The sequence below is a fragment of the Oncorhynchus masou genome, chromosome 11 (genome assembly GCF_036934945.1).
Source record: "Oncorhynchus masou masou isolate Uvic2021 chromosome 11, UVic_Omas_1.1, whole genome shotgun sequence".
NCBI classification, from domain to species: domain Eukaryota; kingdom Metazoa; phylum Chordata; class Actinopteri; order Salmoniformes; family Salmonidae; genus Oncorhynchus; species Oncorhynchus masou.
In genome coordinates, this window is record NC_088222.1 from 16,965,095 (window position 1) to 17,037,183 (window position 72,089).

A 72,089-nucleotide genomic window follows, 5' to 3' on the forward strand; every position below is an offset into this window, starting at 1 on the left:
TAACTAGGCCACAACAAACAGATAACCAGGCTATAACTAGGCCACAACAAACAGATAACCAGGCTATAACTAGGCCACAACAAACAGATTAGGAGCTATAACAGGCCACAACAAACAGATAACCAGGCTATAACTAGGCCACAACAAACAGTACCAGGCTATAACTGGCCACAACAAACAGATACAGGCTATAACTGCCACAACAAACAGATAACCAGGCTATAACTAGGCCACAACAAACAGATTACCAGGCTATAACTAGGCCACAACAAACAGGTGAGGCTATAACTAGGCCACAACAAACAGATTACAGGCTATAACTAGGCCACAACAAACAGATAACCAGGCTATAACTAGGCCACAACAAACAGATTAGTAGGCTATAACTAGGCCACAACAAACAGATGCTATAACTAGGCCACAACGTCTGAGGCAATCTCTCAGGCCACAACAAACAGATAACCAGGCTATAACTAGGCCACAACAAAGGATTCAGGCTATAACTAGGCCACAACACAGATTCAGGATAACAGGCCACAACAAACAGATAATTCAGGATATAACTAGGCCACAACAAACAGATAACCAGCTATAACTAGGCCACAACAAACAGATTCAGGCTATAACTAGGCCACAACAAACAGGATTCAGGCTATAACTAGGCCACAACAAACAGATTCAGGCTATTAGGCCACAACAAACAGATAGCAGGCTATAACTAGCCACAACAAACAGATTAGTAGGCTATAACAGGCCACAACAAACAGATAACCAGGCTATAACAGGCCACAACAAACAGATTCAGGCTATAACTAGGCCACAACAAACAGATTCAGGATAACTAGGCCACAACAAACAGATTCAGGATAACTAGGCCACAACAAACAGATAACCAGGCTATAACAGGACAACAAACAGATTCAGGCTATAACTAGGCCACAACAAACAGATCAGGCTATAACTAGGCCACAACAAACAGATTCAGGCTATAACAGGCCACAACAAACAGATAACCAGGCTATAACTAGGCCACAACAAACAGATGCAGGCTATAACTAGGCCACAACAAACAGATAACCAGGCTATAACTAGGCCACAACAAACAGATAACCAGGCTATAACTAGGAACAAACAGATAACCAGGCTATAACTAGGCCACAACAAACAGATAACCAGGCTATAACTAGGCCACAACAAACAGATAACCAGGCTATAACTAGGCCACAACAAACAGATTTGCAGGCTATTAGGCCACAACAAACAGATAACCAGGCTATAACTAGGCCACAACAAACAGATTGCAGGCTATAACTAGGCCACAACAAACAGATAACCAGGCTATAACTAGGCCACAACAAACAGATAACCAGGCTATAACTAGGCCACAACAAACAGATAACCAGTCTATAACTAGGCCACAACAAACAGATAACCAGGCTATAACTAGGCCACAACAAACAGATCAGGCTATAACTAGGCCACAACAAACAGATAACCAGGCTATAACTAGGCCACAACAAACAGATAACCAGGCTATAACTAGGCCACAACAAACAGATAACCAGGCTATAACTAGGCCACAACAAACAGATTAGCAGGCTATAACTAGGCCACAACAAACAGATAACCAGGCTATAACTAGGCCACAACAAACAGATAACCAGGCTATAACTAGGCCACAACAAACAGATAACCAGGCTATAACTAGGCCACAACAAACAGATTAGCAGGCTATAACTGGCCACAACAAACAGATAACCAGGCTATAACTAGGCCACAACAAACAGATAACCAGGCTATAACTAGGCCACAACAAACAGATTACCAGGCTATAACTAGGCCACAACAAACAGATTAGGAGGCTATAACTAGGCCACAACAAACAGATTAACCAGGCTATAACTAGGCCACAACAAACAGATAACCAGGCTATAACAGGCCATAAACAAACAGATAACCAGGCTATAACTAGGCCACAACAAACAGATACCAGGCTATAACTAGGCCACAACAAAAGATTAACCAGGCTATAACTAGGCCACAACAAACAGCTATAATAGAACCAGGCTATAACTAGGCCACAACAAACAGATTTCAGGCTATAACTAGGCCACAACAAACAGATAACCAGGCTATAACTAGGCCACAACAAACAGATTAACAGGCTATAACTAGGCCACAACAAACAGATAACCAGGCTATAACTAGGCCACAACAAACAGATTAGCAGGCTATAACTAGGCCACAACAAACAGATTTAGGCTATAACTTAGATAACCAGGCTATAACTAGGCCACAACAAACAGATAACCAGGCTATAACTAGGCCACAACAAACAGATAACCAGGCTATAACTAGGCCACAACAAACAGATTACAGGCTATAACTAGGCCACAACAAACAGATAACAGTCTATAACTAGGCCACAACAAACAGATTACCAGGCTATAACTAGGCCACCAAACAGATTCCTGGCTATAACTGTGCCACAACAAACAGATAACCAGGCTATAACTAGGCCACAACAAAAGATTAGCAGGCTATAACTAGGCCACAACAAACAGATAACCAGGCTATAACTAGGCCACAACAAACAGATAACCAGGCTATAACTAGGCCACAACAAACAGATAACCAGGCTATAACTAGGCCACAACAAACAGATTAACCAGGCTATAACTAGGCCACAACAAACAGATAACCAGGCTATAACTAGGCCACAACAAACAGATTACCAGGCTATAACTAGGCCACAACAAACAGATAACCAGGCTATAACTAGGCCACAACAAACAGATAACCAGGCTATAACTAGGCCACAACAAACAGATAACCAGGCTATCTAGGCCACAACAAACAGATAACCAGGCTATAACTAGGCCACAACAAACAGATAACCAGGCTATAACTAGGCCACAACAAACAGATATTCTGATTAGGCTATAACTAGGCCACAACAAAAGATAACCAGGCTATAACTAGGCCACAACAAACAGATTAGTAGGCTATAACTAGGCCACAACAAACAGATAACCAGGCTATAACTAGGCCACAACAAACAGAAGTAGGCTATAACTAGGCCACAACAAACAGATAACCAGGCTATAACTAGGCCACAACAAACAGATTATAGGCTACAACTAGGCCACAACAAACAGATAACCAGCTATAACTAGGCCACAACAAACAGATTAGCAGGCTATAACTAGGCCACAACAAACAGATAACCAGGCTATATCTAGGCCACAACAAACAATTAGCAGGCTATAACTAGGCCACAACAAACAGATAACCAGGCTATAACTAGGCCACAACAAACAGATAACCAGGCTATAACTAGGCCACAACAAACAGATAACCAGGCTATAACTAGGCCACAACAAACAGATTAGCAGGCTATAACTATGCCACAACAAACAGATAACCAGGCTATAACTAGGCCACAACAAACAGATAACCAGGCTATAACTAGGCCACAACAAACAGATTATTCAGGCTATAACTAGGCCACAACAAACAGATTAGTAGGCTATAACTAGGCCACAACAAACAGATAACCAGGCTATAACTAGGCCATAAACAAACAGATACCAATAACAGCCTAACATACAGATAACCAGGCTATAACTAGGCCACAACAAAAAAAAGGCTATAACTAGGCCACAACAAACAGATAACCAGATAACCAGGCTATAACTAGGCCACAACAAACAGATAACCAGGCTATAACTAGCCACAATGACAGATAACCAGGCTATAACTAGGCCACAACAAACAGATAATTTCAGGCTTTAACTAGGCCACAACAAACAGATAAGCAGGCTATAACTAGGACACAACAGACAGATAACCAGGCTATAACTAGGCCACAACAAACAGAAACCAGGCTATAACTAGGCCACAACAAACAGATAACCAGGCTATAACTAGGCCACAACAAACAGATGCAGGCTATAAAACACAACAAACAGATAACCAGGCTATAACTAGGCCACAACAAACAGATTAGCAGGCTATTTAGGCCACAACAAACAGATAACCAGGCTATAACTAGGCCACAACAAACAGATAACCAGGCTATAACTAGGCCACAACAAACAGATTACTAGGCTATAATGTAACAAACAGATTAGGCTATAATAGGCCAAACAAACAGATATTCAGGCTATAACTAGGCCACAACAAACAGATAACCAGGCTATAACTAGGCCACAACAAACAGCAGGCTATAACTAGGCCACAACAAACAGATAACCAGTCTATAACTAGGCCACAACAAACAGATAACCAGGCTATAACTAGGCCACAACAAACAGATAACCAGGCTATAATTAGGCCACAACAAACAGATTATTCAGGCTATAACTAGGCCACAACAAACAGATTACCAGGCTATAACTAGGACACAACAAAAGATAACCAGGCTATAACTAGGCCACAACAAACAGATTAAGACCAAAAGATGAAGGCTATTGACCAAACAGATAACCTAAAAGGCTATTAGGCCACAACAAACAGATAACAGGCTATAACTAGGCCACAACAAACAGATAACCAGGCTATAACTAGGCCACAACAAACAGATTAACAGGCTATAACAGGCCACAACAAACAGATAACCAGGCTATAACTAGGCCACAACAAACAGATTAGCAGGCTATAACTAGGCCACAACAAACAGATAACCAGGCTATAACTAGGCACACAAACTGATTCAGGCTATAACTAGGCCACAACAAACAGATAACCAGATTCTATAACTAGGCCACAACAGTTGAATCAGGATAACCAGGCTATAACTAGGCCACAACAAACAGATAACCAGGCTATAACTAGGCCACAACAAACAGATAACCAGGCTATTGCCACAACAAACAGATTAGCAGGCTATAACTAGGCCACAACAAACAGATTAGTAGGCTAGGACACAACAAACAGATAACCAGGCTACACTGCCACAACAAACAGATTAGTAGGCTATAACTAGGCCACAACAAACAGATAACCAGGCTATAACTAGGCCACAACAAACATATTGTTTATAACAGCCACAACAAACAGATAACCAGTCTATAACTAGTCCACAACAAACAGATAACAAGCTATAACTAGGCCACAACAAACAGATTAGTAGGCAATAACTAGAAACAAACAGATAACCAGGCTATAACTAGGCCACAACAAACAGATAACCAGGCTATAACTAGGCCACAACAAACAGATAACCAGGCTATAACTAGGCCACAACAAACAGATAACCAGGCTATAACTAGGCCACAACAAACAGATTAGCAGGCTATAACTAGGCCACAACAAACAGATTAGCAGGCTATAACTAGGCCACAACAAACAGATTAGTAGGCTATAACTAGGACACAACAAACAGATAACCAGGCTATAACTAGGCCACAACAAACAGATTAGTAGGCTATAACTAGGCCACAACAAACAGATAACCAGGCTATAACTAGGCCACAACAAACAGATTAGCAGGCTATAACTAGGCCACAACAAACAGATAACCAGGCTATAACTAGGCCACAACAAACAAATTAGCAGGCTATAACTAGACCACAAACAAACAGATAACAAATTAGCAGGCTATAACTAGGCCACAACAAACAGATAACCAGTCTATAACTAGGCCACAACAAACAGATAACCAGGCTATAACTATTTCACAAACAAACAGAGGCCACAACAAACAGAACAGGTGGCCATAAATAACCAGCTATAACTAGCCACAACAAACAGATAACCAGGCTATAACTGCCACAACAAACAGATAACCAGGCTATAACTAGGCCACAACAAACAGATTACCAGGCTATAACTAGGCCACAACAAACAGCAGGCTATAACTAGGACACAACAAACAGATAACACAGGCTATAACTAGGCCATAAACAAACAGATAACCAGGCTATAACTAGGCCACAACAAACAGATAACCAGGCTATAACTAGGCCACAACAAACAGATGCAGGCTATAACTAGCCACAACAAACAGATAACCAGGCTATAACTAGGCCACAACAAACAGATAACCAGGCTATAACTAGGCCACAACAAACAGATTACCAGGCTATAACTAGGCCACAACAAACAGATAACCAGGCTATAACTAGGCCACAACAAACAGATAACCGAGCTATAACTAGGCCACAACAAACAGATAACCAGGCTATAACTAGGCCACAACAAACAGATAACCAGGCTATAACTAGGCCACAACAAACAGATAACCAGGCTCTAACTAGGCCACAACAAACAGATTAGCAGGCTATAACTAGGACACAACAAACAGATAACCAGGCTATAACTATAACTAGGCCACAACAAACAGATAACCAGGCTATAACTAGGCCACAACAAACAGATAACCAGGCTATAACTAGGCCACAACAAACAGATAACCAGGCTATAACTAGGCCACAACAAACAGATTAGCAGGCTATAACTAGGCCACAACAAACAGATTAGCAGGCTATAACTAGGCCACAACAAACAGATAACCAGGCTATAACTAGGCCACAACAAACAGATAACCAGGCTATAACTAGGCCACAACAAACAGATAACCAGGCTATAACTAGGCCACAACAAACAGATAACCAGGCTATAACTAGGCCACAACAAACAGATAACCAGGCTATAACTAGGCCACAACAAACAGATAACCAGGCTATAACTAGGCCACAACAAACAGATAACCAGGCTATAACTAGGCCACAACAAACAGATAACCAGGCTATAACTAGGCCACAACAAACAGATTAGTAGGCTATAACTAGGACACAACAAATAGATAACCAGGCTATAACTAGGCCACAACAAACAGATAACCAGGCTATAACTAGGCCACAACAAACAGATAACCAGGCTATAACTAGGCCACAACAAACAGATTAGTAGGCTATAACTAGGCCACAACAAACAGATAACCAGGCTATAACTAGGCCACAACAAACAGATTAGTAGGCTATAACTAGGCCACAACAAACAGATAACCAGGCTATAACTAGGCCACAACAAACAGATTACCAGGCTATAACTAGGCCACAACAAACAGATAACCAGGCTATAACTAGGCCACAACAAACAGATTAGCAGGCTATAACTAGGCCACAACAAACAGATAACCAGTCTATAACTAGGCCACAACAAACAGATAACCAGGCTATAACTAGGCCACAACAAACAGATAACCAGGCTATAACTAGGCCACAACAAACAGATTAGCAGGCTATAACTAGGCCACAACAAACAGATAACCAGGCTATAACTAGTCCACAACAAACAGATAACCAGGCTATAACTAGGCCACAACAAACAAACCAGGCTATTAGATAACCAGGCTATAACTAGGCCACAACAAACAGATAACCAGGCTATAACTAGGCCAAAACAAACAGATAACCAGGCTATAACTAGGCCACAACAAACAGATTACCAGGCTATAACTAGGCCACAACAAACAGATAACCAGGCTATAACTAGGCCACAACAAACAGATTACCAGGCTATAACTAGGCCACAACAAACAGATAACCAGGCTATAACTAGGCCACAACAAACAGATAACCAGGCTATAACTAGGCCACAACAAACAGATTACCAGGCTATAACTAGGCCACAAACAAACAGATAACCAGGCTATAACTAGGCCACAACAAACAGATAACCAGGCTATAACTAGGCCACAACAAACAGATTAGCAGGCTATAACTAGGCCACAACAAACAGATTAGTAGGCTATAACTAGGACACAACAAATAGATAACCAGGCTATAACTAGGCCAAAACAAACAGATAACCAGGCTATAACTAGGCCACAACAAACAGATAACCAGGCTATAACTAGGCCACAACAAACGGAATAGCAGGCTATAACTAGGCCACAACAAACAGATAACCAGGCTATAACTAGGCCACAACAAACAGATTAGCAGGCTATAACTAGGACACAACAGACAGATAACCAGGCTATAACTAGGCCACAACAAACAAATTAGCAGGCTATAACTAGGCCACAACAAACAGATAACAGTCTATAACTAGGCCACAACAAACAGATAACCAGGCTATAACTAGGCAACAACAAACAGATAACCAGGCTATAACTAGGCCACAACAAACAGATTAGCAGGCTATAACTAGGCCACAACAAACAGATAACCAGGCTATAACTAGGCCACAACAAACAGATAACCAGGCTATAACTAGGCCACAACAAACAGATTAGCAGGCTATAACTAGGCCACAACAAACATATTAGTAGGCTATAACTAGGCCACAACAAACAGATTAGCAGGCTATAACTAGGCCACAACAAACAGATAACCAGGCTATAACTAGGCCACAACAAACAGATAACCAGGCTATAACTAGGCCACAACAAACAGATTAGCAGGCTATAACTAGGCCACAACAAACAGATAACCAGGCTATAACTAGGCCACAACAAACAGATTAGTAGGCTATAACTAGGCCACAACAAACAGATAACCAGGCTATAACTAGGCCACAACAAACAGATTAGTAGGCTATAACTAGGACACAACAAACAGATTAGTAGGCTATAACTAGGCCACAACAAACAGATAACCAGGCTATAACTAGGCCACAACAAACAGATTAGTAGGCAATAACTAGGACACAACAAACAGATTAGTAGGCTATAACTAGGCCACAACAAACAGATTAGTAGGCTATAACTAGGCCACAACAAACAGATTAGCAGGCTATAACTAGGCCACAACAAACAGATAACCAGGCTATAACTAGGCCACAACAAACAGATTAGTAGGCTATAACTAGGACACAACAAACAGATTAGTAGGCTATAACTAGACCAGAACAATGTGAGACAGCTAACTATTAATGTGAGAGACAAAGATATGCTGTCACTCAATGTATGTAAAACAATTATTTATTTATTTATTTCACCTTCATTTAACCAGTTAGGCCAGTTGAGAACAAGTTCTCATTTACAACTGCGACCTGGCCATGATAAAGCAAAGCAGTGCAACAAAAAACAGCAACACAGAGTTACACATGGGATAAACAAAAGTACAGTCAATAACACAATAGAAAAGTCTATATACAGTGTGTGCAGATGGAGTAAGGAGGTCAGGCAATAAATAGGCCATAGTAGCGAAGTAATTACAATTTAGCAAATTAACACTGGAGTGATAGATGTGCAGATGATAATGTGCAAGTAGAAATACTGGTTCAACCAATATGGCAACTAAATGCTTTCGTAAGAAAGCGGTATGTAAATACAAAACCTGGTCTGGCTAAACATTTACAGTATGCAAATTATAGTTTTGTTCCTGTTTCGTTGTGCCAGTCTGATCTGTTAAAACCTGTTCTAGCAGAATGAAGCAGATGCTATCTGGCCAGGGTTCTTCCACATTCCGCACATTTATAAACGGGAATTGTACACACATTTGCTCTGTTGGTTTCAGTGTGGTTATCAGAAGTACACTCAGTTCCAAACTCATACATGTTTGGAATAATACGTGTGGTGAGCAGTTGTCTGGTGTAGGTGGACGCAGCGCTCCACTAATGTTCTGTCAAAAAATAATCAGAAATCACGAAGCAGATATAGTCTATGGTAGAAAGCAGAGGAGGATGGGCTCATTGTAATGGCTGGAATGGAATTAATGGAACGGCATCAAACACATGGAAACCACATGTTTGACTCTGTTACGTAAATACCATTCCAGCCATTACAATTAGCCTGTCCTCCTATAGCTCCTCCCACCAGCCTCCACTGGTAGAAAGAGTTTTCTGCAGCCTACAGGCTGGACATCAAGTGTATGAAAATGTAATGAGTTGTACACACATGCAGGTTTCTCCCATCAAAAAGCCTAACCTAAATGGCACCCAATCAAGTAAAAACTGCCCTGACAGGTTAACAAAGAACATACCAGAGCTGACAATGGAAAGATCTGTCGTTCTGCCTCTGAACAAGGCGGTTAACACACTGTCCCCCGGGCGCCGTTGACGTGGATGTCGATTAAGGCAGAGCCACTCGCACCTCTCTGATTCAGACACATTTCAGTCGAAAACATTCAGTTGTTCAACTGACTAGGTATCCCTAGTAAAATGACTAGGTATCCCTAGTAAAATGACTAGGTATCCCTAGTAAAATGGACAATGTGGAATGGGCAATCAGGCTCCTCACAACTGCTTTCCAGGAATTTCACCCCATGGGCTAAATTGTCATTATCAGTGATTTCAAGTTTGCATCAGTCAATTTTTGACTCCTGATAAAGTTGGGTAGCTGATAGACAAATGCAATAGTCACAGGAATCAGGACTAATAAAGCCAATGCAACTGCATGTTTTACAAACGGACGGTCTACCATCAATCAAATTCCATCTGAGGGTCGAGACTGTAGGCCACACTACAGTTAGCACGGATCGACGCCCACGTCTTTTGGACAAATGTTTTTGGTACAGTCCGGACTTGATTTCCACGGACTTTGATATTTGGTTCAGATTTGGTCCGGTTCGGACCAATCATAGACGTCTATGTTTGGTTCAGATTTGGTCCGGTCTGGATCAGCCTTGATATGGCAAAACATATAGACGTTTATAAATGGCACATGTTCACAATCCATGCCTCAATTGTCTCAAGGCTTAAAAATCATTCTATAATCTTTCCTTTCTCCATCATTTATACTGATTGAAGTGGATTTAACAGGTAACATCAATAAGGGATCATAGCTTTCACCTGGATTCCCCTGGTCAGTCTATGTCATGGAAATAACTGGTGCTGCTAATATTTTGTACACTCAGAGTATAGAACCATGTTACATAGCCATGTAGTTAAAAAAAGACAGCTTAGAAAATGGTGTATTCTTTTCACGTACAGTATGTGTCAGTCCTCAGCATACTGGTTATTAGTGCAATAACAGTTACTGGAAACTATACACACAGCAAGCCTTGACCCAGTATGTGTATGATGGGCTACACTACACCTGTGTTACATAACATGCTTTGCATCTTCTCAGAAATCCAGCTTATTTTTAATTGTTACCATTATTTAACTAGGCAAGTCAGTTAAGAACAAATTCTTACTTACAATTTACAATGAGATGCAGTACAAAAGACCGCTGCACCACTCGGGAGCCCTTGTGTCTTTTACTACTTTATGGAAAAGTAAATTAACACAAATTTGGGGAAGGAAAAGGGCTATTTCTAAGTGTGTTAAGGTTACTGTTAGGGGTTAAATGTTAGGTTTAGGGTTACAGTTAGGAGTTAAGGTTAGGTTAGGGTTAAGGGTTAAGGGTTAGGTTTAGGTTAAGAGTTAGGGTTTAGGGAAAATAGGATTTTGAATGTGTGTCCCCACAAGGTTAGTAAAACTAGACTGTGTGTGTGTGTCTTTCATCCTATACCACCTGTTATTTCATAATAAACAATGAAACACAGAAATAAAGTTATGTAAAGCATTTCACTGTTCAGTTTGAGTCAGCTAAACCCATTCCATGCATCCTCTGAGGGTTATTCACACCTGAGCAGAATGGATGAATGCTTGTTAAATAACCCCATCTACAGGCTATTAGGAAGTACAACACTTAACAGGTGCCTAAACAGTGTGTGTGTGTGTGTGTGTGTGTGTGTGTGTGTGTGTGTGTGTGTGTGTGTGTGTGTGTGTGTGTGTGTGTGTGTGTGTGTGTGTGTGTGTGTGTGTGTGTGTGTGTGTGTGTGTGTGTGTGTGTGTGTGTAGAGAGAGAGAGAGAGAGAGAGAGAGAGAGAGAGAGAGAGAGAGAGAGAGCAAGAAAGATGTGGATAGTGGATGCGTTTGAGCAGATCAGTTTCGTCATTTCGGTGACCATGTTGTTCATCACCTTTCAAAACTGCATTATGGGGATAAAACTTGTTCCAACTTGAACATTCATGTCAACTGTATGAACTGGCTTCTCACTGATTTCATCCTGCAGCCATCTCCTGCATTGTGGGAGGCTCTATCGTCAACTAATCATTAGGCTGTTTTTGTTTGACCCACGACTGAAACAGGAACAAACTTTTCTGTGATTCATATATACAGTGTATACAGTATACTGTATGCAAATGAGTGTCATATTTGAGACCTCTCTCTCACCAATAATAATTTAAAAAAGGCTAATTGATAATTAAACAAACTGGCTCTAACCAGAATTGAAAGAGGAGTGGGAGGTCCCGTTGCACAACTGAGCAAGAGGACAAGCACATTAGAGTGTCTAGTTTGAGAAACAGATGCCTCACAAGTCCTCAACTGGCAGCTTCATTAAATAGTACCCGCAAAACACCAGTCTCAACGTCAACAGTGAAGAGGCGACTCCCGGATGCTGGCCTTCTAGACAGAGTTGCAAAGAAAAAGCCATATCTCAGACTGGCCAATAAACATCTAAGACTAAGATAGGCAAAAGAACACAGACACTGGACAGAGGAACGCCCCCAATGCAAAAAAAGATATACCTCCAGTTTAATGTAACAGATCATATGGGGACTTTTTTATCATGATAATTTAGTTTCCGGGGGGCGCCGACATCAACTCAACTGTTTAAAAAAAAATTGCTATTTGCTAAGAAGCATTTATTTATTTCATTTTAATTGAAAACAATTACAAAACTGTATTTCATTGTTACCAATAAATGGTTTGATATTGATATAAAAATGTCTGCATTGGATCTCTATCATTTTAGTAAAATAATTTACTAAAGTGATATCATTAACTATTTTATTTCCTTTATTTAAATTGAGTAACACCACGTGACACTTTTTATTGAAGACACCAAATGATCAATGGAATCCTCAAATGAATGGGATACTAAAAGGTTGTCATTAGCTAATCATTTCCTTTAAAATAGACTCCTCCCCGATAAAAGCTGGTCCCTGGAGAGAATGCTGAAGGTCCTTGTAAAGCTGTGTAATGACTGATATTTCAATGCAGTAACACCAATAACAAACCTAAGGACACACATTATACTAGTAGAAAATATGTATTTGAATAGCCTTTGTTTTTATTGATCAATACAATACATTAAATACTTTTGTTCACTTTTTAGCATTCAAAATAATAGATATCTCTCAATACCCGAAACATGTCACTACAACTCTACACGTCACTACTGGGACAAGCCAGTTTGCTTACCCTAAGTACTTAAAAAAAATGCATAAACATAAAGTTAGGCCGTATAAAGGACTTGCATTATGTTTTATCATTGATAAACAGTTCAATATAAACAAAAACATGTATGATGTGTAACTATTTGTCATTTTAAAATGTTTTTCATGGTTGCACAGGCAAATTCCACCGCAATTCAAGAATGACCCAGCAATCAATGGGGTACAGTCAGTCTGGGAACTGAACCAGCAACCAACCAATAACAGTGAAAGCGCACCACACCTCGGCTACCTGTACCATATTGGCAGAGTTGGGTAGGTTACAGTTACTAGTTACCTGTACAAAATTGTTAGTAGTAATGTAACTTTGTAAATAAAATAATATACCAACGAACATTATTGGACAAACCTTTTCAGGAACTTCAGTATCCCTTGGCGATGGGTAGCAGCAGCAGATTATTTCATCTTTATCCTGTGCCCAAACTCAGTAAGAATCTGATTACTTTCAGTTACTTTTGGATTACTTTCCCCCAAAAAGGCGTTAGAAGAAGACAAAAAGGAGCCATCGAACACATTTGGTGTGTCATCATGGTGGTCTTTGACTCAGGTGAAACAAACTTAAACTTCCACCCTTTTTCAATGCTGAATTGAATGTAATTGAGAAAACAGAAAATGTATTTTTTAGCAAACATCCTTTCAGAATTTAAACATAATCCAAGAAGTAATCTAGTTTTTCAAAAGTATCTGTAATCTGATTACAATATTTTGCTGGTAAAGTAACTGATTACAGTTTTTTTGTATTCAGATTATGTCACTTTAATCATGTTTACATACTATTTTACCCACTTAATATGTATATACTGTATTCTAGTCAAGGTTCATCCTATATAATGTAACTACTGCTGTACACAATTGTTCTATTCTTATACTGGTTGTTATGTCTATGCACACCATCATATATTTATATATATATATATATATATATATATATTAGAATTATTAGAATGACCTGTTTAATGTCTGAGTGTCTCTTCTTCACAGGATATATATATATATATATATATATATATATATTCCGCACTCAGACATTGCTCATTCTAATATTTTGTATATTTCTTAATTTTGGGATTTGCATGTATTGTTTTGTATTGTTAGGTATTACTGCACAGCTGGAGCTGGAACATAAGCATTTCGCTACACTCGGGATAACAACTTCAAAATATGTGTATGCAACCATTTACTGTACTCCTTAACTCTATGTGGGACACAGGACAGACCACTTTGATGTAAGGCCCCATATACCTTGTAGCCTAGCCTAAAGGCTACCTTTGTTGCTCGTCTGAAAACAGAAGAGAATATGTTTCCTACCGCTTTGACTCTATCTACTGTTCAATGCTTTGTGGATTTATAAAGCACCAGTATAACACACACACATGTATGTGAATAAACGATATGCAGCCTAGGATTACTTAAAATAAATGTTTTTAGGATATCAGAGTGATTGCAAATCAAATTATTTATCAAGAGATATAAGCCACTATAAACAAATATAATCATGTACTTTGCTCTCATAATGTTCTAAATAAATATTTGAGTAGGCCTGTCTTATTGTGGTCCCTGGTTGGTTATGTTGGTAGAACGTTTGTCTTGCGCGATCTGGCAAATTCTCTCTGTCCCAGCAGGCAATGCACACAGCACGGAGAGCGTACGCAGTGTTAATAGGCTAGGACAAGCTAGCAACGGAGGCTTGTGTGCTTTTCAAAACATTCAAGAAATAAAACCTATAGTTTATCCAAAAGAAGTCAAAGAAACAGCCTACGTGTCATCAGCAGGATTAGGTGAGTTTCCTATCATTTCACGCGCACAGTGTATTTTATATTGGAGATTACCGGAGTGCTTGGAGCCCTGAAACAACGCTGCGTGGGATGGATGTTCGGTGCTGGCGCTGGTTCGGCCCTGCTGATGAGTAAGCATCACTTTGGACAGGATTACAGGAAGGCTCGCTAAGAACAGCTTACATTCTCTTTTATATACATGTAGGTGTTGTTTCTGTTAAACATTTGTTTCGTCAAATATGTTTGGATAGGGCCTGTGTTTTCACTAGCGGCGGCATCCAAGAGCACGGTCAGGAATTTGGGAATGAAATATTGAGTATCAGGGTGAGGTGTGCTGTGGGGGATGAGGATTCTCTTAACATTTTATACAAAGTTATTGTTCACTTCACCTGGGTTACTAGGCAATATTGCATTTCGCATAGTGTTTGCTTGATGAACTTCGATATATGTAGTGGCAAGTTTTTGCTGAGTATGCCCTATACCGCCACGCCCCCTCCTCTTGCACATGTAACCTACTTTATTAGAGATCGTACAGTTGATGTGTTTGTGCATTATTAGGTTCGACTTTTTAAAACATTTATTTAATAAGGACCTCGACAAGACCATCTTATTTCTTGACATTAATATATTGTTTACTTCGTTGCACTGTTTGCGGTAGTTCACAGTAGGTTACAGTGGTGTAGCAATATGCCCCCCACCCCCCCGGGTACAGGTAGTATTGTCTGGTTATTTGTCTGTGAAGACTGAGAGAGATGGAAAGACTGAATGTTTTTGTGAGTTTACAAAAGCGATGTGCCTTCCACGTCGCCGGTGATGTGCCTTCCACGTCGCCGGTGATGTGCCTTCCACGTCGCCGGTGATGTGCCTTCCACGTCGCCGGTGTTTGGGTTTGTGAGGGCAGATGGGGCCATCATGCTTCTCTGACATGAGGTAGGCAGTGAATGTCCTGTTTAAATCAAACCTGTCTACTGGCGGTCAGAACAGACAAACACATTAGTATGTTGCTTATATCTATGTAATATTTTAACGTATAGCACAGAGTCTCTATGGGTGGGAGGGAAGACCCATAGGGTTGAGCTGGCCCTACCACTACCCAGCCAGAGGAGGCTGTATGTGGTGTAGAGGGTTGAGCTGGCCCTACCACTACCCAGCCAGAGGAGGCTGTATGTGGTGTAGAGGGAAGACCCATAGGGTTGAGCTGGCCCTACCACTACCCAGCCAGAGGAGGCTGTATGTGGTGTAGAGGGAAGACCCATAGGGTTGAGCTGGCCCTACCACTACTCAGCCAGAGGAGGCTGTATGTGGTGTAGAGGGTTGAGCTGGCACTACCCAGCCAGAGGAGGTTGTATGTGGGGTAGAGGGAAGACCCATAGGGTTGAGCTGGCCCTACCACTACCCAGCCAGAGGAGGCTGTATGTGGTGTAGAGGGTTGAGCTGGCCCTACCACTACCCAGCCAGAGGAGGCTGTATGTGGTGTAGAGGGAAGACCCATAGGGTTGAGCTGGCCCTACCACTACCCAGCCAAAGGAGGTTGTATGTGGGGTATAGGGAAGACCCATAGGGTTGAGCTGGCCCTACCACTACCCAGCCAGAGGAGGTTGTATGTGGGGTAGAGGGAAGACCCATAGGGTTGAGCTGGCCCTACCACTACCCAGCCAGAGGAGGCTGTATGTGGGGTAGAGGGAAGACCCATAGGGTTGAGCTGGCCCTACCACTACCCAGCCAGAGGAGGCTGTATGTGTGTAGAGGGAAGACCCATAGGGTTGAGCTGGCCCTACCACTACCCAGCCAGAGGAGGCTGTATGTGGTGTAGAGGGTTGAGCTGGCCCCACCACTACCCAGCCAGAGGAGGCTGTATGTGGTGTAGAGGGAAGACCCATAGGGTTGAGCTGGCCCTACCACTGCTTTTGTGGTATGTTATATGCAGCCTAGGATTACTTAAAATACCCAGCCAGAGGAGGCTGTATGTGGTGTAGAGGGTTGAGCTGGCCCTACCACTACCCAGCCAGAGGAGGCTGTATGTGGTGTAGAGGGAAGACCCATAGGGTTGAGCTGGCCCTACCACTACCCAGCCAGAGGAGGTTGTATGTGGGGTAGAGGGAAGACCCATAGGGTTGAGCTGGCCCTACCACTACCCAGCCAGAGGAGGCTGTATGTGGTGTAGAGGGAAGACCCATAGGGTTGAGCTGGCCCTACCACTACCCAGCCAGAGGAGGTTGTATGTGGGGTAGAGGGAAGACCCATAGGGTTGAGCTGGCCCTACCACTACACAGCCAGAGGAGGCTGTATGTGGGGTAGAGGGAAGACCCATAGGGTTGAGCTGGCCCTACCACTACCCAGCCAGAGGAGGCTGTATGTGGTGTAGAGGGTTGAGCTGGCCCTACCACTACCCAGCCAGAGGAGGCTGTATGTGGTGTAGAGGGAAGACCCATAGTGTTGAGCTTGCCCTACCACTACACAGCCAGAGGAGGCTGTATGTGGGGTAGAGGGAAGACCCATGGGGTTGAGCTGGCCCTACCACTACCCAGCCAGAGGAGGCTGTATGTGGGGTAGAGGGAAGACCCATGGGGTTGAGCTGGCCCTACCACTACACAGCCAGAGGAGGCTGTATGTGGGGTAGAGGGAAGACCCATGGGGTTGAGCTGGTTATTTACCACTACACAGCCAGAGGAGGCTGTATGTGGTGTAGAGGGAAGACCCATAGGGTTGAGCTTGCCCTACCACTACACAGCCAGAGGAGGCTGTATGTGGGGTAGAGGGAAGACCCATGGGGTTGAGCTGGCCCTACCACTACCCAGCCAGAGGAGGCTGTATGTGGTGTAGAGGGAAGACCCATAGTGTTGAGCTGGCCCTACCACTACACAGCCAGAGGAGGCTGTATGTGGTGTAGAGGGAAGACCCATAGGGTTGAGCTTGCCCTACCACTACCCAGCCAGAGGAGGCTGTATGTGGTGTAGAGGGAAGACCCATAGGGTTGAGCTTGCCCTACCACTACCCAGCCAGAGGAGGCTGTATGTGGTGTAGAGGGAAGACCCATAGGGTTGAGCTTGCCCTACCACTACCCAGCCAGAGGAGGCTGTATGTGGGGTAGAGGGAAGAGCCATGGGGTTGAGCTGGCCCTACCACTACACAGCCAGAGGAGGCTGTATGTGGGGTAGAGGGAAGACCCATGGGGTTGAGCTGGCCCTACCACTACACAGCCAGAGGAGGCTGTATGTGGTGTAGAGGGAAGACCCATAGGGTTGAGCTTGCCCTACCACTACACAGCCAGAGGAGGCTGTATGTGGTGTAGAGGGAAGACCCATAGGGTTGAGCTGGCCCTACCACTACCCAGCCAGAGGAGGCTGTATGTGGTGTAGAGGGAAGACCCATAGGGTTGAGCTTGCCCTACCACTACACAGCCAGAGGAGGCTGTATGTGGTATAGAGGGAAGACCCATAGGGTTGAGCTGGCCCTACCACTACACAGCCAGAGGAGGCTGTATGTGGTGTAGAGGGTTGAGCTGGCCCTACCACTACCCAGCCAGAGGAGGCTGTATGTGGTGTAGAGGGAAGACCCATAGGGTTGAGCTGGCCCTACCACTACCCAGCCAGAGGAGGCTGTATGTGGGGTAGAGGGAAGACCCATGGGGTTGAGCTGGCCCTACCACTACACAGCCAGAGGAGGCTGTATGTGGTGTAGAGGGTTGAGCTGGCCCTACCACTACCCAGCCAGAGGAGGCTGTATGTGGTGTAGAGGGAAGACCCATAGGGTTGAGCTGGCCCTACCACTACCCAGCCAGAGGAGGCTGTATGTGGGGTAGAGGGAAGACCCATGGGGTTGAGCTGGCCCTACCACTACACAGCCAGAGGAGGCTGTATGTGGTGTAGAGGGTTGAGCTGGCCCTACCACTACCCAGCCAGAGGAGGCTGTATGTGGTGTAGAGGGAAGACCCATAGGGTTGAGGCCCTACCACTACCCAGCCAGAGGAGGCTGTATGTGGGGTAGAGGGAAGACCCATGGGGTTGAGCTGGCCCTACCACTACACAGCCAGAGGAGGCTGTATGTGGTGTAGAGGGTTGAGCTGGCCCTACCACTACCCAGCCAGAGGAGGCTGTATGTGGTGTAGAGGGAAGACCCATAGGGTTGAGCTGGCCCTACCACTACCCAGCCAGAGGAGGCTGTATGTGGTGTAGAGGGAAGACCCATAGGGTTGAGCTTGCCCTACCACTACACAGCCAGAGGAGGCTGTATGTGGTATAGAGGGAAGACCCATGGGGTTGAGCTGGCCCTACCACTACACAGCCAGAGGAGGCTGTATGTGGTGTAGAGGGAAGACCCATAGGGTTGAGCTGGCCCTACCACTACCCAGCCAGAGGAGGCTGTATGTGGTGTAGAGGGAAGACCCATAGGGTTGAGCTGGCCCTACCACTACCCAGCCAGAGGAGGCTGTATGTGGTGTAGAGGGTTGAGCTGGCCCTACCACTACCCAGCCAGAGGAGGCTGTATGTGGGGTAGAGGGAAGACCAGCGGGGGAGTAGAGGGTAAAGGTTTGGATGAAGAATGTGACATTGTATACACTGTTCCTAGGCCGTCATTGAAAATAAGAATTTGTTCTTAACTGACTTGCCTAGTAAAATACGTACCTAGGAGCCAGCTCTGAGGCCCCGATTGGGTGTCTGTTTCCTGCACTACCCCTATTACTATTACCATCATTAGGTAATGTACAGTTGATGTCGGGAAGTTTACACACACTTTGGTTGGAGTCATTAAAACTCGTTTTTCAACCACTCCACAAATTTCTTGTTAACAAACTATAGCTTTGGCAAGACGGTTAGGACATTACTTTGTGCATGACACAAGTAATTTTTCCAACAATTGTTTAGTCAGATTATTTCACTTATAATTCACTGTATCACAATTCCAGTGGGTCAGAAGTTTACATACACTAAGTTGAGTGTGCCTTTAAACAGCTTGGAAAATGGCAAAAAATGATGTCATGGCTTTAGAAGCTTCTGATAGGCTAATTCACATAATTTGAGTCAATTGAAGGTGTAGCTGTGGATGTATTTCAAGGCCTATTTCCAAACGCCTGAAGGTACCACATTCATCTGTACAAACAATAGTATGCAAGTATAAACACCATGGGACACCACAGCCTACAAACCTGACTCAGTTACACAAGCTCTGTCAGGAGGAATGGGCCAAAATTCACCCAACTTATTGTGCGCAGCTTGTGGAAGGCTACCCAAAACGTTTGACCCAAGTTAAACAATTTGAAGGCAATGCTATCAAATGCTAATTGAGTGTATGTACACTTCTGACCCACTGGGAATGTGATGAAAGAAATAAAAGCTGAAATAAATACTTCTCTCTACAAATATTCTGACATTTCACATTATTAAAAAAAAGTGATGATCCTAACTGACCTAAAACAGGGAATTTTTACTATGATTAAATGTCAGGAATTGTGAAAAACTTGAGTTTAAATGTATTTGGCAAAGGTATGTAAACTTCCGACTTCAACTGTATGCTACACGCGCACACACGCATGTACAGCCGGACACACACACACACACACACACACACACACACGTAGTGCGAGCCAAGGGTTAACTACAGCGGGTACAGTGCCTTCGGAAAGTATTCAGACCCCCTGATTTTTTTTCCCCTCACATTTTGTTAGGTTACAGCCTTATTTTAAAATTGATGAACATTTTTCTCATCAATCTACACACAATACCCCATAATGACAAAGCAAAAACAGTTTTTTTTAGAAATGTTTGCAAATGTGTGTATATATATATTTAAAAACAAATACATAAAAAAAAAACTTAAGTACCCTTTACTCAGTACTTTGTTGAAGCACCTTTGGCAGTGATTACAGCCTTGAGTCTTCTTGGTTAGGATGCTAAAAGCTTGGCACACCTGTATTTGGGGAGTTTCTCCCATTCTTCTCTGCAGATCCGCTCAAGCTCTGTCAGGTTGGATGAGGAGCGTTACTGCACAGCTATTTTCAGGTCTCTTCAGAGATGTTCGATCAGGTTCAAGTCCGGGCTCTGGCTGGCCCACTCAAGGACATTAGGAAGCTTGTCGTGAAGCCACTCCTGTGTTGTCGTTGCTGTGTGTTGTGGGTCATTGTCCTGTTGGAAGGTGAACCTTTGCCCCAGTCAGGTCCTGAGCGCTCTGGAGCAGGTTTTCATAAAGGATCTCTCTGTATTTTGCTCCGTTCATCTTTGCCTCGATCCTGACGAGTCTCCCAGTCCCTGCTGCTGAAAAACCTCCCCACAGCATGATGCTGCCACCACCATGCTTCACCGTAGGGATGGTTCCAGGTTTCCTTCAGATGTGATGCTGGGCATTCAGACCAAACAGTTCAATTTTGGTTTCAGTTTGACCACAGGATCTTGTTTCTCATGGTCTGAGTGTCCTTTAGGTGCCTTTTGGCAAACTCCAAGCGGCCTGTCGTGTGGCTTTTACTGAAGAGTGGCCACTCTACCATAAAGGCCTTATTTGGTAGAGCGTTCGAGAGATTGTTCTCCTCCTGGAAGGTTCTCCCATCTCCACAGGGGAACTCTAGAGTGCTGTCAGATGGTTGACCAGCGGGTTGTTGGTCAACTCCCTGACCAAGACCCTTCTCCCCCGATTTATCAGTTTGGCTGGGCTTCCAGCTCTACAAAGAGTCTTGGTGTTTACACATTTCTTCCATTTAAGAATGCTGGAAGCCCGTCCCCAGATCTGTGCCTCAACACAATCCTCTCTTGGAGCTCTATGAACAATTCCTTCCACCTCATGGCTTGGATTTTGCTCTGACATGCACTGTCAACTGTGGGACCTTTTTATATAGACAGGTGTGCCTTTCCAAATCATGTCCAATTTAAGGTACCACAGATGGACTCCGATCAAGTTGTAGAAACATCTTGGATGATCAATGGGAACAGAATGCACCTGAGCTCAATTTTGTGTCTCATATCAAAGGGTCTGAATACTTATGTAAATAAGGTATTTTAGATGTAGCATTTTTTTTAAATACATTTTGTGTAACATTTCTCAACCCGTTTTTGCTTTGTTATAATGGGGTATTGTGTGTGTGGATTGCAGGGGATGTTTTTTGTTTTTCATCAATTTTAGAATTAGGCTGTAACGTAACAAAAAGTCAAGGAAGGGGTCTGAATACTTTCCGAAGGAAATGTATGTACAGTTTGTGCATTTGATAGGCAGACTCTGAGCTTTTATTTCTATTTGGATGTTCCTGATGGCCAATTTGGATTGGCTGTTTTCGTGTCATTAGTGTGGTGTTATTTTGGTCTCTGCAGATATGAAGATGAAAGTCTCATATGAGTTCACATACTACACTGCATACAATCACTTACACACAGTTCTTCCCCATTTTGGCGTCCAGTTCCACACAAGAACAACGGTAGGTTTTCCTCAACATATTGAGAAAAGAAGAACCTACTATAGTTAACAAGAGGGATATAAACTCTGCCTAACTCCCATTTCGCTGGTGTGGCAGTAGTGTGAAACATGGTAGAAACCAGGAGCAACACAAAATGTCAGCAGGGCAGGTGTTGCACTACACCGCCACCCTGGCCTAAAGGCTTCTGCATGTTTTGGTTCGGCTGGTGCCAAGCCCAACTCTGTTACTGAACGTATACACCCTTAAAAGACCTTAGCTTGAAAAAAAACACAGTAGTACGGTTTGTCCGTCTTGAGACGTTGTAGCCTGTATATACTTCCTCAAAATAGTCGGAATGAATCTAAGATAATTCATTCCGACTATTCATGACAGTTTTGACGTTTTTGCCAAGGAGCTCAGTCGTGCAATTTTACTTCGAACTAAGATGTTTGGTGCAGTATTTCTCAAGTGAAAACATTTGCAGTCATCTATCGTTGAATGACGACATACACTTACTTCATGGAAGTACTGTTGACCAATGAACGAGACAGTCGTGAAGAGGACACGACAAAGCCTATTCCCCCACAGGAAACTAAAAAGATTTGGCATGGGTCCTGAGATCCTCAAAAGGTTCTACAGCTGCAACAACGAGAGCATCCTGACCGGTTGCATCACTGCCTGGTACGGCAATTGCTTGGCCTCCGACCGCAAGGCACTTCAGAGAGTAGTGTGTACGGCCCAGTACATCACTGGGGCAGAGCTGCCTGCCATCCAGGACCTCTATACCAGGCGGTGTCAAGAGGAAAGCCCTAAAAATTGTCAAAGACCCCAGCCACCCCGGTCATAGACTGTTCTCTCTACTACCGCATGGCAAGCAGTACAGGAGTGCCAAGTCTAGGACAAAAAGGCTTCTCAACAGTTTTTACCCCCAAGCCATAAGACTCCTGAACAGGTAATCAAATGGCTACCTGGACTATTTGCATGTGTACCCCCCCAACCCATCTCTTACGCTGCTGCTACTCTCTGTTTATTATATATACATAGTCACTTTAACTATACATTCATGTACATACTACCTCAATTGGCCTGACCATCCAGTGCTCCCACACACTGACTAACCAGGCTACCTGCATTGTGTCCCACCACCCACCAACCCCTCTTTTTATGCTTCTGCTACTCTCTGTTCATCATATATGCATAGTCACTTTAACCATACCTACATGTACATACTACCTCAATAAGCCTGACTAACAGGTGCCAGTATATAGCCTTGCTACTCTTTTTTTCAAATGTCAACTGTTTTATTTCTTTACTTACCTACACACGCACACACACATACCTTTTTTCCCTGCACCATTGGTTAGAGCCTGTAAGTAAGCATTTCACTGTAAGGTTTACACCTGTTGTATTCGGCGCACGTGACAAATACACTTTGATTTGATGAAGAGGATTAGACTTCAGGTACCAAAATTTGGTTTGCCTTCGGAAAAAATAGTGTGCACGAACAGCTAATGACAAATATCCTTACCGGAGATCAAAATTAACAAAAATATCAGTGGCATCATAATATATGCACAAACTGTGTCAGATGTGAAGCATCGGGACACCTAAAGGAACACACGGCAGGTTTTAACACCCCTCCACCACCCTGTTCTAATGGACCACAGGCCGGGGTGTTAAAACCTGCCCTAACTGAACATACAACAAAGGGCTGGAATTTCCAGGCTGGAATGCCATGGTAATGTTCTGTGGGTGGGGTGCTGTTCAGAGAGAGTGAGTGTGGGGTTGTTTGGTGTTTCTGATGTGGGTGTTGGGTTGTTTGTGTGTGCAAGATCGACATGTTGGGGCGGCAGGGTAGCCTAGTGGTTAGAGCGTTGGACTAGTGACCGGAAGGTTGCAAGTTCAAATCCCTGAGCTGACAAGGTACAAATCTGTCGTTCTGCCCCTGAACAGGCAGTTAACCCACTGTTCCTAGGCCGTCATTGAAAATAAGAATTTGTTCTTAGTAAAATAAAGGTAAAATAAAAAAATAAAAAAAAAATGTTTACCTCGAACTTGGATCATATAGGCGGGGCGCTGAGCCCTCCAGGGCAATAGGCAGTAGTGACACATGCCAGCTCAAACTGGTTGCAACCAAATCATTCTGATCAAGAAAAGAGCTTGGGGGATAGAGTGCAGACTTGTAGAGCTAGCTAGCTGCAGGGAAGGTAGGACACACATCTTTTTTTTGTCTGATTCCCTTTCATTTTTTCTAAAATTCGTCCTCACTGTTTTGTTTTATCAGGTATCTGTTTCCCCCAGTTTGTTTTCTTCTGGTTTTCGCTCTTAAAATCACACACACACTTTCCCCAAGTCAAGCAAACTATCCTGGAGTGGCAATTAGGCTACCTGTCCTTTTGTTAGTATAGATGTCTGGACAGGCCAATGATTGCATTACCATCCCAATATGACAAAACATGTTGACCAGACTATCATGAATGGGCCATCTGTCTAGATAGGCCAAGGATTGCATCCCATGACGACAAGTGTAAACCAGAACATTGATGGCATATTTTGAGTACTTGCCGGCACAACGGCTGAGGCTTGTCCTCTATTCTGGTTCTGAATGTGATTTTTATTCCAGCAGACATGGAGTCCCTTCCTTGTGGACTGTCCACTGCAGGCACGTCTCCCATCTCAACCTGTGTGAGAAATAAAGGAAAAGGGGACCAGGAAATGTTTATTCATTTGTAATAAACAAAGGAGAACACACTTGAAGGCCATAATAGCTGCTCTGTTTTAGTGGCATGCTGTTAACTATTACATAGCTAAAACTAAGTCAAGTCAATTTATTAGTTTCTCAAGCATGTGGAAATTGTACAATTATTTAGGAAAGTAGTTGAATGAAGCTGAATAAAAGACTAATAATGGCACCACTCAATTTTGAATAATGAAAAAAGAACAGAACATAGTTTTTAGAGCATTGTTAGCCATTTTGTTGTACTGCTATTCTTTGGATTTGAGGAGTGCATTCAAAAGGATGTAACGGATGATAGGCCTGTACATTTTGTCGTGGACAGGCTATCACATATTATCATGAGAAAAGCTAGCTACAATTCAGTCATCAGATAACATTATCTGATCATCTTTCCCCCATTGCACTTTGTGCTGGTGTGCATTGAATGCCCATTGATGGGACTGCTATATCCCGCAGGAACCATCCCATCTTGGCTTGTCAATTTTATGCTCTCATAATAGTCTCTGGCAGTGGCTCGGGTGGTTGTTGTCCTTGATGATCTTTGTGGCCTTCCTGTAACATCGGGTGATGTAGGTGTCCGGGAGGGCAGGTAGTTTGCCCCCGGTGATGCGTTGTGCAGACCTCACTACCCTCTGGAGAGCCTTACGGTTGTAGGCAGAGCAGTTGCCGTACCAGGCGGTGGTACAGCCCGCCAGGATGCTCTCGATTTTGCATCTGTAGAAGTTTGTGAGTGCTTTTGGTGACAAGCCGAATTTCTTCAGCCTCGTGAGGTTGAAGAGGCGCTGCTGCGCCTTCTTCACGATGCTGTCTGTGTGGGTGGACCAATTCAGTTTGTCTGTGATGTGTATGCCGAGGAACTTAAAACTTGCTACTTTCTCCACTACTGTTCCATCGATGTGGATAGGGGGGTGTTCCCTCTGCTGTTTCCTGAAGTCCACAATCATCTCCTTAGTTTTGTTGACGTTGAGTTTGAGGTTATTTTCCTGACACAACACTCTGAGGGCCCTCACCTCCTCCCTGTAGGCCGTCTCGTCGTTGTTGGTAATCAAGCCTACCACTGTTGTGTCGTCCGCAAACTTGATGATTGAGTTGGAGGCGTGCGTGGCCACGCAGTCATGGGTGAACAGGGAGTACAGGAGAGGGCTGAGAACGCACCCTTGTGGGGCCCCAGTGTTGAGGATCAGCGGGGTGGAGATGTTGTTCCCTACCCTCACCACCTGGGGGCGGCCCATCAGGAAGTCCAGTACCCAGTTGCACAGGGCGGGGTCGAGACCCAGGGTCTCGAGCTTGATGACGAGCTTGGAGGGTACTATGGTGTTAAATGCCGAGCTGTAGTCGATGAACAGCATTCTCACATAGGTATTCCTCTTGTCCAGATGGGTTAGGGCAGTGTGCAGTGTGGTTGAGATTGCATCGTCTGTGGACCTATTTGGGCGGTAAGCAAATTGGAGTGGATCTAGGGTGTCAGGTAGGGTGGAGGTGATATGGTCCTTGACTAGTCTCTCAAAGCACTTCATGATGACGGAAGTGAGTGCTACAGGGCGGTAGTCGTTTAGCTCAGTTACCTTAGCTTTCTTTGGAACAGAAACAATGGTGGCCCTCTTGAAGCATGTGGGAACAGCAGACTGGTATAGGGATTGATTGAATATGTCCGTAAACACACCAGCCAGCTGGTCTGCGCATGCTCTGAGGGTGTGGCTTGGGATGCCGTCTGGGCCTGCAGCCTTGCGAGGGTTAACACGTTTAAATGTTTTACTCACCTCGGCTGTAGTGAAGGAGAGTCCGCATGTTTTCGTTGCAGGCCGTGTCAGTGGCACTGTATTGTCCTCAAAGCGGGCAAAAAAGTTATGTAGTCTGCCTGGGAGCAAGACATCCTGGTCCGTGACTGGGCTGGTTTTCTTTTTGTAGTCCGTGATTGACTGTAGACCCTGCCACATACCTCTTGTGTCTGAGCCGTTGAATTGAGATTCTACTTTGTCTCTATACTGACGCTTAGCTTGTTTGATAGCCTTGCGGAGGGAATAGCTGCACTGTTTGTATTCGGTCATGTTACCAGTCACCTTGCCCTGATTAAAAGCAGTGGTACGCGCTTTCGGTTTCACACGAATGCTGCCATCAATCCACAGTTTCTGGTTTGGGAATGTTTTAATCGTTGCTATGGGAACGACATCTTCTTCAACGCACGTTCTAATGAACTCGCTCACCGAATCAGCGTATTCGTCAATGTTGTTGTTTGACGCAATACGAAACATATCCCAGTCCACGTGATTGAAGCAGTCTTGGAGTGTGGAATCAGCTTGGTCGGACCAGCGTTGGACAGACCTCAGTGCGGGAGCTTCTTGTTTTAGTTTCTGTCTGTAGGCAGGGATCAGCAAAATGGAGTCGTGGTCAGCTTTTCCGAAAGGAGGGCGGGGCAGGGCCTTATATGCGTCGCGGAGGTTAGAATAACAATGATCCAAGGTTTTGCCAGCCCTGGTTGCACAATCAATATGCTGATACAATTTAGGGAGTCTTGTTTTCAGATTAGCCTTGTTAAAATCCCCAGCTACAATGAATGCAGCCTCAGGATGTATGGATTCCAGTTTGCAAAGAGTCAAATAAAGTTAGTTCAGAGCCATCAATGTGTCTGCTTGGGGGGAATATATACGGCTGTGATTATAATCGAAGAGAATTCTCTTGGTAGATAATGCGGTCGACATTTGATTGTGAGGTATTCTAAATCAGGTGAACAGAAGGATTTGAGTTCCTGTATGTTTCTGTGATCACACCACGTCTCGTTAGCCATAAGGCATACGCCCCCGCCCCTCTTCTTACCAGAAAGATGTTTGTTTCTGTCGGCGCGATGCGTGGAGAAACCCGCTGGCTGCACCGACTCCGATAACATCTCTCCAGTGAGCCATGTTTCCGTGAAGCAAAGAACGTTAGTCTCTGATGTCCCTCTGGAGTCCTACCCTTGCTCGGATTTCATCAACCTTGTTGTCAAGAGACTGGACATTGGCGACTTTAACTATGCCACTTTGTTTACATACTCATCTCATATGTATATACTGTACTCGATACCATCTACTGTATCTTGCCTATGCGGCTCTGTACCATCACTCATTCATATATCTTTATGTACATATTCTTTATCCCCTTACACTTGTGTGTATAAGACAGTAGTTTTGGAATTGTTAGTTAGATTACTTGTTGGTTATTACTGCATAGTCGGAACTAGAAGCACAAGCATTTCGCTACACTCGCATTAACATCTGCTAACCATGTATGTGACAAATAAAATTTGATTTGATGATTTGATTTGACTACTAAAGGACACCAAAGTAGGAAGAGACTTTCGTGGGCCAAGAAACACAAGCAATGGACATTAGATCGGTGGAAATGTTGAAGTTTGTGAAAGTCACGGCTGCAAGGTAAAAATATTGCTTTGGATAAGCAATGGCAGTCTTAACTCTTCTTCCGTGGGGTTTATCATTGATGTATTCCTCTCAAACGGTGCTTACTTGATATCTAGCAAACTCATTCAAAACTGTCCAGCTGTGTTGACACTCGCGCACAGCCTATCCTTGTGCCAGCTATCACATTGCATTTATGGAATGCTTAGTTCTGAGAAAATAGTTCCAAAAATAAATGTTTTTCCAACAACTATAATCAAAATATTCTAATTTCATATATACTTGTAAAGAATATTTGGAGTACCAAGTGCTAACCACCCAGCTTTTTAGTAGTTAGGTCTTTTTCCCTGCTTTTGAGGGGAGCTGGCTAGTAGGTACCCACAGACTTCCAGCTAAAATAACAATATGCTACCTTTTTTAACTTTCTTCAAACTGAATGATGAGCCATAAAAATGGTATCCATGAGTCCGTCTGACTCTGGGTAAGTAGAGAATTACCCAAAATACAGACTTATCCCTTTAAACCACATCAGGAAACCAATTTTGAGGTCTGCGTGTAGTACCCATTTTAATTCCAGTGTGCACCAGCAAAAGGCTGTAGTTTAGTAGTGTTTTTGTAGTGCACAGGTGATGGTAGAATTTGCAAAACAAATACCCATTGGACTGATGCAAATAATCCTAGCATTCTGCCAGGTAAGCATAGGCTACTTTTTGTAGTTAGATGCACTATGCAGATATCGCTCCGTCATTTCCTGGTTGCTAAAATTCTGTTTGTCTAATTTCACTTTATGACAAAACAAGAAAGTATAGTGTATAGAATCATTCAAAAATAAATTTTAAATAGTTTTAGTTGATTCCCTACTAAGTTCAATGCAATTATGAATATTGTTGAATTCCATTTTAATGTCTGTATTGCATGATTATGTCCACGTTCTCCGCGAAGCAGATTTTATTAGGGCCCTAGAAAGGTAGTGGGGGCTCAAGGCTGCCTCAAGTCAGCCTATAGGGAAAAAGACACTCACCCAAAGTAACTAACGTTTACACAGTAATGTCATGAAGCACAGTAACATCCAAAAGATCTGTTTTCCAAGAGAACATTTATCTATTACTGTGGTTACCACCAACGTCCCATATACTAGCTCCTGTCACATACACAGATAGAGCACTGGGTGAGTCGCAGAGCAACACTTGCTTAAGGGCACATTGGCAGTAGATAGTCAAGTCTTCTCTCTAATTTGATTCCTCCCCAACTGCCGGTTTGGAGACTCATTCAGAGAGCGAGAAGCAGTTAGTCTGCTTTCTAACCCCCTGGTGGAATAGACTAGTCAGGATCGAGGGAAGGATCAATGGAGCAAAGTACAGAGAGATCCTTGATGAAAACCTGCTCCAGAGTGCTCAGGACCTTGGACTGGGGCAAAGGTTCACCTTCCAACATGACAACGACCCTAAGCACACTGCCAAGACAACACAGGAGTGGCTTCGGGACAAGTCTCTGAATGTCCTTGAGTAGCCTAGCCAGAGTCCGGTCTTTTCCATTTGATCAACGTTGAGATGTTTCTACAACTTGATTGGAGTCCACCTGTGGCAAATTCAATTGATTGGACATGATTTGGAAAGGCACACACCTGTCTATATAAGGTCCCACAGTTGATGGTGCATGTCAGCAAAAACCAAGCCATGAGGTCGAAATAATTGTCCGTAGAGCTCAGAGACAGGATTGTTTTGAGGCACAGATCTGGGGAGGAGTACCTTTAAAAAAAAACATAATTAAAAGGCACAACTCCTGCTTGGAGTTTGGCAAGAGGCACCTAAAGGACTCTGACAATGAGAAACATTATTCTCTGGTATGATGAAACCAAGATTGAACTCTTTGGCCTGAATGCCAAGTGTCAGGTCTGGAAGAAACTTGGCACCATCCCTACAGTGATGCATGGTAGTTGCATCATCATACTGTGGGTATGTTTTACAGCAGCAGCGACTCAGACTAGTCAGGATCGAGGCAAAGATGAACAGAGCAGTACAGAGACATTAAAAACCTGCTATAGCGAGCTCAGGACCTTGGACTGGGGCAAAGGTTCACCTTCCAACAGGACACCGACCCTAAACACACATCGAAGACAATGCAGGAGTGGCTTCGGGAAAAGTTTCTGAATGTCCTTGAGTGGCCCAGCCAGAGCCCAGACTTGAACCCAATCTAACATCTCTGGAGAGACCTGAAAATAGCTGTGCAGCAATGCTCCCCATCTAACCTGACAGAGCTTGAGAGGATTTGCAGAGAAGAACCCAGGTTTGCAGGTTTGCCAAGCTTGTAGCCTCATACCCAAGAAGACTCAAGGCTGTAATCACTGCCAAAGGCGCTTCAACAAATTACTGAGTAAAGGTTCTGAATACTTATAAAATGTGATATTTTGGAAGTGGCATGTCCTATTTGTAGTCCATGTTGAGGGTTTTATATGTAGGGTGTGTTTGTAAATTCACTCTGGCGATCTACTCTGATTTTCAGAGCACTCTCATCTGAGTGTGCCAGAGCTCAGAATAATAGATGCATTTACAAATGTGCAATACCCTGAATATGACCAGTGGCAGTAAACATTTCCAAAGCGTCAGTCAGCAGCACAGTTGGTCACCAATGCTCTGAATAACATAACCTCCCGTCTCGCTCTGCTAGGGTGAGTAAAATGGTCAGAGTGAGGTGTTTTCTCATTTGTGTCTGGAAATGCTAGTAAGCTAACCAACTTTTAGCCACTTAGCTTGGGTGCTTGACTGTCGTTATGAGGTCAACATGCTCAGATGAACCCAACGCTCCAAGAGCTGCTCTGACATTACAAACGGGACAATCTAACCAAGCTCTGAACACACTCTGGCACACCGTGAATTTAAGACACCCATAGGTGTTCTATAAGTCAGTTTGTTTCTTCCAGGGAGGGCAGCATTTGAAGTGTCACTGAAGTGTTGATTTCATAGTAACATCAGAATAGCATGGTTTTTATTGTGCAGTCCTTGTCTGATGGGACATTGTGTGTTTCCATTTTGATTGATTGGGTTTATTTTGGGTATGATGAGGACAAGGCATTGGGTCTAGAGGTAAACAGAATACAGGTACCAAGTTTTGTTTGTGTAAAAGGAATCATTCCCTGTGTGTTAGTGATAGACTTGTGTATTTTTTCTGGCATGTTGAGATCCACTGACATGTGACCCCTGCACTGTAGGGATGGAGTTCCCTGTGGACGTGTTGGGATCAGTGAGACATGAGGAGGAGGAGCAGGCAGCAGAGGGCTACATGACCCAGCTACGATACATCATCCCCGACAAGGCCGAGAGCTTTACCCTGCCCAGCCACAGAATGGTAGTCACACAAACACACCTACAGTACGACATGCATGGTTTGTTTAATTGACTCTAACCCCATGTCTCTCTGGCTCTCCCTCAGATCTGTATCAGTCTGTGTAACGTTGGTTTTGTTCCCATCTATGGAGGAGACCTGAAGCATAAGATTCTGGCCCTGTTCGCCCCAGAGGACCAGCTCACAGGTACATCCCTCCCTCAGCACAGAACGAGTCTCTAGCCTCTTGTCTGTCCGTTGATACAGTCACAGTGTAAGCTGGTCGTTTCCACCACATAGATGGATGTAAGCTATTTTATTTAAAGCTACAAGCTTACACACATCAGATCGAAAAGTTTCATAATGTCTGGGGGTTTATATTTTACAGAGACACGTTTGGATTCTAACCAGATGTCATATTCATCTAACTCTAATTCTCTGTCTCTCTCTCTCTCTCTCCAGCGGTAGCTTTGTTTCTGGCGGGTCAGTGGTGGTCTGTCGAGGACATCCTCAGAACCTCCGACCCCTCCAGAACTGGCCTCCTCAAGGTTCACAAACTGCAACACGTACAACACGAGATGATTGTTGAGTTGACACATGGAGAAACATAAAGCTAGCACATTGAAACACACAAACACAAGGTGTCACAAACGGACTCTGTAGAGGTAGGATATTGGGTTTGTCTACCTGGTGTGAGGAGAGGCTCAGTCTGACGGGATATGAGGGAGGACACACAGGATCCTACAACAACATGACTGAGAGCACACAAACTAACCTGGCATGTTTATCAACCCAATGAAATGCATAATGACATTGTTTTGAACAGAATCTCAACCGCTGCATGTGTTGCGTGTGTGTGTTTCTGTCAGTTTGCCCAGCAAATGGTTCTGATTAGCATCGAACAATAGAGAAACACACAGCGTGCACATGTACAGACAGACACACATACATACTGGTGGGAAGTGTGTTACGGTGGTATAAAACTAGGGGCAGTGTTCAGGGTCATGATCCAAACCCACAGTTAAATGTCAGTTCTATTCTGTTTGGCAGAGCTACAGAGCTGTAAAAACAGTCACTTCCAACATTTACGTGGGAGGTGAAAGACTACTTATGCCATGTACTGAGTCAAGGTACTTCTGATTCACGTGTGTCCTACTAGAGTGCATGTCAATTGAGCAGAGAGAAAAGTGTGTTCACTGTGTTCCATGTAAAAACGTCAGAGGAGAGTTGTGTGTGTTACCTTAACATTTCATTAAGTGACAGTCTTTTATCTGTGTGTGTCCCAGGTGAGGAGTCTTGGTGAGCGGATCGTCCTCTACATTCTGAACCGTATTGTGTACCGCGTGGGTGAGATAGACAAACCTGAGGTGCCCTTCCTGTGCCACGGACAGAACCACTTCGCCAAGCTCCTTTGGAAGGATGGACACGCTGTCGGTTTCTACTCTGTCAAACCCAAAGGTTTTTGTCTGGTCAAACTGTCACTGGTAGCGGTCATCTTTGGTTTCAAACCGTACTGGTCTTATTTGATAGGTGAAGTTAGCTGGAGAGTTGGCACTGGACAGTACCCTTAACTTACACAAGGCTGTCCGTGACCCTTAACCTCCTGAAGATGATTACTATGATGACAGACTTTATACATAGCATTAGTCAATCATGTCTCAATCAATTATAGCATACTTTCAAGTAGAGGTTGACCGATTATGATTTTTTTTACCGCCGATACCGGATATTGGAGGACCAAAAAAGCCGATACCGATTAATAGGCTGATTTTTATTATTTATTCATTTATTTATTTATTTGTAATAATGACAATTACAGTAATACTGAATTAACACTTATTTTAACTTAATATAATACATCAATAAAATCAATTTAGCCTCAAATAAATAATGAAGCATGTTCAATTTGGTTTTAATAATGCAGGAACAAAGTGTTGGAGAAGAAAGTAAAAGTGCAATATGTGCCATGTAAAAAAGCTAACGTTTCAGTTCCTTGCTCAGAACATGAGAACATATGAAAGCTGGTGGATCCTTTTAATATGAGTCTTCAATATTCCCAGGTAAGAAGTTTTAGGTTGTAGTTATTATAGGAATTATAGGACTATTTCCCTCTATACCATTTGTATTTCATTAACTTTTGACTATTGGATGTTCTTATAAGCACTTTAGTTTTGCCAGTGTAACAGTATAGCTTCTGTCCCTCTCCTTGCTCCTCCCTGGCCTTGAACCAGGAACACAACGACAACAGCCACCCTTGAAGCAGCGGTACCCATGCAGAGCAAGGGAAACAACCACCCCAAGACCCAGAGCGAGTGACGTTTGAAACAATATTAGCGCGCGCTAACTAGCCAGCCATTTCACTTCGGTTACACCAGCCTCATTTCGGGAGTTGACAGGCTTGAGTCATAAACAGCGCAATGCTTGATGTACAACGAAGAGCTGCTGGCAAAAGGCATGAAAGTGCTATTTGAATGAATGTTTCGCGCCTGCTTCTGCCTACCACCGCTCAGTCAGATACTTAGACACTTGTATGCCTAGTCAGATTATACGCAACGCAGGACACGCTAGATAATATCTAGTAATATCATCAACCATAAGATAAGTTTAATGCTAGCTTGCAACTTACCTTGGCTTACTGCAGTCGCGTAACAGGCAGTCAGTCTCCCTGTGGAGTGCAACGGTCGTTATTGCGTTGGACTAGTTAACTGTAAGGTTGCAGGATTGAATCCCCCGAGCTGACAGGGTAGAAATCTGTCGTTCTGCTCCTGACCAAGGCAGTTAACCCACCGTTCCTAGGCCGCCATTGAAAATAAGAACGTGTTCTTAACTGACTTGCCTATTAAATAAAGATTAAATAAAGGCGTAAAAATAAATCGGCAAAATCTGTGTCCAAAAATACCGATTTCCGTTTGTTATGAAAACTTGAAATCGGCCCTAATTAATCAGCCATTCCGATTAATCGGTCGACCTCTACTTTCAAGACATGAACTAACATAATCTCTTCCTCTCTCTCCAGACAGCTTGTGTAATGGCTTTGTGACCCAACGCTACCAGTTGCCTGTTATGGACTCCATCTTTGTCAGGAAGTGTCATCGTGGAAACAGTCATGGTCTGCAGATGCTGGAGGACTTTGTGGACTCTTTCAAAGATGACCAGCTCGGCCTGAAGTACCCTCTCTCTCTAACCATGTATAAAGGTTAGTGGTAGTAGTCTATCTATTCAATTCAATGGATTTTATTGGCATGGGAAACGTGTTAACATTGCCAAAGCAAGTGAAGTAGAATAATATACAAAAGTGAAATGAACAGTAAACATTACACTCATAAAGTTCCAAAAGAATACAGACATTACAGATGTCATTTGTGTATGTATACAGTGTTGTAACAATGTGCAAATGATTAAAGTACAAAATGGAAAATAAACAAACATAAATATGGGTTGTATTTACAATGGTGTCTGTTCTTCACTGGTTGCCCTTTTCTTGTGGCAACAGGTCATAAATCTTGCTGCTATGATGGCACACTGTGGTATTTCACCCAGTTGATGAGTTTATCAAAATCGGGGATGTTTTCAAATTTTTTGTGGATCAGTTTGGGTTTGAAGTGCTTTTAAATTGCAGACTTGAATTTAGATGTAGCCAAACAATTAGATATTTTCTGTACTTTCATTACCACTGGAAAGCGGCCCAGTTCTGCCCTACACACATTAGTTGGTGTATTTCTCTGGACTTGTAGAATTTTCCTACAGAATTCTGCATGTAGGGATTCAATTGGATGTTTGTCCCACATTTTAAAGTCCAGTTTATTGAGTGGGCCCCAAACCTCACTTCCGTAAAGAGCTATTGGTAGGATTACACTGTCACATATTTTGGTCCAAATTCTAATTGGGATGTTGATTTTGAGTAATTTCATTTTTATTGCGTACAATGCGCTGTGTCTGCTTTTTATTTGAATGCATTCACTGCCATATTAATGTCTCCCAATGCAGATATGGTCAGACCAAGGTACGAGTAATTTTTAGTGTGTTCAATTATTGTTGTTCAGGGCAAATTTATATTTCTGTTTCTGACATCCTGGGTTTTTTCTGGAAAATCATGATTTTCATTTAGTTTTTTTTTATTTACTGCCAGGGCCCAATTTATGGCAATATTGCTCTAGAATGTTAAGGTTCTGTTGAAGACCTTCTTTGGTTGTTGCTAGAAGTATCAAATCATCAGTATATAGCAGGCATTTTTTTTTTTTACCTCTGTGTCAAATTGTGTGAGTCCTGGGGCTGGAGACTTGACCAACATGTCTGCTAATTCATTGATCTAAATGTTGAGAAGATTTGGACTCAAACTGCAGCCTTGTCTCACACCTCGACGTTGTGAAAATAATTATGTTCTTTGGTTTTTGATTTTTATTGCACACTTGTTTTCTGTGTACATACATTTTATTAAGTCATATACCTTACCACCAAGTCCACTTTGGAGAATTTTGTAGAATAGCCCTTCGTACCAAATAGAATCAAATGTTTTTTTAAAGTCAATAAAGCAATTCAAGATTTTGCATTGTTTTTTTGGGGGTGGACTTGTTTATTAATTTGTGTGTGTATATATGTTCAGTAGTGCGGTGGTGTTAATTAATTAGTGTGTGTATATGTGGTCAGTAGTGCGGTGGTGTTAATTAATTAGTGTGTGTGTGTATATATTTTTTCAGTAGTGAGGTGGTGTTTATTAATTAGTGTAAGGTGTATATATATATGGTCAGTAGTGCAGTGGTGTTTATTAATTAGTGTAAGGTGTATATGTGGTCAGTAGTGCAGTGGTGTTTATTAATTAGTGTAATGTGTATATGTGGTCAGTAGTGCGGTGGTGTTTATTAATGAGTGTAAGGTGTATATGTGGTCAGTAGTATGTGCTAAATGACTTAAATGCAAATGTAGTGCGGTGGTGTTTATTAATGAGTGTAATGTGTATATGTGGTCAGTAGTTTATTAATGAGTGTAATGTGTATATGTGGTCAGTAGTGCGGTGGTGTTTATTAATGAGTGTAAGGTGTATATGTGGTCAGTAGTGAGGTGGTGTTTATTAATTAGTGTAAGGTGTATATGTGGTCAGTAGTGCGGTGGTGTTTATTAATGAGTGTAAGGTGTATATATGGTCAGTAGTGAGGTGGTGTTTATTAATGATTGTAAGGTGTATATGTGGTCAGTAGTGCATAAGAGTGTCTGTTTAAATGAGTACTTAAATGTAAATATGTGATCAGTAGTGAGGTGGTGTAAAGTGTAAGGTGTATATGTGGTCAGTAGTGTAGTGGTGTTTATTAATTAGTGAGGTGTATGTGGTCAGTGTGTAGTGGTGTTTATTAATTGTGTCAGGTGTATATGTGGTCAGTAGGTGGTGTTTATTAATGAGTGTGTGTGTATATATGGTCAGTAGTGCAGTGGTGTTTATTAATTAGTTTGTGTATATATGGTCAGTAGTGAGGTGGTGTTTATGTGTATATATTTTGTCAGTAGTGCAGTGGTGTTTATTAATTAGTTAAATGTATATATGGTCAGTAGTGCGGTGGTGTTTATTAATGAGTGTGTATAAGGTGTATATGTGGTCATTAGTGAGGTGTTGTTTATTAATGAGTGTAAGGTGTATATGTGGTCAGTAGTGCGGTGGTGTTTATTAATTAGTGTGTGTATATATGGTCAGTAGTGAGGTGGTGTTTATTAATGAGTGTGTATAAGGTGTATATGTGGTCAGTAGTGAGGTGGTGTTTATTAATGAGTGTAAGGTGTATATGTGGTCAGTAGTGAGGTGGTGTTTATTAATGATTGTGTGTGTATATATTTTGTCAGTAGTGCAGTGGTGTTTATTAATTAGTTTGTGTATATGTGGTCAGTAGTGAGGTGGTGTTTATTAATGAGTGTGTGTATATATTTTGTCAGTAGTGCAGTGGTGTTTATTAATTAGTTTGTGTATATATGGTCAGTAGTGAGGTGGTGTTTATTAATGAGTGTGTATAAGGTGTATATGTGGTCAGTAGTGAGGTGTTGTTTATTAATGAGTGTAAGGTGTATATGTGGTCAGTAGTGCGGTGGTGTTTATTAATTAGTGTGTGTATATGTGGTCAGTAGTGAGGTGGTGTTTATTAATGAGTGTAAGGTGTGTGTATACAGTGCCTTGCGAAAGTATTCGGCCCCCTTGAACTTTGCAACCTTTTGCCACATTTCAGGCTTCAAACATAAAGATATAAAACTGTATTTTTTTTGTGAAGAATCAACAACAAGTGGGACACAATCATGAAGTGGAACAACATTTATTGGATATTTCAAACTTTTTTAACAAATCAAAAACTGAAAAATTGGGCGTGCAAAATTATTCAGCCCCTTTACTTTCAGTGCAGCAAACTCTCTCCAGAAGTTCAGTGAGGATCTCTGAATGATCCAATGTTGACCTAAATGACTAATGATGATAAATACAATCCACCTGTGTGTAATCAAGTCTCCGTATAAATGCACCTGCACTGTGATAGTCTCAGAGGTCCGTTAAAAGCGCAGAGAGCATCATGAAGAACAAGGAACACACCAGGCAGGTCCGAGATACTGTTGTGAAAAAGTTTGGATACAAAAAGATTTCCCAAGCTTTTAACATCCCAAGGAGCACTGTGCAAGCGATAATATTGAAATGGAAGGAGTATCAGACCACTGCAAATCTACCAAGACCTGGCCGTCCCTCTAAACTTTCAGCTTATACAAGGAGAAGACTGATCAGAGATGCTTCCAAGAGGCCCATGATCACTCTGGATGAACTGCAGAGATCTACAGCTGAGGTGGGAGACTCTGTCCATAGGACAACAATCAGTCGTATATTGCACAAATCTGGCCTTTATGGAAGAGTGGCAAGAAGAAAGCCATTTCTTAAAGATATCCATCAAAAGTGTCGTTAAAGTTTGCCGCAAGCCACCTGGGAGACACAGCAAACATGTGGAAGAAGGTGTTCTGGTCAGATGAAACCAAAATTGAACTTTTTGGCAACAATGCAAAACGTTATGTTTGGCGTAAAAGCAACACAGCCCATAACCCTGAACATACCATCCCCACTGTCAAACATGGTGGTGGCAGCATCATGGTTTGGGCCTGCTTTTCTTCAGCAGGGAGAGGGAAGATGGTTAAAATTGATGGGAAGATGGAAGGAGCCAAATACAGGACCATTCTGGAAGAGAACCTGATGGAGTCTGCAAAAGACCTTAGACTGGGACGGAGATTTGTCTTCCAACAAGACAATGATCCAAAACATAAAGCAAAATCTACAATGGAATGGTTCAAAAATAAACATATCCAGGTGTTAGAATGGCCAAGTCAAAGTCCAGACCTGAATCCAATCGAGAATCTGTGGAAAGAACTGAAAACTGCTGTTCACAAATGCTCTCCATCCAACCTCACTGAGCTCGAGCTGTTTTGCAAGGAGGAATGGGAAAAATTTCAGTCTCTCGATGTGCAAAACTGATAGAGACATACCCCAAGCGACTTACAGCTGTAATCGCAGCAAAAGGTGGCGCTACAAAGTATTAACTTAACTTCTTGCGTCGAGCAATCCCGGATCCGGGATTCTATTTATAGCCTCAAGCTCATTAGCATAACGCAACGTTAACTATTCATGAAAATCGCAAATGAAATGAAATAAATATATTTGCTCTCAAGCTTAGACTTTTGTTAACACTGTCATCTCAGATTTTCAAAATATGCTTTTGAACCATAGCAAATCAAGCATTTGTGTAAGAGTATTGCAAGCTAGCTTAGCATTTTGCGTAGCATTTAGCAGAAGAACTTTGAAGAACTTCAAGTGTTTTCAATGAGGAGACTCTAAGTTACATAGCAAATGTTCAGTTTTTCCTGAAAGAATCTTTGTGTAGGAGAAATCGCTCCGTTTTGTACATCACATTACATTACATTACATTTAAGTCATTTAGCAGACGCTCTTATCCAGAGCGACTTACAAATTGGTGAATTCACCTTCTGACATCCAGTGGAACAGCCACTTTACAATAGTGCATCTAAGTCATTAAGGGGGGGGTGAGAAGGATTACTTATCCTATCCTAGGTATTCCTTGAAGAGGTGGGGTTTCAGGTGTCTCCGGAAGGTGGTGATTGACTCCGCTGTCCTGGCGTCGTGAGGGAGTTTGTTCCACCATTGGGGGGCCAGAGCAGCGAACAGTTTTGACTGGGCTGAGCGGGAACTGTACTTCCTCAATGGTAGGGAGGCGAGCAGGCCAGAGGTGGATGAACGCAGTGCCCTTGCTTGGGTGTAGGGCCTGATCAGAGCCTGGAGGTACTGCGGTGCCGTTCCCCTCACAGCTCCGTAGGCAAGCACCATGGTCTTGTAGCGGATGCGAGCTTCAACTGGAAGCCAGTGGAGAGAGCGGAGGAGCGGGGTGACGTGAGAGAACTTGGGAAGGTTGAACACCAGACGGGCTGCGGCGTTCTGGATGAGTTGTAGGGGTTTAATGGCACAGGCAGGGAGCCCAGCCAACAGCGAGTTGCAGTAATCCAGACGGGAGATGACAAGTGCCTGGATTAGGACCTGCGCCGCTTCCTGTGTGAGGCAGGGTCGTACTCTGCGGATGTTGTAGAGCATGAACCTACAGGAACGGGCCACCGCCATGATGTTGGTTGAGAACGACAGGGTGTTGTCCAGGATCACGCCAAGGTTCTTAGCGCTCTGGGAGGAGGACACAATGGAGTTGTCAACCGTGATGGCGAGATCATGGAACGGGCAGTCCTTCCCCGGGAGAAAGAGCAGCTCCGTCTTGCCGAGGTTCAGCTTGAGGTGGTGATCCGTCATCCACACTGATATGTCTGCCAGACATGCAGAGATGCGATTCGCCACCTGGTCATCAGAAGGGGGAAAGGAGAAGATTAATTGTGTGTCGTCAGCATAGCAATGATAGGAGAGACCATGTGAGGTTATGACAGAGCCAAGTGACTTGGTGTATAGCGAGAATAGGAGAGGGCCTAGAACAGAGCCCTGGGGGACACCAGTGGTGAGAGCGCGTGGCGAGGAGACAGATTCTCGCCACGCCACCTGGTAGGAGCGACCTGTCAGGTAGGACGCAATCCAAGCGTGGGCCGCGCCGGAGATGCCCAACTCGGAGAGGGTGGAGAGGAGGATCTGATGGTTCACAGTATCGAAGGCAGCCGATAGGTCTAGAAGGATGAGAGCAGAGGAGAGAGAGTTAGCTTTAGCAGTGCGGAGCGCCTCCGTGATGCAGAGAAGAGCAGTCTCAGTTGAATGACTAGTCTTGAAACCTGACTGATTTGGATCGAGAAGGTCATTCTGAGAGAGATAGAGGGAGAGCTGGCCAAGGACGGCACGTTCAAGAGTTTTGGAGAGAAAAGAAAGAAGGGATACTGGTCTGTAGTTGTTGACATCGGAGGGATCGAGTGTAGGTTTCTTCAGAAGGGGTGCAACTCTCGCTCTCTTGAAGACGGAAGGGACGTAGCCAGCGGTCAGGGATGAGTTGATGAGCGAGGTGAGGTAAGGGAGAAGGTCCCCGGAAATGGTCTGGAGGAGAGAGGAGGGGATAGGGTCGAGCGGGCAGGTTGTTGGGCGGCCGGCCGTCACAAGAAGCGAGATTTCATCTGGAGAGAGAGGGGAGAAAGAGGTCAGAGCACAGGGTAGGGCAGTGTGAGCAGAACCAGCGGTGTCGTTTGACTTAGCAAACGAGGATCGGATGTCGTCGACCTTCTTTTCAAAATGGTTGGCGAAGTCATCTGCAGAGAGGGAGGAGGGGGGGAGGGGGAGGAGGATTCAGGAGGGAGGAGAAGGTGGCAAAGAGCTTCCTAGGGTTAGAGGCAGATGCTTGGAATTTAGAGTGGTAGAAAGTGGCTTTAGCAGCAGAGACAGAGGAGGAAAATGTAGAGAGGAGGGAGTGAAAGGATGCCAGGTCCGCAGGGAGGCGAGTTTTCCTCCATTTCCGCTCGGCTGCCCGGAGCTCTGTTCTGTGAGCTCGCAATGAGTCATCGAGCCACGGAGCGGGAGGGGAGGACCGAGCCGGCCTGGAGGATAGGGGACATAGAGAGTCAAAGGATGCAGAAAGGGAAGAGAGGAGGGTTGAGGAGGCAGAGTCAGGAGAAAGGTTGGAGAAGGTATGAGCAGAGGGAAGAGATGAAAGGATGGAAGAGGAAAGAGTAGCGGGGGAGAGAGAGCGAAGGTTGGGACGGCGCGATACCATCCGAGTAGGGGCAGTGTGGGAAGTGTTGGATGAGAGCGAGAGGGAAAAGGATACAAGGTAGTGGTCGGAGACTTGGAGGGGAGTTGCAGTGAGGTTAGTGGAAGAACAGCATCTAGTAAAGATGAGGTCGAGCGTATTGCCTGCCTTGTGAGTAGGGGGGAAGGTGAGAGGGTGAGGTCAAAGAGGAGAGGAGTGGAAAGAAGGAGGCAGAGAGGAATGAGTCAAAGGTAGACGTGGGGAGGTTAAAGTCGCCCAGGACTGTGAGAGGTGAGCCGTCCTCAGGAAAGGAGCTTATCAAGGCATCAAGCTCATTGATGAACTCTCCGAGGGAACCTGGAGGGCGATAAATGATAAGAATGTTAAGCTTGAAAAGGCTGGTAACTGTGACAGCATGGAATTCAAAGGAGGCGATAGATAGATGGGTAAGGGGAGAGAGAGAGAATGACCACTTGGGAGAGATGAGGATCCCGGTGCCACCACCCCGCTGACCAGAAGCTCTCGGGGTGTGCGAGAACACGTGGGCGGACGAAGAGAGAGCAGTAGGAGTAGCAGTGTTATCTGTGGTGATCCATGTTTCCGTCAGTGCCAGGAAGTCGAGGGACTGGAGGGAGGCATAGGCTGAGATGAACTCTGCCTTGTTGGCCGCAGATCGGCAGTTCCAGAGGCTACCGGAGACCAGGAACTCCACGTGGGTCGTGCGCGCTGGGACCACCAGATTAGGGTGGCCGCGGCCACGCGGTGTGGAGCGTTTGTATGGTCTGTGCAGAGAGGAGAGAACAGGGATAGATAGACACATAGTTAACAGGGTATAGAAGAGGCTACGCTAATGCAAAGGAGATTGGAATGACAAGTGGACTACACGTCTCGAATGTTCAGAAAGTTAAGCTTACGTAGCAAGAATCTTATTGACTAAAATGATTGAAATGAAACAGTACTGCTGGAGTAGGCTAGCTGGTAGTGGCTGCGATGTTGACACTACACTAATCAAGTCGTTCCGTCGAGTGTAATAGTTTCTACAGTGCTGCTATTCGGGGGCTAGCTGGCTAGCTAGCAAGGTTGATTGCGTTCCGTTACTTAAAAGAACGACAATAGCTGGCTGGCTAACCTAGAAAATCGCTCTAGGCTACACAATTGTCTTAGATACAAAGACGGCTATGTAGCTAGCTAGCTACGATCAAACAAAACAAACCGTTGTACTGTAATAGTTACTACAGTGCTGCTATTCGGGGGCTAGCTGGCTAGCTACGTTAGAAGAACGACAATAGCTGGCCAGCTAACCTAGAAAATCGCTCTAGACTACACAATTGTCTTAGATACAAAGACGGCTATGTAGCTGGCTAGCTACGATCAAACAAATCAAACCGTTGTACTGTAATGAAGTGAAATGAAAATGTGATACTACCTGTGGAACGACGCGGAATGTTGACCGGGTAGTTGGAGTTCAATTCGGTAGAGGTTGGCTAGCTGTTGGCTAGCTAGCTAGCAGCATTTCCTACGTTAAGGACGACAAATAGCTGGCTAGCTAACCTCGGTAAATTAAGATAATCACTCTAAGTCTACACACTCTAAACTGCACAATTATCTTGGATACGAAGACAACTATGTAGCTAGCTGACACTACGCTAATCGAGTCGTTCAGTTGAGTGTAATAGTTTCTACAGTGCTAGTGGACAGTGGGTGTTAGCTAGCTGCTTAGCTGCTTAGCTAGCTGCTTAGCTAGCTGCTGGGCAGATACGTTAGGACGACGAAATACGATAATTATGCAATTGTCGTTGATACAAAGACGGCTATGTAGCTGGCTAAGAAGAAATAGCTAAGATTAGACAAATCAAACCGTTGTACTATAACGAAATGTAATGAAAAGTTATAAAAAGTTATACTACCTGCGGACCGAAGTGTAGATGCGGCCGCTCGCTCCAACCGGAACCGGAAACATCACATTTGGCTACCGAAACAAACTGAAAATTCAGTCACCAAAACGTCAAACTTTTTCCGAATTAACTCCATAATATCGACCGAAACATGGCAAACGTTGTTTAGAATCAATCGTCAAGGTGTTTTTTCACATATCTCTTCATTGATATGCCGTTCGTGGAAGCCTGCTTTCCCCTCAGAATCCCATGGAAAAATACCAGCAGCTGAAAATGACGCACCAATTTCGACGGAGGACACCGGGCGGACACCTGGAAAATGTAGTCTCTTATGGTCAATCTTCCAATGATATGCCTACAAATACGTCACAATGCTGCAGACACCTTGGGGAAACGATAGATAGGGCAGGCTCATTCCTGTCGCATTCACAGCCATATAAGGAGACAATGGAAAACAGAGCCTCATAAATCCTGCTCATTTCCTGGTTGCCGTTTCATCTTGGTTTTGCCTGTAGCTCCTGTTATAGGGCACCCACAGACAATATCTTTGCAGTTCTGGAAAATTCAGAGTGTTTTCTTTCCAAAGCTATCAATTATATGCATAGTCGAGCATCTTTTTGTGACAAAATATCTTGTTTAAAACGGGAACGTTTTTCATCCAAAAATTAAATAGCGCCCCCAGAGTTTCAAGAGGTTAAGGGGGCTGAATAATTTTGCACGCCCAATTTTTCAGTTTTTGTTTTGTTAAAAATGTTTGAAATATCCAATAAATGTCGTCCCACTTGTTGTTGATTCTTCACACAAAAAATACAGTTTTATATCTTTATGTTTGAAGCCTGAAATGTGGCAAAAGGTCGCAAAGTTCAAGTGGGCCGAATACTTTCGCAAGGCACTGTATATGGTCAGTGGTGAGGTGGTGTTTATTAATGAGTGTAAGGTGCATATGTGGTCAGTAGTGAGGTGGTGTTTATTAATGAGTGTAAGGTGTGTGTGTATATATGGTCAGTGGTGAGGTGGAGTTTATAAATTAGTGTAAGGTGTAGATGTGGTCAGTAGTGTGGTGGTGTTTATTAATTAGTGTAAGGTGTATATGTGGTCAGTAGTGAGGTGTGTATATGTGGTCAGTAGTGAGGTGGTGTTTATTAATTAGTGTAAGGTGTATATGTGGTCAGTAGTGCGGTGGTGTTTATTAATGAGTGTAAGGTGTATATGTGGTCAGTAGTGAGGTGTGTATATGTGGTCAGTAGTGAGGTGGTGTTTATTAATTAGTGTGTGTGTGTGTGTATATATGGTCAGTAGTGAGGTGGTGTTTTATTAATGAGTGTAATGTGTATATGTGGTCAGTAGTGCGGTGGTGTATATTAATGAGTGTAAGGTGTATATGTGGTCAGTAGTGAGGTGGTGTTTATTAATGAGTGTAATGTGTATATGTGGTCAGTAGTGCGGTGGTGTTTATTAATGAGTGTAATGTGTATATGTGGTCAGTAGTGCGGTGGTGTATATTAATGAGTGTAAGGTGTATATGTGGTCAGTAGTGTGGTGGTTGGGGAGAAAGCCAATTTGACATTTTACTTATTTTTTTTTTTTTTTACTGAAGTTTTGAATTCTTGATTTCAATATGCTACAGAAAACCTTTCCCAAGTTGCTGTTTACACAAATTTCCTTGTAATTATTGGGGTCTGATTTGTCTCCACTTTTGTGGATAGGGGAGATGAGCCCCTGGTTCCAGACATCAGGAAAGCAGACTGGTTAATATGTTGAACAGTTTAAGCGCAGCATTTTGCAACTCAGTTGTGCTGTTCTTCAGCATTTCATTTCTGCTCTTATCTCGACCATAAGCCTTCTTTGATTTTATAGATAGGAGCTTTTCATGTAGTTCTTGTTGGGTAATCTAATGGATTTTGGTTGTTTTTTAATGACTGATTCAAGGATATATATATATATATATTTTTTTTTTTTTAAATTTTTTTTTCTAATTGTTTCTGTTTTTTGTGGGATGATTTTGTATAGATTATCAAAATACGTTTTCCAAATTCCTTCATCTTGTATGTTTAATTATTGTGGCTTTGTCATGCTTAAAATGTTCCGCACGTCCCAGAACTGATTTTGGTCAATTGTGTTTTCAATTTTATGGTGTCTTGTTTGTATAAATCAATTTATTGCGTTTCAGTGTAAATATTCATTTTCGCCCTGGGTTGTTTTGCTGCTTATGTTTCACATTTGTCTCGGGTGTTTTCTAATTGTTTTACATTCGTTATAAAACCATATTTCAGAAACATTTTTAGTTTTTTGTTTCTGTTGCAATTTTTTGGTTTTCTCAAATGTGCTTTTGATGCTGCTTTTTGGAGTATGCACTTGATGTTTTGAGTAGCCGAATTGACACCTTCATTATAGTTTTTGGTATTGTGAGTTATTGAAGAACTGTATAGGCTCTCGCTCGCTGTGTGTTTGTTGTGTGTGTGTGAAGGTTAGTAGTAGTTTTCTCTTTCTCTCCTTTCTTTCTTTCTTTGTTTGTTTCTTTGTTTCTTTCTTTGTTTCTTTCTTTGTTTCTTTGTTTCTTTCTTTGTTTCTTTGTTTCTTTCTTTCTTTGTTTCTTTCTTTCTTTCTGTGTGTGTGTGTGTGTGTGTACAACTTTGCAGCCCCTAAATAAGTGTACAACTTTGCAGCCCCTAAATAAATAAATCGGTCAATCAAAGTGTACTATCTCTCCCTGACCTGCAGTGTGTGGCCATTATCTGTGTCGGTACCCAGCTGACCAGGACCTGCTGTGGGTGGTAGAGGGAGTGGGCGGACCCTACCAGAGAGAGAGTGGCCAACAAGATCAAAACACTGAATGGTACGGACACAGTAGCAGGAGATCCAACACCCAAGGGCCTGTCAAGGAGGATGTGATATTTACAGTACCTTCAGATAGAAATGTGTTAAGTAGAACCTATATGATTGTCTGTCATGAAGAATAGGAAACGCGACGGCAGCTCAATTCATAACATTTCTAACATTCTGTGACCTAACTGATCCATCTGTACCTTAGCAGGATGATAGCAGTCCCTATTAGCTGTGCTGTAGGGACTTGGTGATGTCAGACACAGTGGCCAGACTCTCACATGACTGGTAACTAATTGCCTTCTGATTGTTGTGCTGATTCCCATAAAGTGGTGCTTCCCGTGGTGACGGCTAATGGAGATCACCAAGCAGCCTCTCTGGACAGCACAGACATCAACATGGAAGAGGGCTCAGACAACTGTCTGGACATCACCGTACGTCTCTGTCTCTCTCTCTCTGTCTCTGTCTCCTTCTCTGTCTCATCTATCCAACTTTGTTCTTGTTTGTCTTTCTTTACATTTTTTCTCTCTCCATTCTGTTGGGTTTCCTCAGTCTCTCGCCTCCTGAACAGCTATGTGGATGTATTTGTTGTTTATAGTTTAAGAATATCCTCAAACGTCAGATTTAAGTTGTGTAGGGACAATATAATCAAGTAATGAGGATTTAATATGGTCTTGTTTTCTAGGAGGTGCTGAATAAGCCCCTCAAGTTAATAGAAGGTAAGTAGCTCAGAGAAGTCTTGAGTCCTGAAATAAATAACTATGAGAAAGATGTTGGTGTTTCTGAGTACATAAAATGCTGTCTTTTGTGTGAATACACATTGGAATGAAAATGGTTACTCTCTAGCCCTGGAGGGCACACCAGTGTCAACACATACCTGGAGTAGTGGACCTAAAAAGCGTGGCAGAGAAGAGATGGAAGACTCTGAGGAGATCCAGCCTCTGAAGATGAACAGGTTAGACAAGGAGTCTCAGTGAAATAGCAACATCCATCAAAGTATTAATGAAATGTATGTGTGAAAGCTTCCCATTGGCTGAAAATCATAACTCTGGTTTGCTGTGTGTTCAGATTGGAGGAGGCAGAGCCCACCACTACAGCTGTAGAGGGAGAGGAGGAGGAGGAGGAAGGAAGCGGGGGGTGAGACAGAGACTGGAGAAGCAGAGGCTGCTCTGTCCCCTATAGAGGAAGCCAAAACTCAGGTGAGAGGATGACGGACGTGATTAGGATGAATACATCATTAGGAAACAACAGTTCATTTGGCTGTTCTGGGTTGCTTGTCTTCGTTGTTTTATGTTACTATGGTTGTTGTTAGCGAATAACCAGTCACTATCATAGCGTATTTCGCACTTGATGCGCCAGAAATTGCACCCTGTTCCTTATGGGCCCTGGTCAAAAGTAGTGCACTTCATAGTTAGTAGAGTGCCATTACATACAGAGTGTATGGTTAATCAGGAAAAGGAGGCATTCATTGGTTGTGGCTTTTCTATCCTCAGGAGGCTGAGGTCAAAGGAGAACTGACTGATGACCAGGGAAACGAGGAAGAGGTTGCCACACAGGAGCCTGATGCTGTGCTGGAGAACAGAACGACAGAGGAAGATGTGGATACGAAGGTGGAAGATTCCATTGAGGCTAAAGTATGTGTTTCAATGCCTCAGTTGGAATGTGTGAGATGGGGCCATTATTGGAGAAAGGGGTTCACAGATGAGACAATAGGATCCTTTCGATGTTGGAAATTTCCTATTTGTAAGTGGACATGTTTCTACAGTACGTGTTAGAAAGGGAATTGAGGAATATGTTTTTCGCAACTACTTTTTTCTCTTTGTCCTCTGCAGGACACCGTAGATGCAGCTCCTGTGGCATCAGAGGAATTGGCTGAGACGGAAACTGTGGTGGAGAAGGAGGCTCCTCTCCTGTTAGAAGAACCAGCTTCTGCTACAGAGAAGTCCACTCCGCCTGCAGAGCCAGCCCCAGCAGAGCCCTGCCTCTCTGGGGAGGTGATTGAGGAGGCAGGCGAACCTCCAGAGGAGGCCGCAGCTACACCCATGGAAGGAGAGGAGGTAGAGGGAGAAAAGGAGGGGGCGGAGAAAGCAGTGAAGGAAGAGGAGAAATCCATGGAGGCGGCCATCACAGTGGACAGCAGTAGGCAGGAAACAGTGGTCCAGGTAGGGGTAGCAGACCTATCCTACCAGCCTCCGGAGGAAGGAGAGAACCAGCCTCTCACAGAGGAAGAAGGAGAGGAGGAGGCAAGAGAAGAGGTCAAAGGGGACAAAAAGAAAGAGGTAGAAGAGATGGAGAACGTTACAACCACAGAGGATGAGAAAGAGGAGGGAGAGAGTGAGAGCTCAGACGAGGGTGGCGACAGTAAGGTCCTTTGGAGGAGAGGCAGTGGCCAAGCGCCGGTGCCTAAACATACATCTAAGAGACTGAGCAGAGTGCTCATGGAGCCCGAGGAGCAGGGCACAGAGCAGCCGGAGGTCATGGAGGAAGAGGAGGAGGAGGAAGCTAGAACGACAGAGGAGGAAGAGGGGGCTGTAAAGAAGAGCTTGGCTGAGGAAGAGGTGGAGGAAGAGGAGCATCCACCAGTGATTGACCAGAGAGCATTGAGGAGGAAGAGCCGACAGGTCCAGGCTCCAAAGAAAGCCAAAGGGAAACGACGCAGCAAGATCTAAACACAGCAGACGTTGCATATATAAAAACGCACACAAAACACATGTTTAGAGGTGTGCAGTAAGGGATGTTTTCTACCTGGTTTTAGGGTTTGTAAGGCATCTAAAGTTAACATGTATTATCTCTGTACGATGTTTAGATTTTTACTTTAGGTCGTTTTATGAAATGTTTAAGTACATGAATACTCAATACTCTGTTGCAATAAGTCAATGTGAAGTCTTTTTAAGGTTCAGAATTGATTTTATTCTTGTTTTTATTGCCTTGTTCTTTCGGTACTGACTGAGATTGAGTTTCACAGGCCTGATGTGGTAGTTTGAAGATGATTTTCATTCTCTAGCTCAGTTTTAAAAAATTCCAATAGCCTCGTCCTACACTGAGTCTGTGGTTGTTACATTTATACTATTTACAGTATTTAAATAGTTTGGGTTGAAATGCACCTCCTTAGTTTGTTGGAGGAGTTATTTGATAAAAAATAATAATTAAAGTTCTGTTCCAATGAAAGCCAGCCGACCCAGTTGCTCTTGAAGACCAGGTTTTGCTACACCCCCTGTTTTATGACCAGTCACTTGTATTAAGGAATGAAATGTTCTAAAAATACCTGGGGTTTTCTCCATGTTGTCTTATCTCTTCAGATGTGCTGAAATACTTTTTATTTAGGACAAAGCTGTGAATGAACGTCAATTATAATGTGTAAATTGCACGGCATAGACGCACACATGCACATTGATATATAAACGTGTATACACACAAATATAGTATTTTGTGAATATACCCAATAACTGAATAGGAAAAATAGATTTGGTTATTATTGTTCTTGCCCAAGTATAATTCAAGATTATAATTTAAACTTTATCTTATATCTAATAGCATGTTTAATTGCAAGTGTTTTGATTTTAAGGGTCAAATATGTATATTACAGTAAGTAGATGATAGCAGAATTGAAGTGAATGTGACTCTATGTACCAGTGATATTTTTGTTATATACACTGTTGTATAATGGCACAACATTCACTGTTTAGAAACACACATTTGCTACACAAGTTGAGCTATTTCTGTGTGAATTTGATGCTGTCATTGACAGTGTCACTTCACTGGTAAAGGTACATTGAGGCAAAGATAAAGCAGAATCTGTCAGTGGGCTATTTATGTTCCATGGCTATGGGTTAATACAGTGCTCCAAAGAATAAAGGGAACACTAAAATAACACATCCTAGATCTGAATAAATGAAATATTCTTATTAAATACTTTCTTTACATAGTTGAATGTGCTGACAACAAAATCACACAAATTATCAATGGAAATCAAATTTATCAACCCATGGAGGTCTGGATTTGGATGTCAAAATGAGGCTCAGTAGTGTGTGTGGCCTCCATGTGCCTGTATGACCTCCCTACAACGCCTGGGCATGCTCCTGATGAGGTGGTGGATGGTCTCCTGAGGGATCTACTCCCAGACCAAGACTAAAGCATCCGCCAACTCCTGGACAGTCTGTTGGTGGATGGAGCGAGACATGATGTCCCAGATGTGCTCAATTGGATTCAGGTCTGGGGAACGGGCGGGCCAGTCCATAGCATTAATGCCTTCCTCTTGCAGGAACTGCTGACACACTCCAGCCACATGAGGTCTAGCATTGTCTTGCATTAGGAGGAACCCAGGGCCAACCGCACCAGCATATGATCTCACAAGGGGTCTGAGGATCTCATCTTGGTACCTAATGGCAGTCAGGCTACCTCTGGCGAGCACATGGAGGGCTGTGTGGCCCCCCAAAGAAATGCCACCCCACACCATGACTGACCCACCGCCAAACCGGTCATGCTGGAGGATGTTGCAGGCAGCAAAACGTTCTCCTACGGCGTCTCCAGACTCTGTCACGTCTGTCACGTGCTCAGTGTGAACCTGATTTCATCTGTGAAGGGCACAAGGCACCAGTGGCGAATTTGCCAATCTTGGTGTTCTCTGGCAAATGCCAAACGTCCTGCATGGTGTTGGGCTGTAGGCACAACCCCCACCTGTGGACGTCGGGCCCTCATACCACCCTCATGGAGACCGTTTGAGCAGACACATGCACATTTGTGGCCTGCTGGAGGTCATTTTGCAGGGCTCTGTTAGTGCTCCTCCTGATCCTCCTTGCACAAAGGCGGAGGTAGAGGTCCTGCTGCTGGGTTGTTGCCCTCCTACGGCCTCCTCCACGTCTCCTGATGTACTGGCCTGTCTCCTGGTAGCGCCTCCATGCTCTGGACACTACGCTGTCAGACACAGCAAACCTTCTTGCCACAGCTCGCATTGATGTGCTGTGGCAAGGAGCTACAATGTGTTGTGGCAATGTGTTGACTTGGAGTTACATTTGTGTTGTTTTAAGTGTTCCCTTTATTATTTTTTAACAGTGTATATAGACCCTACACCTGGGTCATATTCACTAAGCACCAAACGAAAGAAGGAAACCTTAAACAGGGAGGGACTACCTGAAACTGGTTTTAGGCAAAGTGTTTCTCTATTAGTATGACTGCTGTTTGTTAGCTGTAGCTGTGTCCAGGCTGGTCATGTAAAAGACTAAAAAGAAGCTACATCGTAAAAGTCTACAGGTGTTTTGTCTCCTTAGCTCTCCTTCACCTGCACTGATCTGAAAACAACTAGAGATAAGTTAAAGCAATATGGCAGAAACCTACCTGGGGATTTTCCACTTCCAGATCAGTGAAGGAGACGAGGAGAGGATGCCACTGTACGCACCCCATTTGTTGATTGTGGACAATCAGTTTCAACCACCACTACACTTGTGGGTTGATTCCTTTACGTATGTTGCTATCATCCACCTGTTAATTCTCTGACCCCGGTCCCCCAGAATGTGAATAAAGGCTGAGTTTTAACTCTGATGTACGGAATGTTACACAGCCATGTTAGTTCTGGTTGTTTTCAGTTTGAATGTGTCCTGGATATAAGGCAACAGTGGAGGGAGCCAGAGGAGGAGTCATTGAGCTGCATTTAGTTTAGCATGGCCTCTACTAGCGTTTTCAGATTCAGGTTGATTATAGAAGTCACCTCTTGGTGGTGCTCATATTCTGCCTTGGCTGCTGTGGTTCCCACTGTCTTCTGTGTCTAGGGTGGTTTTATACAGACTTCCTAGATATCTACAGGCTTACCCCAGGGCTGTGTTCAGTGGCGTCCGATGTTACAGAAGGTTAAGATGGAAAGAGATTCTGTTAGCTGGGCACAAGACAATCCTGTCTGCAATGTTCAGAACGTGGCACCTTCCTGAACGTACCCTAATACTCTCAATCTTAATGACCTCATTCACAACCAATAGCCAGAATATGGCAGGCTTTAGTGTGTCTGTTCCAAATGGCAAATTATTCCCTATATAGTCCATTATAACCTTTTATTTAACTCGGCAAGTCAGTTAAGACCAAATCTTATTTAGAATGACGGCCTACCCCGGCCTTACCCTAACCCGGACGACACTGGGCCAATTGTGCACCGCCATATGTCACTCCCAATCACAGCTGGTTGTAATACAGCCTGGAATCGAACCAGGGTCTATAATGATGCCTCTAGCACTGATATGCAGTTCCTTAGATCACTGCGACAATAAAATAAATAAATGATGCACTATAAAGGGAACTGGGGGCCATCTAGGATACACTTCTGTTTGTTCTGTTGAATGTTTTCAGCGATCACTTTGTGGTTGGAGAGATGGACACTTTGTGTTGACACCAATGTAAGACATCTGCTATGGGATTGGTTTCATTTCAGGGACTGATTCTGTTTAAAATCAATCAATTCAGGAGAAGAATCTAGATGAAATTAATGAATTGAGTGTTTACTTTCCTATGATTTCAAAAGAAAGAAAAATGTGTGCCTTTTTATTTAATGATCCCTGCCTGTGTTTGGGACCTTGTTTTCCGTGTTGAGCTTGAACTAATAAGTAGAATTTCAAATCACCTGAATTCACTGAGTTATAGTAGATTTAAACTAATTCCTGCATCTTGTGATGTTACTGGACATTTCCTATTGGTTTGTCAGCTGTTTTAGTATGGACTACTGCTTATCTTAATATATCTTACTGAATGTCTTTCAGCCTATGAATTCCTTGTAGTTAATAAACTCTTTTTTTCTGGAATTACACTTTGTATTTATTTGGTGTCTCTAGCAGCCTAAGAGGACTTTTTAAATTTTACCTTTATTTTACTAGGTCAGTTAAGAACAAATTCTTATTTTCAATGACGGCCTAGGAGCAGTGGGTTAACTGCCTGTTCAGGGGCAGAACGACAGATTTGTACCTTGTCAGCTCGGGGATTTGAACTTGCAACCTTCTGGTTACTAGTCAAACGCTCTAACCACTAGGCTACCCTGCCCTCAGCTTACCTTCCCTTCCTTTTTTAAATCCTATTTTATTACATCATTGGGATGGAATTAACAGAACGGAGTCAAACGTGGTTTTGTTGTTTGACTCCATCCCATTAATTCCATGTCAGCCTTTACACTGAGCCCATCCTCCTATAGCTCCTCCCACCACCGGCCATTGATTTAGTTATATCTGTATATCACGTGAACCTTGTAGAAAGGCACGTGCTCCAGATCTGCCTTGTGCCTCCGTCGCTACAGGGACATCTCTCTAGGCGATCTCAACTCTGTTGCCTCTCCACACAGCCTGTCATATTCCCCACTGGAGCACAGCCTTATATCTGTCTGTGTGTGCTTGGCGTCAGATAAGCCCAGCAGAGCCTTATCGTCAGCTGTCTAGAGTGCAGCAACGAGAGGGATGTGTGTGTGTGTGCGAGCCAGGCTGCAGGTCTTTTATGTAGCCGTTTGTCCTGTTTATGTGTTCCTGCCTCTCCTCTTCCCCCTCTCCCTCTCTCCATTGATGGTGTGACGTGTATAATTGATGGCCCCATATTGCTGTGGTGTAGCTGGTTTAATGGGGCTTGACACAGAAAGGGAAAGCTGCATGCAGCCTGGGAGGGGACTTAACCCTTTCACCTACCTCTCTATACACACACGCACATGCCCAGAAGTGTGTGTGTATATATATATACACACACACACACACACACACAGGCACCCATGATGGTAGTAACATCAATGTGTTAATTACTCACACTATTATCAGTGGACAGAAAAATAGAATATATTAGCTGTGTGATTCAACCACTGAGGCCCCCACTCTTCTGACTCGAAGGGAACACCAATAGTTTTAGCAAGCCAGCGTTAGCTATTGCCCACTGTTTTGCTCGACTGAGTCGAAGTGTCTGACAAAGGTAAGTGACAGCAGTGTTTCCCAACCAGCTGTGATGGTCTCAGCTGTAGTGCATGCTCTGACCAGAAGGGGCCAGCATGGTTCCAAGGTCCCACATCACAGCCCAGTGTTTAGTTAGCTTGGCTTCCCTCAGGCATCCACTCTGGCATTCAATGTGCTTATTTCATTTTGTGTGGATTTCTCTGGCCGAGGAGACAATATCAATGGATAGGAAGGGTAATCCCACCCCTCACGTGCGCGCACACACACACAAGTGCATGCACCATTAATCAATTGAGGCAATACAATTATACTATTGTGTGAGACAAGAAAACAGACCATTGGAGAATGAGCGAGTCAACTGTAGGATCATTGTCTGTGCGCACACACTCTCTCTTTCTCTTAACTTTTCCCAGGTGACAGAGACCAGGGAGAGGCACTATTTTAAGAGCTGATATCACACCACTCCTGTTTTTTTCTCTCTTGTCTCTTTCTGTGTGAGAGTTTTGGGGGGATGGGGGTGGATGTGAGGTTGGTGGAAAGATCATTTTTTTGCCTTCTCTATCTACCATCCTCACTTGCCCTCTCCCTCTCCCTGGAACTGTTCTCCCACTCCTCCCCTGTGCCATTTATTCTTTGTCTACATCTTCTCTGTAGGTCTATTGCCCATTTCTCTCTCGCTGTCTGCTCTCTCCTTCCCCTCTCTAATGCCCTCCTTGCCAGGCAGCCAGTAGATTGGCTGTTTCCTGCACGCCCCAGTAGAGCTCTTATCTGCGAGTGAGTGCTGATTGTTGCGCCGTCTCTCATTGTGACTGGCAGTTCAGGCTCGCACGCTGAAATGGCTGATTTGGTCAATGTTTGTCTGCAGGACCTTATCTCCAAACCTTACATTAACTGTCTTGACAGTGTGTGCAGGCAGTCTCTCTCCATCTCCTGACCTCTCCTTCCTACACCCCCACCCACCTCCCTGTCTCCATCTTCATTTTTACTCTTTTTTCTCTCGCTCTCTCTTTCCTACCCTCTCTGGCCCGCTCTCATCCAAACCCATCCCTCATCCTCCTCTCTGTTGTTTCTCTGACCCTACGGAACGTCTTCACCTCTACCCCCGCCCCAATATCTAAACAGTGACGCATACATGCTCTGAGAGAATGCTTTATAGAGTCTGTAGACTTACTGATAACTATCAATGATTTATGGGTAATATAGTAATGAATAAACTAATGCTAATCCGAAAGCCTTGGGCTAATGCAGTACTGAGCCTCGAATAACCCTTGTGTGATTTTGGGTTGACTCACTCTGTAGCCTAGTCAGCAAAATTGGAGCTCATTTGCAGCTTTCGATCGGTGAGTGTGGATACACGGCGGCCGGCGTGGTAAACACGCCATTTTAGACATTATTTATTTATTCTGTTTATTAGCAGGAAGCTGTTGGTTCCGTCTGCTGTCGGCAGCTGTGATGTAAACAGAGTTCATATGTATTGAGACCCCTGCTGCGTGGTGGGCTGTCAGGTTGCACACAGAGACCTCAATGAAGGTTTATTAGCATTTTGTTGTGGATTACTCTTTGTGTGGAAGGTAAAATAGTGAGTAGAATTGAATCATCTGCCAATTAAAATATATTTCAAAAGATGTGTGTGCGCATGTTTGCTCCATGTTTCTCTTCAATTACCTGAGTGATCAATTCACCTTTTTTCAGAAAACATGCCTTGTGTGGGCTTTAATGGCTTTCAGCTACACACACACATACATCCACAGACACACTTTCAGTTATGTTTCTTTAATTACTACACCTGCAGTAGAGGGTGAACTTGTGGACCCTTTAAATTCCTTGGTTTCATGGTTCATTTCTATAATCCAGTTCTTTATGACACATAAATTAACTACCACTAAAGTGGTCTGTCAGGATTCTATCCTCTTGCAGAATGCAGTGCCCGGTTTCATGGGCTCCAAACCAATTGTGCTATTGCGTTTTAGCGCATTATTTGTAACTTATTTTATACATAATGTTTCTCCCACCATCTCTTATGACTGAATAGAGCGTCTGGATATCAGAACAGCGATTACTCACCTCATACTGGATAAAGATTGTTTTCTTTAACAAGTCTGACATGAAGGATTTACTTCAGACACCCGACGAGGCCCAAATCCTCGTCATTCACGTGAAGAAGAGATGGAGATATAGGGGTCGTAGGTCGGGTGCGTTGTAAGAATCTGACGGTGAGTGGGTAACACGCCTCTACCTTCCATCCTATTAGCCAACGTACAATCACTGGATAATAAACTGGATGAGCTGCGAACAAGACTTTTCTACCAACAGAACATTAAAAACTGTAATATCTTATGTTTCACCGAGTCGTGGCTGAATGACGACATGGATAACATACAGCTGGTTGGGTTTTCAGTGCGTCAGCAAGATAGAACAGCTGCCTCTAGTAAGTGGTGGTCTATGTCTATTTGTCAATAACAGCTGGTGCACGGAATCTTATATTGAGGACGTCTCAAGGTTTTGATTGCCTGAGTATCTCATGATAAGCTGTAGACCACAGTATTTACCAAGAGAGTTCTCATATTTTGTAGCTGTCTATTTACCACCACAAACCGATGCTGGCACTAAGACCGCACTGAATGAGTTGTATAAGGCCATAAACAAACAAGAAAATGTTTTCCCAGAGACAGCGCTCCTAATGGCCGGGGACTTTAATGCAGGGAGACTTAAATCTGTTTTTACCTAATTTCTACATTACATGAGCGACCAGAGAGAAAATAAAAACTCTAGGCCACCTTATCTCCACACACAGAGACATGTACAAAGCTCTCCCTCGCCCTCCTTTTGGAAAATCTGACCATAATTCTATCCTCCTGATTCCTGCTTACAAGCAAAAACTGTAACTTCCGGCGTCGACAGAGATGGCCGCCTCGCTTCGCGTTCCTAGGAAACTATGCATTTTTTTGTTTTTTTACGTGTTATTTCTTACATTGGTACCCCAGGTCATCTTAGGTTTCATTATATCATCATTCATATATCTTTATGTACATATTCTTTATCCCCTTACACTTGTGTGTATAAGGTAGTAGTTTTGGAATTGTTAGTTAGGTCACTTGTTGGTTATTACTGCATTGTCGGAACTAGAAGCACAAGCATTTCGCTTCACTCACATTAACATCTGCAAACCATGTGTACGTGACAAATAAAATTTGATTTGTTTTGATTGTAAAGCTGCAAGTACCAGTGACTCACTCAATACTGATGTGGTCCGTTATTGTTATTTTAATGTTGCTCTTTAATTATGTTTTTTTTTTTTTTTTTTTTTTTTTTTTTTTTTTTTACTTATGTTTATTTTAGTAAATATTTCTTAAAACTTGTTTTTCTTAACTGCATTGTTGGTTAGGGGCATGTAAGTAAGCATTTCACTGTAAGGTGTGTTCGGTGTATGTGACAAGTTGATTACAGTACATGCAGAGAGTTATGTTCCTGTTCTGAGCTCCTGTCAGTCTGTATTACAGTACATGAAGAGGGTTATTTTATGTTCCTGTTCTGAGCTCCTGTCAGTGTGTATTACAGTACATGAAGAGGGTTATATGTCAGCACGCTGTGTGTGTCGGCTCTGTGCTCTACACACGGGGCAGCTCTGCTCACCCATTGTCTGGACTCATGTCCCTACACACACACACACACACACACACACACACACACACACACACACACACTGCTTGCTGGAGATATGCCAACAGAGCTCCCCATTGTGCCCACTCTGAATAGGACAGAGGGGACATATACACACAAGCCTGCCAGCCTGTCAGTCAAACCGGGATGATCTACCAGATAGACATGCAGAATCACACCCAATACAGAGCCTCTGCTTTGGGAATCAATATGCAGTATCTTTTGATTATTTCATAAAACTTGTTTTCAGCATTTCACCTAAAAACTATTTTTTTAAGTAGTTCTAAGACCCATGCTACATCACTCTGGGGTAACAGGTGGTACTAAGACCCATGCTGCATCACTCTGGGGTGGTACTGTAGTACTAAGACCCATGCTACATCACTCTGGGTGGTACTGTAGTACTAAGACCCATGCTACATCACTCTGGGTGGTACTGTAGTACTAAGACCCATGCTGCATCACTCTGGGGTGGTACTGTAGTTCTAAGACCAATGCTGCATCACTCTGGGGTAACAGGTGGTACTAAGACCCATGCTGCATCACTATGGGGTGGTACTGTAGTACTAAGACCCATGCTGCATCACTCTGGGGTAACAGGTGGTAGTAGGACCCATGTTACATCACTCTGGGGTGGTACTGTAGTTCTAAGACCCATGCTACATCACTCTGGAGTGGTACTGTAGTACTAAGACCCATGCTGCATCACTCTGGGGTAACAGGTGGTAGTAAGACCCATGTTACATCACACTGGGGTGGTACTGTAGTTCTAAGACCCATGCTACATCACTCTGGAGTGGTACTGTAACTAAGACCCGTGCTACATCACTCTGGGGTAACAGGTGGTACTAAGACCCATGCTGCATCACTCTGGGGTGGTACTGTAGTTCTAAGACCCATGCTGCATCACTCTGGGGTAACAGGTGGTAGTAAGACCCATGCTGCATCACTCTGGGGTGGTACTGTAGTACTAAGACCCATGCTACATCACTCTGGGTGGTACTGTAGTTCTAAGACCAATGCTGCATCACTCTGGGGTAACAGGTGGTACTAAGACCCATGCTGCATCACTCTGGGGTGGTACTGTAGTTCTAAGACCAATGCTGCATCACTCTGGGGTAACAGGTGGTACTAAGACCCATGCTGCATCACTATGGGGTGGTACTAAGACCCATGCTGCATCACTCTGGGGTAACAGGTGGTAGTAGGACCCATGTTACATCACTCTGGGGTGGTACTGTAGTTCTAAGACCCATGCTGCATCACTCTGGGGTAACAGGTGGTAGTAAGACCCATGCTGCATCACTCTGGGTGGTACTGTAGTTCTAAGACCCATGCTGCATCACTCTGGGGTGGTACTGTAGTTCTAAGACCCATGTTACATCACTCTGGGGTAACAGGTGGTACTAAGACCCATGTTGCATCACTCTGGGGTGGTACTGTAGCACTAAGACCCATGCTGCATCACTCTGGGGTGGTACTGTAGTTCTAAGACCCATGTTATATCACTCTGGGGTGGTACTATAGCACTAAGACCCATGTTACATCACTCTGGGGTGGTACTATAGCACTAAGACCCATGTTACATCACTCTGGGGTGGTACTGTAGTTCTAAGACCCATGTTACATCACTCTGGGGTGGTACTATAGCACTAAGACCCATGTTACATCACTTTGGGGTGGTACTATAGCACTAAGACCCATGCTGCATCACTCTGGGGTGGTACTGTAGTTCTAAGACCCATGTTACATCACTCTGGGGTGGTACTATAGCACTAAGACCCATGTTACATCACTCTGGGGTGGTACTGTAGTTCTAAGACCCATGTTACATCACTCTGGGGTAACAGGTGGTACTAAGACCCATGTTACATCACTCTGGGGTAACAGGTGGTACTAAGACCCATGTTACATCACTCTGGGGTGGTACTATAGCACTAAGACCCAGACTGCTATCTTGAGAAACCTGGGCTGGCAGAGAGTTCCATGTACTCGTGGCTTTAATTAATACTGTGCATTTCCCAGCCTCTGTTCTGGACCTGGGGACTGTGAGGAGACTTCTGATTGCATGTCTTGTGGTACTGATGAATGTCCAAACTGTGTTGCCAACTGCTTGAACAGACAGTTTGGTACCTTCAACAAATCAACACCTCTCACAAAGACCAACAGTAATGTAATCAATCTCTCTTCAACTTTGAGGAGTGCATCTAAGTGCAATACATGCTGCTTTGTTCTGGACCAACTGCTATTTATCGACAATTGAAGTCGGAAGTTTACATGCACTTAGGTTGGAGTCATTAAAACTTGTTTTTTAACCACTCCACAAATTTCTTGTTAACAAACTATAGTTTTGGCAAGTCGGTGAGGACATCTACTTTGTGCATGACACAAGTCACTTTTCCAACAATTGTTTACAGACAGATTATTTGGGTCAGAAGTGGATCAGAAGTTTACATACAGTAAGTTGACTGTACATTAAACAGCTTGGAAAATTCCAGAAAATGATGTCATGGCTTTAGAAGCTTCTGATAGGCTAATTAACATCATTGGAGTCAATTGGAGGTGTACCTGTGGATGTATTTCAAGTCCTACCTTCAAACTCAGTGCCTCTTTGCTTGACATCATAGGAAAATCAAATGAAATCAGCCAAGACGTCAGAAGAAAAATTGTAGACCTCCACAAGTCTGGTTCATCCTTGGGAGCAATTTCCAAATGCCTGAAGGTACCACGTTCATCTGTACAAACAATAGTATGCAAGTATAAACACCATGGGACCACGCAGCCGTCATACCGCTTTGGTGCGAAAAGTGCAAATCAATCCCAGAACAACAGCAAAGGACCTTGTGAAGATGCTGGAGGAAATAGGTACAGAAATATCTATATCCACAGTAAAAAAGTGTCCTATATCGACATAACCTGAAAGGCCGCTCAGCAAGGAAGAAGCCACTGCTCCAAAACTGCCATAAAAAGCCAGACTATGGTTTGCAACTACACATAGGGACAAAGATCATACTTTTTGGAGAATTGTCCTCTGGTCCGATGAAACAAAAATAGATCTGTTTGGCTATAATGACCATCGTTATGTTTGGAGGAAAAAGGGGGAGGCTTGCAAGCCGAGGAACACCATCCCAACCGTGAAGCACGGGGTGGCAGCATCATGTTGTGGGAGTGCTTTGCTGCAGGAGGGACTGGTGCACTACAGAAAATAGATGGCATCATGAGGAAGGAAAATTATGTGGATATATTGAAGCAACATCTCAAGACATCAGTCAGGAAGTTAAAGCTTGGTCACAAATGGGTCTCCAAATGAACAATGACCCCAGGCATACTTCCAAAGTTGTGGCAAAATGGCTTAAGGACAACAAAGTCAAGGTATTGGAGTGGCCATCACAAAGCCCTGACCTCAATCTCATAAAACATTTGTGGACTGAACTGAAAAAGCGTGTGAGCAAGGAGGCCTACAAACCTGACTCAGTTACACCAGCTCTGTCAGGAGGAATGGGACAAAATTCCTCCAACTCAAGTTAACAATTTCAAGGCAATGCTACCAAATACTAATTGAGTGTATGTAAACTTCTGACCCACTGGGAATGTGATGAAAGAAATAAAAACTGAAATAAATCATTCTGTCTCCTATTATTCTGACATTTCACATTCTTAAAATAAAGTGGTGATCCTAACTGACCTAAGACAGGGATTTTTTACTTGGTTTAAATGTCAGGAATTGTGAAAAACTGAGTTGAAATGTATTTGGCTAAGGTGTACGTAAACTACCAACTTCAACTGTATGTCCCTCTTTGCCGAACATAACCACACAGCTGGGCAGAAGTTAAGGTCAGTAGTCGAGGTGCGACAAAACTAGGGCCTCTAGGACCTGTCTGGTCGACTGAAATTTCAAGAAAGCGGGACAGACCTCTTGCCATTGTAGCAATCATTGAGTCTATATGTTTTGACCATGACAGCTTGCTATCTCGGGTTACCCCCAGCAGTATAGTCTCCTCAACTTGCTCAATCGCCACATTATTCAATAATATATTCAGATGAGGTTTAGGATTGAGCGAGTGATTTGTCCCAAAAATGATGCTTTTAGTTTTTGAAATATTTAGCACCTGCCTATTGATAGTTACTCATTATAATGTTAAGGGTGTCAGTTATTTACTTTACTGTCGTAGCCAACGTGTATACTGTTTAGTAATCAGTGTACATAGACACACAGGCTTTATACAAGGTCAGTGGAAGGTCATTAGTAAACTCAGAACACAGTAATGGCCCTAGCCGCCTGCCCTGTGGGTATTGAAAACTCCGGACACATTCCTCTATCAGCATTTCCGTATTCACAGGGAAGCCTTCCCCAGCCAGCTTGGCTTTGCTCATTATTGCTCCTACGCACAGTGTTTGCCTTCCCTCCAGAAGAGCATACCAGCAAGCAAAGATGGGCCACCATCCATGGTCTGAGAAGGGTAGGGCAGCTGATGCTCAAAGAACATCCTAACGCTAAGGCTTCTTGACCTCCTACAACCTCTAGCTCCCCTAGTGGACGAACTACAACCTCTAGCACCCCTAGTGGACAGACTACAACCTCTAACCCCCCTAGTGGACAGACTACAACCTCTACCCCCCCTAGTTGACGAACTACAACCTCTAGCTCCCTAGTGGACAGACTACAACCTCTAGCCCCCCTAGTGGACAAACTACAACCTCTAGCTCCCCTAGTGGACAACTACAACCTCTAGCATACCTAGTGGATGACTACAACCTCTAGCTCCCTAGTGGACAGACTACAACCCTAGTGGACAAACTACAACCTGTAGCTCCCCTAGTGGACGACTACAACCTCTAGCATCCCTAGTGGATGACTACAACCTCTAGCATCCCTAGTGGATGACTACAACCTCTAGCATCCCTAGTGGATGGACTACGACCTCTAGCTCTCCTGGTGTACGGACTACCACCAATAGCGCCCCTAGTGTACGGACTATGACCACTAGCAGCCCTAGTGGATGAACTACAACCTCTAGCTCCCCTAGTGGATGGACTACAAACTCTAGCATCCCTACTGGATGGACTACAACCTCTAGATCCCCTAGTGGATGACTACAACCTCTAGCATCCCCAGTGGACGACTACGACCTCTAGCATTCCTAGTGTACGGACTATGACCTCTAGCTCCCCGAGTGTACGGACTATGACCACTAGCAGCCCAAGTGGATGGACCACGACCTCTAGCTCCCCTAGGGGATGGACCACGACCTCTAGCTCCCCTAGTGGATGGACTACAACCTCTAGCTCCCCTAGTGTACGGACTATGACCACTAGCAGCCCAAGTGGATGGACCACGACCTCTAGCTCCCCTAGGGGATGGACCACGACCTCTAGCTCCCCTAGTGGACGGACTACAGCCTCTAGCTCCCCTAGTGGATGGACTACAACCTCTAGCTCCCCTAGTGTACGGACTATAACCACTAGCAGCCCAAGTGGATGGACCACGACCTCTAGCTCCCCTAGGGGATGGACCACGACCTTTAGCTCCCCTAGTGGATGGACCACGACCTCTAGCTCCCCTAGTGGACGGACTACAGCCTCTAGCTCCCTAGTGGACGGACTACAGCCTCTAGCTCCCCTAGTGGATGGACTACAACCTCTAGCTCCCCTAGTGTACGGACTATAACCACTAGCAGCCCAAGTGGATGGACCACGACCTCTAGCTCCTCTAGGGGATGGACCACGACCTCTAGCTCCCCTAGTGGACGGACTACAGCCTTTAGCTCCCCTAGTGGATGGACCACAACCTCTAGCTCCCCTAGTGGATGTACCACCACCTCTTGCAGCCCTAGTGGACCTCTAGCAATTCTAGTGGACGAACTACGACTTCTAGCAGCCCTAGCGGACAAACTACGACCTCTAGCAGCCCTAGTGGATGGACAACGATGGATACTGACATTTTGCTCTTTTCATATGATATTTAGGCCTACATTTGGAAAATGTCATATAATCGACTTTACTGTCAACCTTTGCAACATATGATTGTCATATGGTTTAATTTAAGGTTATGATTAGAAAATAAATTTAACGTACGATAAGAATCAAAAGTCCTTTTTCTTAGCTTGGGTCAGGTAAAGGGCCGGTTCAGAGTTGAAATAAGAGCGTAGAACTCTGACTTTTACTTAAATCATTTATAGATATCAATGTGAGACTTTCTGTAACAAATGCAGGGTAGTGTTCTGTATTTATCTTAAATATTACTGCATTGTCGGAACTAGAAGCACAAGCATTTCGCTACACTCGCAGTAACATCTGCTAACCATGTGTATGTGACAAATAAAATTTGATTTGATTTGATGTAATACAAATAAGATGATGAGCTTAAGGACAGGAAGCTCATATATGTAACACACACACACACACACACACACACACACACACACACACACACACACACACACACACACACACACACACACACACACACACACACACACACACACACAGCTTATCAGGTCCTACATGTGGGAGGTGTATGAAGCTGCAATCTGAATAATCCCTCTTCCAGTATTATTTAATAAACATGGTGTGTCCTCTGTCCTGTGATGTTATGTATGCTCGCCTCCCTCCCTCCCTCCCTCCCTCCCTCCCTCCCTCCCTCCCTCCCTCCCTCCCTCCCTCCCTCCCTCCCTCCCTCCCTCCCTCCCTCCCTCCCTCCCTCCCTCCCTCCCTCTCTTTCACCCATGCCCTCTTCCTTCCCTCCCTCCCTCTCCCTCCCTCCCTCTCTTTCACCCTTGCTCCCCTCTCTCCCTCTCTTTCACCCCTGCCTCTCCCCTCTTTCCCTCTCTTTCATCCCTGCTCCGCTCCCTCTCTTTCACCCCTGCTCCCTCCCTCCCTCCCTCCCTCCCTCCCTCCCTCTCTTTCACCCCCTGCCCTCCCCTCTTTCCCTCTCTTTCATCCCTGCTCCGCTCCCTCTCTTTCACCCCCTGCTCCCTCCCTCCCTCCCTCCCTCCCTCCCTCCCTCCCTCCCTCCCTCCCTCCCTCCCTCCCTCCCTCCCTCCCTCCCTCCCTCCCTCCCTCCCTCCCTCCCTCCCTCCCTCTCTTTCACCCATGCCCTCTTCCTTCCCTCCGTCTCCCCCTCTCTTTCACCCCTACTCTCTTCCCTCCCTCCCTCTTTTCTTCTCTTTCACCCCGCTCTCTTCCTTTACTCCCTCTCCCCCTCTTTCCCTCTCTTTCATCCCAGTCTCTTCCCTCCCCCTCACTTTCTCTCACCTTTCTCCTTTCTGTCCCCCTCTCGCTTTCTTTCTTTTTCTCTCCCATCCTTCTCCCTCTCTTTTCCCCCGGTAGTGTGGTGATTGACACTTACAGATTGCCCTGCATTGGAGGCAGTGTCTGTGTGTGTGTGTGTGTGTGTGTGTGTGTGTGACCCTCTCTCTCTCATCTCCAGCAGACACCGTTTTGTCATCTAATTACTGTGAATCCCTGGCCTGCTCCCCAGCGCTGCATTTCTAATGGGCCTGCCAGCCTGCCTGGCTCCCCCAGCATAGACACACTCAGGCACACACACGGTCTATGCCTATGGGCTGCCCTTGTAAAACCCCATGTAGGCCTGTATGTCCAGAACTTTCATTGGAGGGAGTAGGGAGGAGGACATCGAGGATGGGGAAAGTATAAACGGGATCCTTGGAACATCCCAACTCTGACTTCACCCCTTTGAACTAATCATTTTGAAAATGGCCTATGTGGCATCGATGTGAGTCAGAAACATTTATTCTAGTGTCAAAATTGACTACAAAGTGTAAATAGGATAATTTTGGTTATAAAGTCAGTCTCTTCCAAAACAGAGTTTGTAATCTGAAGGTTGGGTTTGGATTACAATTCATGCTCCCTTTTTCTTATTAACATGTGCTGGTACCCAGACAAGAAACATGTGGTTTGTACTTGTCCTTGCTCAGGAAATTGCTACTCTAATAAAAATGTGCTTCCATAAAGTTGTTCAACAATCTTGGATAGATGGCAGGATATGGATTCTAACCGTCCAGTGGTTGGAACCAAAATTATTTTCCAACTGTTTTGTTCTGAACCGAACCATATATTTCTTTGTTCTGTTCCACCATTATGACCAGCAAAATAAAGTTCGGAACCTGTTCAAACAAAAAAAAGTAACGCTTTATATTGTCCCTTTCTGTTCCTTTTTAAACCTCTGAAATATATATTTTATATACTTAGATCAACATTAAATTACTTCTCCAATCAGTGCAGATAGAGCAGCTTGCTATGGAGCGGGCAAGCTATTTACATGTGTTGGGCAGATGAGTGTAGGGCGCGAGATGCGACTGACATTTTGTGGGTGGGGAGAGAGCAAGAGAAGGTGGAGGAGGAGGAGGTTTGGCTTGAAGCGTTGTACATCTTGTTGTTATGACATGCATTATCGGAGTTAGGTCCACAGAATTTTATACGGAGGAGTGGCTTCTCTGAACTTCAGATAGGTAACTAACGTTGGACCAGAGCTAGCTAGCTAACGAGCTTGTGTGTGCAGATCAACATAATTAAAATAAAAGCATGTCTTTCTTTTTTTTGTAGGGGGAGGTGGGGAGGCAGGTAGCCTAGTGGTTAGAGCATTGGGCCAGTGACTGAAAGGTTGCTAGATTGAATCCCCGAGCTGACAAGGTAAAAATCTGCCATTCTGCCCCTGATAAAAGGTAGTTAACCCACTGTTCCTAGGTTGTCATTGTAAACAAGAAATTGTTCTTCACTGACTTGCCTAGTAAAAAATACATCCAATGTGACAGCTATAGTATCCTTAGCATTGAAATCCTTAACCACATTTTTCTCTAATTAAATATCTTTCTCCCTAATTTCTGAATCATACATGTAACAAAATTACCCTAGTAAAACTGACTATCCTACCGATCCTCGACTTCGGCGACGTCATCTACAAAATTGCTTCCAACACTCTACTCAGCAAACTGGATGCAGTTTATCACAGTGCCATCCGTTTTGTCACTAAAGCACCTTATACCACCCACCACTGCGACTTGTATGCTCTAGTCGGCTGGCCCTCGCTACATATTCGTCGCCAGACCCACTGGCTCCAGGTCATCTACAAGTCCATGCTAGGTAAAGCTCCGCCTTATCTCAGTTCACTGGTCACGATGGCAACACCCATCCGTAGCACGCTCTCCAGCAGGTGTATCTCACTGATCATCCCTAAAGCCAACACCTCATTTGGCCGCCTTTCGTTCCAGTACTCTGCTGCCTGTGACTGGAACGAATTGCAGAAATCCCTGAAGTTGGAGACCTTTATCTCCCTCACCAACTTCAAACATGTGCTATCTGAGCAGCTAACCGATCGCTGCAGCTGTACATAGTCTATTGGTAAATAGCCCACCCATTTTCACCTACCTCATCCCCACACTGTTTTTATTTATTTACTTTTCTGCTCTTTTGCACACCAGTATGTCTACCTGTACATGACCATCTGATCATTTATCACTCCAGTGTTAATCTGCAAAATTGTAATTATTTGCCTACCTCCTCATGCCTTTTGCACACAATGTATATAGACTCCCCTTTTTTTCTACTGTGTTATTGACTTGTTAATTGTTTACTCCATGTGTAACTTTGTGTTGTCTGTTCACACTGCTATGCTTTATCTTGGCGGGCATTTTTCTTGCCAACGTTCAGTCAAAAATACATATTTACGCAGGCAGAGGAACAAAGTAGTTTGACAAAAACTGTTCAAATGGTAACTAGTGTTAGCAGTTGATGTTATTCAATAACACAGACGCCAGAGCAAATCAGGAGGAGAAAAATATATTTCTTCAGAGAGAAAAAATCATAGTAGTTGTGCTGGAAAGTGGATGGTAGATTTCATTCTTCCCTGTTCTCAGTGTTTTCTCCTCTGAACAAAGAGACTGGATGTAGTTTATACCCAAGCCTAGCCTGTGGTTGACCAATTAGAATTCCTTGCAATAAAATTGGGCCAATGGCCAAATACCCAGTATCCCGTTTCAGGCTCAATGTATAGACAACTTGGACCAATGAGAATTTTCCACATGTAGCTATGAGTCCCGGACTGGAACCCCTACACAGATTCTAAACAGATGTTGAACTGAAAAACAACCCATGTCCCTGACCCATTAATCTTCAGTTTCCCATTACAGAAAAACACCTACTTCCATTGATATTTAATTCCCTATTACAGAAAAACAACTATTTTCATTTATCATTAATTCATTAAATATCCTGCATTATATATTTATCTTTAAATATTCTTACACTAGCTTGTCTTTAAAGCTACGAATTATATAGCTAGTTGTTATTTTCTAGAAACCTAGCTTGAGTCCACTTAGCTAGCTAACGTGAACTCTGTTGGCGGTAGTAAGGCAATAGCTCATGGCATTTTTTAATTTACATTTTTAAATTTGTTTTACCTTTTTTTAACTAGGCAAGTCAGTTAAGAACAAATTCTTATTTTCAATGACGGCCTAGGTTCAGGGGCAGAATGACAGATGTGTCAATTTTATCAATCAGATAAACAGCTTGCAAATATATTCATTAACCTATATGTCCCTTGTAGCAGCAAGCTGACCCACATGAAAAAAATCAGCCTACTCAGTGACTGACACCCAGAGAACACAACTGTGAAGAGTTTACACATATTAGCATGGTAGCTCTTATTGCAGGACTTTGACTTGGTATATCACCTCCCCAGTCAGTTTATTGTTTGTATTGGACATTTATATTGCAATACACAGCCTTACCAAAGGATCTTGGGTCCATGAAATGGGGTATCAGCCGACTCAGTGACACCCACAGAACACAACTGTGAAAAGAGTACATAAATATTTGCGTGTAGTGGAAATTTCCTGTATTTACCAAATCATGAGAGCAAACCACACACAAGTCAGAGTTATCATAAAGTCCATCTTTAATTATATGAGCTCCATCACAACCCTGTGACACTCAGATCAATTCAGTGTCTATAAATGAATTCTCTGAGAGTCCTTACAAAACAGTTCTTAGTATCATTTATAGCCAAGACACACCCATCTCAACTCACATGATGAATAACAGATCTTAGGAACATTACAAAGGAAGACTTTACTTGAGAGGAGTATTCCATAGCCAGACAGCATTAGCTATAAATTATTGTTCAGTTTGCTCTCCTAAAACGAGGTTCTACTTCTCGTTCTTGGTACAACATAGTACCAAGACATTAGGATATATATATCAATTGTCATTTTAGACACTCCCATTCTGGACAAGCTCACAGAGACACAGTGACTGGCACACAGACATTGTGGAACCAAGAGATAATTGGTTCCCCCTCAATCAATCCATTCACATGGTTTAAAAGATATGTTTACATATGAAGACAAGGTTGACCTCTCCCCTCTCTGCGGCCCAAGTAACTGAACCCTGACAGCAACCGGCCAACAGTATTATCCAAAAATAGACATTCTAATGACATATCTCACATAAGCATGAAATAAATAAATAAAACATTTTATTTATAAATATTACCTAAATAATTCTGATTCTGCCACGACACACATCATAGTTCTTATTGCAGGACTTTAATGTGGGAAATCACCTCATTATTCAGCTTATTGACTGGTGAGCTAATGTGGCTCATTTCACAGTAGTGTCATTTCACACTGGTGTCAAAGTCCTGCAATAAGAGTTACAGTACAACCTTAATATTTGTGTAAACTCTTCACAGTTGTGTTCTGTGGGTGTGAAATGGACCCAAGATCCATACAGTAGGTAAGGCTGTACATTGCATTGTGAACGTTCAATACACTGTAGGTTGACTGGTGAGCTAATGTGGCTTATTTCACAGTGGTGTCAAAGTCCTGCAATAAGAGCTACGACACTAATATAGTTGTGTTCTGGACTAATAGCCCATTTCGTGGACCCAAGATCAATAGGTAAAGCTGTACATTGCAATTTGAATGTTGAGTACGCACAATACACTGAATAGTGAGATGATTTCCCACAGTTAACGTCCAGCAATAAAAGTTACGATGCTAATATTTGTGTAAACTCTTCACAGATGTGAACATTTCAAGAACCCAAGATATATAGGTAAGGCTGTACAATGCATACAGTATGCCCACAAATCAATTCTGTGAAGTCTAATACATCCACTGCGATTTCAACTGATTTAAATGTTTTGGACAAATCAACTAATTATTGTCTTTTGTTGGATTTATATACCATTCCAAACTCGTTAAACATTATCCAGTCCAAATATGCCATGACTACACAAGTTGTATCTGTTTGCATCAGTTTTAATTCAGGACTTTTATTCTGAAGGCAAACTGCAAATTCTACTATTGTGGCTAATCCTTATTGTGGCTAATTTCATATTGGTGGTGCAAAATCAAGCAAAAGCAGTCGAGCAACGCACCTTGACATTGATCAACCACTGGTGTTTTAGATATCACCCACAGACATTTGATTAACAACCCCTCATTATCATATTGGAGGTTGAAATACAGATTATTTATTCATCTATTTATGTGTATTATTTATTCATTCATTTAATTATAATTGCAGCAGGTTTGGTCCTCCATAAGCTAGCTAACTAGCTAAGTCTAAGACTGAGACTCTGGATGTAAAAAACGCAGCTAGCTAGCCAACTCAACTTTGTCAGTTTTAACCAAGTTAGATAGCTTGATACTCATTAACGTTAGCTTACCATGCTTTTCTGTCACGCCCTGATCTTTTCACCTGTCTTTGTGCTTGTCTCCACCCCTCTCCAGGTGTCGCCCATCTTCCCCATTATCCCCTGTGTACTTATAACTGTGTTTTCTGTTTGTCTGTTGCCAGTTCGTCTTGTTTGTCAAGCTTACCATTGTTTGTCCTGTCAACTCCTGTCGTTTCCCAGACTCTCTTTTTCTCGCCCTCCTGATTTTTGACACTTGCCTGTCCTGACCCTGAACCCGCCCGCCTGACCACTCTGCCTGACCCTGACCCTGCCTTCTTGTATCTTTGCCCCACTACTCTGGATTTCCAACCTCTGCCTGACCTGAGCCTGCCTGCCATCCTGTACCTTTGCCTCTGTTGCTGTAATAAACTTTGTTACTTCGACACGGCCTGCATCTGGGTCTTACCTTATCCTGATACTTTTCTGGCCAACTGGTCATTCCTCTCGCTCATCCCGGTCAACTCCTTCTTGCCTACTCTGGTCTTCAACTAGGTTCAAAACTATATGGCTGTAGTCCAGTGCCTTATTATCAAAAGCAACCCACTTGTAACACAGCCAGCTGGTGCAGGCAGGCAGTCAATGGCTCAGTCTTTCAAAACTATTCACCTGTTTTTACAGCAAGTAAGGACAACGTTCCATTTGTTATTTTTGTGTGTCTTTATGGTGCACATATCATAGATATAACTTCCAATTTCCCCCCCAAAAGTTATATTATATTGGTACATAGCTACAGTTGAAGTCAAAAGTTTACATACACCTTGGCCAAATACATTTAAACTCAGTTTTTCACAATTCCTGACAGTTAATCCCAGTAAAAGTTCCCTGTTTTAGGTTAGTTAGGATCACCACTTTATTTTAAGAATATGAAATGTCAGAATAATAGTAGAGAGAATGATTTCTTTCAGCTTTTATTTCTTTCATCACGTTCTCAGTGGGTCAGAAGTTTACATACACTCAATTAGTATTTGATCCAAATCAGTCAGGTTTCAAGACTAGTCATTCAACTGAGACTGCTCTTCTCTGTATCACGGAGGCGCTCCGCACTGCTAAAGCTAACTCTCTCTCCTCTGCTCTCATCCTTCTAGACCTATCGGCTGCCTTCGACACTGTGAACCATCAGATCCTCCTCTCCACCCTCTCCGAGTTGG

General features: G+C 43.6%; 1 protein-coding gene across 1 annotated transcript; it reads left to right on the plus strand.

The window, feature by feature from the left end:
- Positions 1 to 14,984: 14,984 nt before the first annotated feature.
- On the plus strand, positions 14,985 to 49,978 carry fam169ab (family with sequence similarity 169 member Ab). Its single transcript, XM_064977047.1, has 13 exons — positions 14,985 to 15,084; positions 31,669 to 31,805; positions 31,890 to 31,989; positions 32,244 to 32,329; positions 33,068 to 33,239; positions 34,798 to 34,977; positions 46,579 to 46,704; positions 47,011 to 47,114; positions 47,366 to 47,399; positions 47,527 to 47,635; positions 47,786 to 47,879; positions 48,174 to 48,314; positions 48,513 to 49,978. The coding sequence occupies exons 1-13, from the start codon at positions 15,048 to 15,050 to the stop codon at positions 49,347 to 49,349; spliced, it is 2,157 nt and encodes a 718-aa protein (XP_064833119.1). The 5' UTR covers positions 14,985 to 15,047; the 3' UTR covers positions 49,350 to 49,978.
- The last annotated feature ends 22,111 nt before the right edge of the window (positions 49,979 to 72,089 follow it).

What these genes read in the sequence shown, in the direction of transcription:
- fam169ab (XM_064977047.1), top strand. Translation starts at nt 15,048, where the DNA reads ATGTTCGGTGCTGGCGCTGGTTCGGCCCTGCTGATGA. An exon ending in CTCTCTAACCATGTATAAAG is followed by an intron (nt 34,978 to 46,578) that starts GTTAGTGGTAGT and finishes CCTGACCTGCAG; the next exon opens with TGTGTGGCCATTATCTGTGT. An exon ending in TAGAGGAAGCCAAAACTCAG is followed by an intron (nt 47,880 to 48,173) that starts GTGAGAGGATGA and finishes TTCTATCCTCAG; the next exon opens with GAGGCTGAGGTCAAAGGAGA.